Source organism: Felis catus, chromosome A2 (genome assembly GCF_018350175.1).
Source record: "Felis catus isolate Fca126 chromosome A2, F.catus_Fca126_mat1.0, whole genome shotgun sequence".
Lineage (NCBI taxonomy): Eukaryota > Metazoa > Chordata > Mammalia > Carnivora > Felidae > Felis > Felis catus.
The window spans coordinates 164,330,943-164,396,614 of record NC_058369.1 but is presented as its reverse complement, the minus strand read 5'-3'; the positions used below and the strand labels follow the sequence as shown (position 1 = coordinate 164,396,614).

At 48.4% G+C, this 65,672-nt stretch overlaps 1 protein-coding gene, 1 long non-coding RNA gene and 1 other non-coding gene across 3 annotated transcripts; 2 read left to right on the top strand and 1 right to left on the bottom strand.

The window, feature by feature from the left end:
* The first annotated feature begins 13,091 nt into the window (after positions 1-13,091).
* XRCC2 lies at positions 13,092-37,584 on the top strand. The gene is made up of 5 exons (XR_002740671.2): positions 13,092-14,226; positions 14,375-14,488; positions 29,388-29,510; positions 35,186-35,237; positions 37,098-37,584. It is a non-coding gene; the product is annotated as an X-ray repair cross complementing 2 (transcript).
* Positions 37,585-56,482: 18,898 nt separating this feature from the next.
* CCT8L2 (chaperonin containing TCP1 subunit 8 like 2) lies at positions 56,483-59,045 on the bottom strand. The gene has a single exon (XM_006944157.5). It carries the CDS (start codon positions 58,202-58,204, stop codon positions 56,540-56,542), a length of 1,665 nt encoding a protein of 554 aa, XP_006944219.4. The 5' UTR covers positions 58,205-59,045; the 3' UTR covers positions 56,483-56,539.
* Positions 59,046-60,061: 1,016 nt separating this feature from the next.
* LOC102899818 lies at positions 60,062-65,211 on the top strand. The gene is made up of 5 exons (XR_002154085.3): positions 60,062-60,571; positions 62,068-62,317; positions 62,680-62,828; positions 63,817-63,960; positions 64,750-65,211. It is a non-coding gene; the product is annotated as an uncharacterized LOC102899818 (long non-coding RNA).
* Positions 65,212-65,672: the final 461 nt, after the last annotated feature.

Sequence of the window (65,672 nt, the reverse complement as noted above, 5' to 3'; positions counted from 1 at the left end):
CTTACCTCAGGGAGCCTCCGTGAGGCTGCCGCTCAGCCTCTCCTCCCTTCCGGGAGAAAACCCAGTTCATCCCGGACCGGCGGTTTGCCCCAAGAACAAGTCGGGGGTGGGGGAGACGAGATGAGCCAAAAAAGAGTGTTAAGAGGAGGAAAGAGCTGGCATTGCTAAATGGAGAAGGGTTCCAGCAGCTTAAACTGTCTTGAGCAGAATCATTAATCAGGTGCAAAACTCCTAAAAGGAGGACCAGGTCCTTCCAAGGGCAGCCTGCCAGCTCCCCCACTTACAAGTTCATTTCCAAATCCTTAGTGTCTTTGTGTCAGGACCGATCCAAGCCAGCCGAGTCAGGAGCCACCTGTTCACGCCCCCTCCCACCTCCCTGACCTCGGAAGTGAGAGGGGGGATGATGGGAAACCCGGACAGCTGCTGCGACCCCCTCTCCCTCCCCCACAAAACAAGCTACCCAATTCTAGGAATTGGGCCAGACCCTGGCAAACGAGCTACTCTCTGTGAGAAATGCTTTTGTAAGCACATTAACTCTTTCATTCGCTGACTGACTCTTTCATTTAACAGAAGACAAAGTCAGGGCCAGGAGGGGCCTCAGAGATTAAGCCTAGCCCTCCTCTCACCGTTTCCAGCCCAGAGAACTCTGGTGACCTGCCCAAGGTCCTGACGAAGACTGCTAGCCGAGTCGAGGCAGGCAGGCAGCCGGCCTCCAAGAGGGCCCCCAGTGACTCCCATCTCCCAGTATCTGCAGTGAATAGGGCCCCCCTGTGAAATGCTGCAGAGGTGGTTGTGTATAGCTTCCAAGGTGGATCATAGAAGACAGTGAAGCTCCCCCCTTGCCATCACGTCACAAGGACGCCCGAGCAGCCCTGTGGCGAGGTCCACGTGGTGAAGGCTGAGGGCTCCGGCCTGCAGCCAGCACCTGCCTGTCGGCCACGCGGGGGAGCCCCCTCGAAAGGCCCTGCAGCCCCAGCCCAGCCTTTGGGTGAGTGCTGCCCCCCCACCCCCCAGTCTGCATCTTGAGAAGCAGCGAGCCAGAACTACCTAGCTGAGGCTCTCCCGAACTCCTGCCGCTGAAACTGCGTGAGTTGGTCAGAGTTCATTGCAGCGTCAAAGGGGAACAGAGCCAGACGTTTGCTAAAGGTGGCAAGACGGATTCTCCAGACTACTGCAGTCAGGGAGGGAGACGTGAGAGCCTAACTGGAACTCAGCTCCATTCTGCGCAGAGAGACTGGGTGTCCCAAGGGAAGACAGAGGGAAAGGAGGAGGAACCACTGAGGCCCTGAAGGGTCAGAGAAGTGGGAAATCACACAGAGCAGGCTGGGACCCAAGGCAGGTGTTGGGTCAGGGTGAATCTGAAACAAAATTCTTCGGGCAGCTTGAGCTCCCCGAGGCAGGAACTCAGAGGGGGCTGGGTCATGCCAGGGACAGAAATAGGTCTATCCACCCCTCACACTGAGAGACTTGAACAACCACTGGCTTGTTTCCGGAAGCGTGGGGCGGGGGGGGGGGGGGGTAAAATCGTTGGTGCCAAGATTTTGCAGTTCTCATGGGCCAAGATTGAGGCCTCATTGAGAAGAGGGCTCGAGGAGCCTGACTCGAGTTTGGTCAAGGAGAGTCTTTGTCCGTAGTTTTAAGCTACTAAGTTTTGGTATAATTTGTTTTAGATAACTATGGCCAGAAAAGACGCGAACCCAGATTTCCGCAGTCTGTGTCTACCCTCCTGCTTGGCCCCCCCTTCAGAAGATGAGCCAAGGGTGGGCTGCTCTGGCCTTGGTGCCGGACATCTCATCCGTCACAGCAATTACAGACCTTCAGCCAACACACGCAAGACATCCCTACGCTCCCATGGTCACTCAGGGCCCGGCAGACAATCAAATATATTTCTAGACTCAACAGGTGTGTCAGGGTCCTTCCCTGCAGTAAATAAGTCCCCAGATGAAATCCCTCCAACTAAGTGTATAACTCTGTGACCACAGGTGTTAAGGATCAAAGCCGTCCTGTAACCGCCTTGCTGAACACTTCCCATGTGTCAGGCCACACCAGGAATGAGTGTTCATGTCTGTCCTCCAGGGGCCGGAACCCAGCGAAAACCTCCTTTTAATTAGGTTTTGGAGTAGGAGCCAAGGTTTATCAAAATCAGCATGGATTCTTTTAGCCCTTTTTTAAACTGCTTTGTCCCAGCTGAGCTGAGGGACCGACGACGCTGATCACCAGAAGCATTTGTTTGTGTGTTGATTGACTCCCTCACTTACTTACTTTTTGAATGCGTTTAGCTGTGAGGCCAAGCAGAAGCCAGCACCGTCCCGATCCTGCACTGTCAAGGCAATGAGATGCTCACAACACAGCCACCCAAATGGATTTTATCTTTCTCTTAAGATGTTGTAAACAGGCGTGTGCCTACCATTTAGGGCCAACCGGACGATTTACCAATACTGTCCAGGCAATAGTCTCTACCTGGGTGGCCATTTTTCCTAATATGCAACCCTAGGCCCCTCTAGAGACACCTGTTACTATAAACTATCTAATACCCATAAATATCCTTAAACATCCATATTAAGTTGAAGCAACAGGCAGCTGAGAAACCGGGACCTTTAGCAAGACTCAGCGCAGGTACCCCTTGGAAGCTTCTCCTGCCCAGTCTGAGCAGAATTCAGTGTCCTCCCCTCCGAGCTTCAATACCTTGTCATACTCCCCTTACCACGCGGCTGTAACTACTGCTCCCCATTACACTGGACCTCTGATTTCAGGGACACTGTTGTCTACCTGTGGCCCTGGTGCCTGGAATAGTGGCCGGCAAGTAGTAAGCCCTTAACAAGGAGCACAGGATGAAGAAAGGGAGGGAGGGAGGGAGGGAGGGAGGAAGGAAGGAAGGAAGGAAGGAAGGAAGGAAGGAAGGAAGGGAGAAAAATGTACAGGTAGACAGCCAGTTATCCTTGAAGCAAATTCTAAACAGACAGTAAAAAGTAGTCAGCTTCGGGGCGCCTGGGTGGCTCAGTTGGTTGAGCATCTGACTTCAGCTCAGGTCATGATCTCGCAGTTTGCGAGTACGAGCCCCGTGTCAGGCTCTGTGCTGACAACTCAGAGCCTGGAGCCTGCTTCCGAGTCTGTGTCTCCATCTCTCTCTGCCTCTCCCCTGCTCATTCTCTGCCTCTCTCTCTGTCAAAAATAAATAAACTTAAAAAAAAAAAAAGTAGCTTCAAGGACAGTCCACAAACGGTCAGCGATGGTCTAAGACCATTTCCTAAATTCGGACTATATTTTCCTGAAGAAACAATGTATTAAAACTGTGGAAGACACAACGGTCAACCCCTGTACCTTGAACGTGCACTTTTTCAGCAACACATAATCACTATTTTTAGTCCAGACTCCCAACAACAAGCTTACAAATGGACTTCATTTATTTGTTAATTAATTTCGGGGGGGGGGGGGGGGGAGGGGGGAAGATTGTATCAGTCATTAATAGGAAACACCCATTGTTGGCCAAGGACTAGCCTAGATGATGGAGACTCAGAGGTGAAGAGGTATCTTTACACCGAGGGCACCCACCGTCTACTGGGGAGAAAACACAGATCGAGTGCAGTGTGTGGGGTGAGCAGAGGCGGCTCAAGCAGAGGGGGGCACCTGGGGCTGGGTCCAGGGAACTTTCCTTGGAGAACACACTTGAACTGAAGCTTAAGCAAACAGGCAGAGGACACAGCATTTTAAAAGGCTCCGAGGTGAAAGAACTCAGTGGTGGAGAACACAGCTTTCGAATCCGACAGACCTGGGCTCCGGGAGTCGTGCCGGCCGAGGCTCTCCGGGCTGACAAGTTAGTTAGCGCCCTCGAAGTCGTTTTCCCACCCCGGAGTGGGTAACTCCCGACCTCATGGGGCTTTTGTGAGCACGAGATGAGGTCATACATGTAAAGTGCCCTCTACCGCACCTGACGCAGGGTCTGCGCTCCATCAGGTCCGGGGGAGCACTAGCGCAGGGGACGTCTGCTAGAAACAAGATTGCCCCCCCCCGGGTGAGGATCAGGGTGGGTGTGCGGCAGGGAGATGCGAAGTGGGGTCCATATCACGAGGAGAACAGAGCACAGGCAGAGCAGGGAGGCACAGACAGGGAAGGAGGTAGAAATACACTTGAATGCTCCGTGGTGAACATGAGCAACCACTGAGCCCAGCACCTGAAAAAGGAAGCTGGGAAAACGCAGGAAGGTTCTGTGAATTTTGGTCCAAAACCTCAACAGGAAAAAACCCAAGGAACTGCTATTCTAGCTGCTTCTAATTTCGACTTGCCTGCACCTTTATTTTAGGTGCAAATTACCCAAGTGATTGGCAGTTTTTTCTCACAGCCATAGATAATATGCCAGAAGTAAAAGATTTAATTAATTTTTTAAGATCCCCAAATGGGCTCTTAAAAATGAAATGGCTCGAAAATACATTTAAATCAAAGTCAGATTCCCAAAGTAATTGAATCGTGGAAGGTGACAGAGGGTGCCTGCCTGTACGAGGCCCGTGGTTCAGTGCCGGACTTTGCCTCATCCCCTCCCAAACTGGAAATCCGTCCTCAGCCGTTTTGGTCACTTTCTCAAAAATCAGAATGTCCAATTTCATGGTGAAGGAGGTACACACATGCAGAATTTGTGCTGGTTAACACCCCCACATCGTCAGCGTTTCGTACATGTAAGAGGGTTCCTTCTACAGAGAGTTAAGATTAAAACCACTCTCTCTCTCTCTCTTTCAAAAATAAATAGACATTTAAAAATTAAAAAAAAATTGGGGGATGGGGGGGACACCTGGGTGGCTCAGCTGGTTAAGCGTCTGAATTCAGCTCAGATCTCGCAGTTCATGGGTTCGAGCCCCGCGTCCGGCTCTGTGCTGACCGCTTAGAGCCTGGAGCCTGCTTCCAATTCTGTGTCTCCCTGTCTCTCTCTGCCCCTCCCCTGCTCATGCCCTGTCTCTCTTGCTCTCAAAAATAAATGAAATATTACAAAATATTTTTAAGAAGATTGAAACCTGCCCGGCATAGCATAAGCACGCAGTTGCTATTAGCAGTAATAACAGTAATATGACCAAGGCCAGTCAGTATTGCCTCCTTCATAAGCCACTCTCACGGGCTGCCCGGGTCCCTTGCAGGAAGCGGGGGGGGGGGGGGTGAGTGGGGGGTGTCCTGATTCCTCTCGAGGCATCCACTGCCCTAAACTCTTCATGCTAAGACACTGTTTGCCCTTTTCACTCCCTCGGGCCCCCACGTGTACAAAAAAGCCTTCCCAGGGCTACGTGGCACGAGACACTTCCACAGATTACACGCAGAAGCAGACACGAGAGTCCCAGTACAATAAGCCACACGTTTAAAAAATCTGGAAAAATGTGAAGAAATCCCCCTTGTCTCACTAGATTTTGTTGTTCAGGAAAACAGTCATTTTTCTTAAACATTATCTCGCTGCATAATGGGTTTATTATTTTACGTCTAAAATCAATGAATAGGGGCGCCTGGGTGGCTCAGTCCAGCTTCGGCTCAGGTCATGATCTCGTGGTTTGTGGGTTTGAGCCCCGCACCGGGCTCTGTGCTGACAGCTCGGAGCCTGGAGCCTGCTTCGGATTCTGGGTCTCCCTCTCTCTCTGCTCCTCCCCTGCTCACACTCTGTCTCTCTTTCTCTCTCTCTCAAAAATAAATAAATGTTTTTAAAATTGTTTTAAATCAATAAGCCCCTCTCGCCACCGGGGCTTTGCACATGCTGTCCCCTGCACCTTGTTAAGTTTCCTCCTCCCTTCGCCCCAAGTTGCCTAATTAAATCTTTACCTAACCTTTGGTAAAGCCAGGTGCTTTAACACCCTGCCCTTTTCCGTAAGAGCACTTGCCATATTTTGTAATTATAGATTTGTGTAATCAAGTATTCAGTGTGCCTCGTCCACTAAACCATAAGCTTCCGGAGGAAGGATCCTATGTCTGTTTTGCTCACCATCATATTCCTGGTACCTATGTACCAGGCACATAATCAGTGCTTAATACATACATATTGAGTGAATAAATGAATGAAAGCCTTTTGCTGTCTTTGGAGATACCTTCACAATAAATTCACTCTTGAAAGGATTTAATCAGCTAGATTATGTGGCCCACCAAGGAACAATTTATTGATCTTTGGATCGCCAGAGTCTGATACTGTGCCTGGCACATAATATTCAATAAGTGTTTATTGGATGAATGAAACGCTAGTAAATGCTGGCATAATGCTGGGAGGGCAGGGGCTACAAAGAAGTTGAAGCCACATTCGAGGTCCTCAAGCAGATTACAGTACATACAGATCAGGGCAAATGTTGTGGGAAAGAAACACGCTCCTAACAACGTAGAGAAAAATAACATACCAAAGCGTCAAGTTCACAGTGCAGGTAGCCATGCCCTTTGGGAGGTGAAGGAGAAGGATTGAGGGCTTCCCCAGCTGGCTGTGAGCACTAGGCCAGTGGCAGCAGGGGGAGGACCCAGGGCCACGTTCACAGGAGGGAGAGGGCAGCTCTACGAGAAAAACGCTAGGAGGGGGGAGGGGCTGTAGGTGCAGTGCTGCCCCCCCCCCCACCGGGGTGTCCCCGAGCACAGTTGGAAGGCTATTGAAAATGCAAATTTTCGGGGCGCCTGGGTGGCTCAGTCAGTTAAGCAGCTGACTCTCCATCTCTCAGTTCGTGGGTTTGAGCCCAGAGCCTGCTTGGGATTCTCTCTCCCTGTCTTCTCTCTGCATCTCCGCGCTCACACCTCTCTCTCTCAAAATAAATAAACTTAAAAAAAGAAAGAAAGAAGATGCAAGTTCTCATGGCCCACCAGCCGACCCTGGTTCGGTGGAACCAGGGCTGGGCTCAGGGATCTGCACCTCAAACAAGTATCCCGCTTGTGAAGCGGGGGTTCCGCGGTCACACTTTGGGATATACCCACAGTTTTAGGTCGGGTCCTCGTGGCTGGGTGGGTGACCCAACCCCAGAATCCCGTCCTTGGAGTCTCCTCCGTAGGCTGAGATGGGGCTTCCAGGGCCCGTGAGGCACGGAGGGCCTGTAAGGAGGGCCGGGAAAGAGAATGGCCTGGGCAGGGGTGAGCTTTCTGGAAGCCCAGTCTTGAGGCAAAGGACCAGCTCTCTATACCTCCGCACCAGCCAGTAGTCCCTGGCCGGGGGTTCCCTTGGATCGGGGGTGCGTGACAGCAAACACTCCAGCCAGCTGGCTCCCCTCAGCTGGGACAATTCCACAGAGGGAGGGACAGTTATGAGCTCCTGGCAATCACCTTTGTCACAGCAGCCGGGGCAGGTGCACTGGCCCAGGAGGGGGAATCTGGGTGGGGCGGCAGACTGAGAGAATAAACTCCTCTTGAAAGAAGACTGGAAAATTCTGAGGCGAGAGTGCGGCTTGCAGATGTAAACAACAGAGGCGGGGAGGGGTACATCCAAAGGACCTACACCCTTGGCCGGTCTCGAGGGCGAGGCAGATCCTGCGGTCCCTCTGAGGGCAGCATATCCCGGGTGATATGCATCCCCCAGCTTTCTTTTTCCCTACCCGCACCTTCTGTCCCCGAGCAGAAGCACCACTTCTGTCACGCGTGGGAACTTGGTCTCTCGCGGATACAGGCCGTGCGCCATATTGCGGTGACCTTTCCCCACAGGCCAACCCTTAACTACAGGGGCTCTGCCTCTTCAGTCCGCCTCAACCTCTTCTCAAGGCCTGTTTCCCATTAGGTTGCGACTTCTCCGGCCCCCGTGCCAGCCCCAGGCTTCCTGATGGAATTTGAAGTCTGGAGACTTATGGGGACGAGTCTGTGAAAGATAAAGGAGAGAGGGAGCCCGAGGCGGCTGGGCCAGTCTTCAGAGATGATACGGGTCTGACAGCCACAGGCAGGGGCGGGGAAAGAATCTCTTTTCTGTACCTACCTCCTTCGGGTAGGAAGCGAGCTCACTAGGTTGACCAACTCTGGTGTCCATGACGTCCTTTGACCCTCACTACAACCCAGTGACAAGGGGGAACCCCCCAGATTAAGCTGGGAAGACAGAGGTTCTCAGATGTGACGTCATCTATCTGTGATCACATACCTCAGCTGGAACCAGCATGGGATCCAAAGCCCAAATCCCAGCTCAGTAGTTACTTCTGTCCTCTGTGTTCATCTGTGGATGTCCTTCTCACGTTAGCATAGTTTATAAATTCCTCAAGTTTGGGTTCTGACTTCTGCTTCCGTTTTTAAATTTATTTTTATTATTATTTTTAATGTTTATTTATATTTGAGAGAAAGGGAGAGAGAGCAGAGGAGGGTCAGAGAGAGAGAGGGAGACACAGAATCCGAAGCAGGCTCTAGGCTCCGAGCTGTCAGCACAGAGCCCCACGTGGGGCTCGAACTCACAAACCGTGAGATCATGACCTGAGCCAAAGTCAGACGCTTAACCGACTGAACCATCCAGGTGCCCCCTACTTCCTTTTTAACTACAAAAAAAATGGGGTGCCTGGGTGACTCAATTGGTTAAGCGTCCAACTTCGGCTCAGGTCATGATCTCGAGGTTTGTGAGTTCAAGCCCCTGATCGGGCTCTGTGCTGACAGCTCGGAGCCTGGAGCCTGCTTCGAATTCTGTGTCTCCCTCTCTCTCTGTCCTTCCACCACTTGCTCGCTCTCTCTCTCTCAGTCTCTCTCAAAAATAAATAACATTAAAAAAAATTTTAGCTACAAAAAATTATCCACAAAGTCCTTCACCTATAGCTAGGTCAACAAGGCAGGTGGGAGGAAGTCCGAGGAACACTCCTGTCCTGGCTGCTGATTCATGAATAAATCATAGCTTTCCCATTTAATTTCCCTCCACCTCTCTCAGCACCCTTTTTGCTCTGGCCTATTTTCTATTCCCTGCCCCCAACAACCACCCCAACTCAGAGTAACCCCAACATCTCTGGTGCCCTGTCCTTCTATAATTGCTTCCCAAGGCAAACTAGCCCCCTCAACTAAGTGCAGTTACACAAAAATACCAGAAAATAAGCATCCAAAGAAACAGTTGGCCGCATGTATGGGGAGAACTTGCCAAGAGCAGTCTGGGCGTGTGTGGGGAGCTCAGAGGAAGGCTGATGCTGTTGGACCGGCTCCTCTGGGGCAACGCTCACTCTCCATCACATAGACGTGCGTGCCTAGTGGACGGCATGTACCTTTTTGGCCGGACAACTTCAGGGGAGTGGTTAGGTGTATAGACTCTGGATTCATACCGCGTGGGCGTGAATCCCAGCCGCATCCCTTTCAAGCTACATGACCTCGGCCTTAACCTCTCTCTGCTTCCATTTCTCATCTGTAGAATGGGAACAACTGTAGGCTCTTCCTTGTTGAGATTACATGAGTTAATGAAAGTAAGATTACTTAAGATGTTGCCTGCCATACAGTAACGGCAACTTATTACTAGTATCATCGTTATTATTACGGGAAAAATGACCTCCCCAGGGCACCTGGTGGCTCAGTCCGTTAAAATTCTGACTCTCGATTTCGGCTCAGGTCACGATCTCGCAGTTCCGTTCGTGAGTTCAAGCCCCACGTTGGGCTCCGCACTGGCAATGCTTGGGATTCTGTCTGTTCCTCTCTCTCTCTCTCTCTCTCTCTGTCCCTCCCCACGCCTTAAAATAAGTAAATAAACTTCAAAAAAAAAAAAGAGAGAGAGAAAAGAGAAAAATGTGCTCCCCCAAACCAAAACACACTTCTACATACACAAATATGTTTGTCCCGTATTCTACCTAAAACTGTAATCTCTTTATGCCTTCCTAGACAGTTGCACCCTGGTTGTTTTCTTTGGCTCCGATCATTAACTCTCGTGTGTGTTTTAAATTTGTTTCCTTTTTATTTTGCCTTGAGTATAGGTATGAAATCATTCAAAATAGAAGTAGGAAGGAACTCTTCAACGTTTCTGATGACCCTTATATGTCATTTGCTATTTTATTATATATGCTGGGCAATTCAAGAGTTTTTGCTTTGGTTTGGATTTTTTAATTACAAGATGGTACAAATCCACACATCCTTAGTGCAGAAGACCCAAACACCTATTCCATTTTCCCCGTCTCCACCCCAGAGCTAATCGCCTTCTGTCCGTGGAAGGACTTTCAGTCTGCTTTCTGGCCCACTTTGCTTTTTTTCTATACATAAGACTGTATACTGATTTTTTTTCTCTTAATTTTTTTAAGTTTATTTATTTATTTGGAGAGAGAGAGAGAGAGGACAGGCGGGTGAGCAGCAGAGAGGAGAGACAGAACTCCAAGCAGGCTTCACGCCATCAACGCGGAGCCCGATGTGGGGCTCGAACCCACAAACCCTGAGATCAGGACCTGAACTGAGATCAAGAGTCAAATGTCCAACTGACTGGGCCAGCCAGGCACCCCTATACTGAGTTTTCAGTTTGCTTTATTCTACTTTGTCTACTGTATCCAGCCTTCCATATCAGAACGTTCCTCTCAACAGATTGAACAATTGCTTTTTTAGCAATTGCTTTAACCACCCTTCGATTCACAGACATTTCTTTCCAATTGTTGCTTGTGCAAACGATGCAACAGTAAACATCCTTGTACTTACATATTTGCATCGTGTTTTAAATTTTATTTATTTATACCCTGCTTATTCCTAAAAAGGATTTTAAAAAGCTAAAAATTATTTTCTAAGTGGAATCCAAATCTAAAAGATGCCAGTTGTAACTTTAGATAACAAGGCGGGGGGGGGGGGGCGGGGGGGGGAGGGAATCAAGCGAATGTCAGAAAATTCATCAGTGAATTAAGCTAAAATGCTAATTTGGAAAGGGTGAAACAGATGGGGCTTTGTAATACGGGATCCAAAGGTTTCTGGAGACACTTATGTTTGAATTAGAAGATACAGCATGAGTTTTCTTGGCAGCAGAAATTGAAAGCAAAGTGATGTTAAATTGATTTTCTTCACTAAACAATTACTCCCACCAAATCATCCTTCATCATTCTATTTTTAAGCAGTAACAAGAATGTTGTGCACGTTTAAAATCAGTGCATGTTACTTAATGAAGCTTTTATTTATGTACATTTTATATATTTTTCCATACTTTTCTGCCCTTTCTAATGTCAATACGCTCCTTGCCATTAGAAGTTTCACAAGAACTTTGCCCCGTCCCCCACACTAGCTAGTTCAGAAGAAGGAACGGAGTCTACTGTATGAGAGAATTCCGCAGAGAGGGACACGCCGACGAAATGCGTCTCTAGGAAGAGATATTTGGTAGAGATGTTGTCTAACGGGAAGTCCTTCCAAGAGTGAGTAGGGCCAAGTCTGTTTCACCAAGCTCTGTCCTCTGAGGATGAACACAGTAGAGACAAGATGAGGACAGTGGTGATGATGCTGAGGTGGGTGGATGGTGGGAGGAAGGTTCAAGAAATCCAGTTCAGCATTTGGACGGGATTTTAACACAAAGGAGGGACAAATGCGTTCTTTCGTTATTATACTTTATTTTACTAAATTAAATCATTTTGGGGCGCCTGGGTGGCTCAGTCGGTTAAGTGCCAGACTCTTGATTTCAGCTCAGGTCATGATCCCATGGTCATGGGATCAAGCCCCACCTCGGGCTCTGCGCCGACAGCCTGAAGCCTGCTTGGGATTCTCTCTCTCTCTCTCTCTCTCTCCCTCTCTCTGCCCCTCCCCTGCTTACGCTCGTTCTCAAAGTAGATAAATAAACATTAAAAACATCAGTTGAGTCATTTGATTCTTTTTGCCATCCTTCCCACAGTTACTTGCTCTGCGTGTGCTCAGAGGCCCCCTGCGAGCTGCCCAAGCTCTGGAAATTCTCAGACCACCACGCAGGCATCCGGTCACTACTACGTCTTGTTCTCAGAGTCCTTCCTTCCTGACCAGACCGTGGCCCTCAGGGAGGCAGACCTCAGCCACCTCCAAGCCAAAGTCGTCTAGCACGACTGGGGCTGGACGCTTCTCACGTCTTTCTTGTCTAAAGTCTGGGTCTCTGCTGGGGGCCTGCAGCAAAATATCCTATGTTGGAATCTTCACGCGTTCGACTGCAGGGTAGATGCTGCTTCACTGTAGCTCCTTTTCCTCGCCCCCTGGTCGTCAGGACAATTCGGACACTCACACAGACGTCAGGGCACCTGAAAGGAAGGCTATGTCCACGAGCGTGCTGGAGCTGGACCTTACCAGCCGGCTCTTACAAGGCTGCGAGAGCAGGCTGTTAAAATTCCAGGTATTTTGCAAGCAGTTGGCTATCACCCTGGCAGCCTGAAATCGGTATGAATGTAATGTTTACGCCAAGCAACGGACAAAGGGTACCATTAGGACCTTTTCTTTTCTTTAAAAAAAAAAAATTTTTTTTTTAACGTTTTATTTATTTTTGAGACAGAGACAGAGCATGAACAGGGGAGGGTCAGAGAGAGGGAGACACAGAATCCCAAGCAGCTCCAGGCTCTGAGCGGTCAGCCCAGAACCCACGAACCGGGAGATCATGAGCTGAGCCAAAGTCGGATGCTTAACAGGCTGAGCCACCCAGGCGCCCCGTGGACCTTTTCAAAATACATTCCAGAGAGCTGTTGGCTAACAATGTGCAGCACAGCACTGGTCATGTCTACACTGCCAAGGCAACTTTCTAACTGACTGGTCGGGTCTACACTGCCGAGGCAACTTTCTCCACGCTGCCCAGTGATAACCACCGCACAGATGGGGGCAGTCTGTAATTCTTTTGAGACTATGTTTTCAGAGATCCTACCCACTCTCAGTAAAATAAACTAGAAGCAACCTAGGAAGGTGGGCACTGAAAAGAACTGCAAAGTTCTAGAAGATTCCCAGGAGCCCTGGCAGACATTGCCACTTGCTTACCAATTCCTCTGGTAACACAGATGAGCAGGGTCTTCCTTCCCTACTCGCCCATCCCCCAACCCCCACCCGACCATGAAACCCACAGAAGGAAGCCGGTGGGCTTCCCCAAGCATCCTGGGGGCGCGCTGGGCCTGACCGGCCCACCTCCACAGGCCTGCCCCTGGTGCTCAGTGTCCTAAAAGGAGACCTTACCTTGTAGCAATGTTCCCACTTCTGCTTTGGGAGAAGATGAAAAGTTTTGGGGGGGGTTGGGGGGGGGGCGAGGAAAACCAGAGCCACAGCAGTGAGGACAGGGCTCTAGGCCTGCGGGGCTCCGAGAGCCATCGGCGTTTGGCTACAGCTTCTGATTTTACCTCTGCGGTGCACACACCGCTGTGTGTGACAGCAGGCTGCGGGCCAGACTGCCTGGGCCAGGACCCCACTCCGCCTCCTCCCGCGGCCGAGCAATCTCAGGCCGGCTGCCTCCTCCCTCTGTGCCTCAACTTCCCCATCTGTAACAGGAGACGACAGGAATACCTCGTCTTACAGACCTGTCGTGGTGAGAATTACAGCAGTCAATCCTACAGAAGGCTGGCTGCAGGGGCAAGGCAGCGAGGACAGGGACTGGGCCCGGCGTCCGCAAGGGTCCCCGCTTGGGAGTGAATGCTCTGGGGTCACTGCCTAGCAATCCTTAATTTTGCCTTTTGAATTTCTGCTTTTGGAAATGAATTCCCAAGGGACCTCGTTGCCAGCTCCAGGCTCGGAGGCTGCGCTCCGGAGGGGTCCGCCCCCTGCCTCCCGGGAGCGGGAGCGGGTTCCAGGCCGCAGGGTCCCCAGCCCCCGCCCCGCCCCCACCCGGCGCCCGCGGCCGCGCTCGGCTCCCAGGGGGGCTGGGGGTGGGCGCCGGAGGGTCTGGGTCCCCGGGTGCGCCGCGGCGTCTCCGATCGATGGGGGCGGGGCAGCGTGTGTCCCCCTGGGCTGGCAGGGCCCACCCCTTCCGGGCCCCCAGCGCGTGCCGGTGCAGAGAGAGAAATGCCCTGGGGCCCTGGGGCCACAGGTCTGCCGCAGGTTGGGTGGTGGGCTTCCCCGCCCCCCGCCGGCGCGGTGCCTCTGTTTGGAGTGTGGGGGTGCCGGGAAGTCAGCAGCTGGGGGGGGGGGGGGGCTGTGCACCCTGACCCCTGACTGGCGGCACCTGGCAGGGTCTGCACGCCCCCCGCGAGTGTCCCTGTGCCCCGGGGAGAGTGGCATCAAATAGAAAATAAAAGCACCAGGATGAGCCCAGAGATAGGCCACAGAAGAAAGGAAAATACTTAATATTTCAGTCCCCTTTCCCTGCTTTTTCATCAGGGGTCCCATATGCCCATTTGCATTGGGCCCTGCAAGTTTCGTCACCAGACCTGCGGAGAACGGGAGCCGGCTCGTAATCGGAGGGCGAGAAAAGTGAGCTCTTGTCATTATTGTCTAACGCATGTGGGCCACGTGGCGTCGCGCGTCTGGCAGGCCTTTTCACAGCTTGGCATATGAAGGTGAAAGGCCTTCTCTATTTCGGGTGCTCCCGGGCCTTATAAGGCTCCCTCCGGCTTAATAGGGGCGCTCACGGTGACCGAAGACCAATTCAGTCGTGGAGATGACAGGCATCGTCCAGTCTGAGCCTTTCAACGACCACTTTCTGGCAAGCAGCGAGGCCCTAAGTCTTGACTCGGTACGTAAGGCGGCGGGGGAGCCGGCTACCTGCATCTGGAGGGGGCCGCACCCCCACTACCCGGGGGAGGGGGGACGGAGCGAGAGCCCAGAAGCAGGAGACATCACCCCGGCCCTGGAGCGCACCCTAGCAGACTGGGGTGTGCAGCCGCAGCTCGCAGAGCCCCAAAGGCCAATTGCTGGGCCCACCGGCAGCTTGGGGGGGAGGGGCGCCTGACGTGTTCCCAGTCCCGGGGTGGTGGGGGTGGGGGGCGGTGCTGCTACTGCTGTTCCCTCTTTGAAAGCTACAGGTTTTAACTAGAGTAATCTGGAAGGCTTCCCGGAGGAGAACACTGAGCCGGATAATTGGTGGGGAAGAAAGCAATTACAAACGGAATGAATAACCAAAGGCACAAACCCAGGAGAGCGCTGTGTGCGTTTGTGGGAGACAAAGGGTGAAATGCCTCCTGCTAAGATACTCTCTTCACATGTACAATAGCAAGGAAATCTGTAAACTTTACAAAGTCTGTCCCAAAAGGCAGGATATTGGACTGGACCCTCAGTGGGCCTGCATAGCCCCCTTTCTTGTGGCTCAGAGCAGGTCTGAGCCCCGGACTGCAGAAGATAAACATCCCAGGGGACGTCCTCGTAGTTCATTCTTACGATTATACACGACACAGCGCTTTAAAATAATACAATTTCTACCTGGGTAAAATAAATGTCCCACTAATACCTACTGTTATTAAAATGGAGGGGAGAAAAAACTTCCTTCTACCCTCTCGGGATCTGTGGCCGGCCTGAGAATTAAGCTGACATAAAACAGACTAACGAGAAAAGCGCACACATTTATTTAAGGTCTGCGTGCACACAGGGGTCTGCGGAAGGAGGGTTAAGGCCTGAAGGGGCCAGGAACCTCAAAGCTCCCCTCCCTTCTTACACAAAGAATGATATTTCGTGGGGATGCGACAAGACAGGCTCCGATTAGGGGCAGTGAATTGTGGGACAGGGACTGGGAAATCCAGGGGAACCTGAGGGAACATGAGGGTTATTTTAGGATGGTCTATGCAGGTTCCCTCCAGTCTCTGGCGGTAAGACTGTCCCCTTTCTGGAGCAGGGAGGGCCCTTCCTGGAGGGAAATCTCACGACCTGTTCTTGGGTAAAAAGGGGGAGTCAGGGGGCCCTTCCTGCATCTGCGAGCTCTTAAAGGCTTCAGGGCAAAACAGTATGCCAAAGGGGCATATTCCGGGTGGCACGGCCAGATCCCCTCCAAACGGTAGAGAAGAAACTTCAGGTGGGGTTCAGCGTAATCCTGTGGGTTGAGAAACAATGGTAAAGGTTTCACTTTCTTTTTTCTTTCTTTCTTTCTTTCTTTCTTTCTTTCTTTCTTTCTTTCTTTCTTTCTTTCTTTCTTTTAAATTAAAGCTTTTATTTTATTTATTTTGAGAGACATTTTCCCCCAATTCTTGTCACTAAACTGTTGGGGGGGGGTAGGGGGAGAGTCAGGTAACGTAGGAGGCGGCAAAGGACAAAAACACTCCAGAAATTAAAATATTTGGAGTGCTTGCTTCTAGGTTCTCTGGCTTTTAAAAAATTATGTTTATGTCACTATTCCAGTGGAAATATTCCCTTTAAAAGCCCTAAGTCGTCAGATGTTCTTAAATATTTATTTATCGGAGAGCTTTAGTTAAAGCTCTTAGTGGCTATGGATATTTTGATTTAGTAACCTCCGCAAGTCCTATAATAGTATACCTGCCATTTTTCTAAACACTAATGGTAAGAAGAGTAATTTACTGAAAAGAACAAGGGTTTTAGAAAAAGGCAGACCTGGTTCAAGTCCAAGCTTTGCCACATGTTAGGGACTTGCTTGCCGTCTCGGGAAAGTAGAGAGAATGACACGTGCTTGGGGTAGGAGAGATTAGGTTCAGCTGCAAGTGAGCCAGTGCCCCAAACTGTGGCTTGAACGGACGCAAGTTCAGGTGAAGCCGCAGGTAAGCGGCTCAAGGCAGGTGCGGTGCTCCGTGGTGTCTGGGACACTGACTCCTTCGAGCAGGCTCTCTCTTGAGCATTACCAAGTTGGCCTCAAAGGTCCAAGCCCCCTGCTTCTGCCGCTGCCTTCTCATCTGCGCGTTGGCTAGAAGAAAGGAGCAAAAAGGCCAGTTTCCAGAAGTGTCGCACACTAGCCAAGAGGGAGCGGAGCATGATGGCTTCACAGCCGTGTGTCTCGCAAAAAATCAGGGGTTCTGTTGCTAGAAAAGAGGCACAGATATCGGGGGAGAACCCATTTTGATTATATCTGTGAAACACTGGCCCCAGTGCAAAGGCAGTCACGAAGCACTGATGATTATCACCACTATATATATTTCTGTTGCCCTTGGAAGGACTACTGCCCCACTTATTATTTCCATAAGCAAGAATTTCTCCTAAATGATTGACAGAAAACATATCATTCCTTTCCTCCTGTGCAATAGGGGCAAAGAAAGAAAATAAATAAAATAGGTACTCGGCATAACTTATCAGATTATATGCCAGAGGTGTACAAAATACTATTCCACCATTAGGATGCTTTCTGCTCTGAGAAATAGAATATTTAGCTTTAAAAAAAAGTGCTCACAACCCATAGTCCCATATAACAACACTTTGACAGGAAGTCAGCTGTCATTTTTGTTCCTTTGGACAAACAATATCATTCTTTCACTGCGTCCGAGATTTTCTAACGCTGGTTTTATGTATTTTTATTATAATGTGCATTAGTCTAGGCTTTCTTGTTTCTTTTGCATGGACTTCATTGAGCTTTGTGGGTCTGTGGGTTTACACTTTTCATCGAAGTCAGAAAAATTCAGCCATTATTTCTTCAAATACTTTTGTCCCCTCCTCTCTCCCCTGCATATTAGGGCCACTTGAATTTGTCCCACTTACTAATGTTTTATCCCTTTTTTTAAGGCTCCCCTCCCCCGCCCCCCGCCACCGTGTGCTTCATTTTGGATTGTTTCTATTGCTATGTCTTCAAGTTCACTTATCTTTTCTTCTGCTGCATCTAGTTTATCTATCTCATCCCAATGTGTGTTTCTTCTCAAACATTGCACTTTTCTTCATTCTACGTTCAACACAGGCCTTTCTTATTCCTTTCATGTCTCTCCCTAATATTGTTTTGTTTTGTTTTTTTTTAATTTTAGAGGGACTGAAAGAGAGAGTGCAAGCAGGGGAGGGGCAGAGGGAGAGAGAGAAAATCCCAAGCAAGCTCCACAGTCAACACAGAGCCCAGTGGAGGGCTCCATTTCATGACCTTGGGATCAGGACCTGAGGCAAAATCAAGAGTCAGACACTTAACCGACTGAAACAGCCAGGCGCCCCTCTGCCTAATATGCTTTTGTTTTTCTCAACGTCCTTAAGCATGTAGAATACCTTTACAGTAACTATATGAATGTGCTTGTCTACCACATCTGTGTCATCATTATTGGTAAAATTACCCTGTCAGCCATTTTGTCCTGTTCTTTGCATGCTTCGTAATTCTTTTTTTTTTTCTTTTAAATGTTTATTTATTTTTGAGAGAAAGAGAAAGCAGGGGAAGGGCAGAGAGAGGGGGGCACAGAGGATCTCAAGTGGGCTCTGTCCTGACAGCAGAGAGCCCGATGTGGGACTCAAACTCTCAAAACGTGAGATCATGACCGGAGCCGAAGTCTCATGCTCAACCGACTGAGCCACCCAGGTGCCCTGCCTTGTATTTCTTTATTACATGCTAAATATTGTGGATTTTACCTTCTTGGTGCTGGAGATTTTTATATTTTTAAAACTATTCTTGGGGGGCGCCTGGGTGGCTCAGCCAGTTGAGTATCCGACTTCAGCTCAGGTCATGATCTCACGGTTTGTGAATTTGAGCCCCGTGTTGGGCTCTGTGCTGACAGCTCAGAGCCTGGAGCCTGGTTCAGATTCTGTGTCCCCCTCTCTCTCCACCCCACCCCTGCTTATGCTCCTTCTCTCGCTGTCTTTCAGAAATGAATAAACATAAAAAAAATTTTTTAATAAAAAAATAAAAAATAAATATTCTTGGGATTCTCTCTCCCTGCCCCTCTCCCCCTCAAAATAAATAAATAAACTGTAAAAAAAAAAAAAAGTTTTTTAAATATTCTTGAGCTTTGTTCTGGAACACAGATAGGTTACTTGGGAACAGTTTGATCCTTCTGAAGCTTTATCAAATAAGACCAGAGCAGCCTTTAGCCTTGGCCTGATTTCTCCTTCACTGAGGCAATCCCTGGGTTCTCTATCTGATGCCCCTCGTATTATGATGTTTTTCTCACTGGCTGAGGGAATAACAGCTCTTCCCAGCCCCGAGTGAGTGCGGATCCTTCTGCCTGCTCCTTTCAGGTGGTTCTCCCCCAGCCCAGAGGCAGGTGTCTCTCCCACGTGACTGGTCGGCCGAGGGGACTCTCCGCAGATCCCCGGACCTCTTGTTCTGTGCAGTGTCTCCTCTCCGGCACTCTGTTGAAGCTCTGTCTTGGCTTCTCTGGACTTCTAGCTTTATCTTCTCGGTCTAGGGAGACTTCTGAATTCTCCAGCTCCCGGTTCCGACAGTGCTCAGGGCAGGTTGTCTACACATCATCGTCCACACATCTCCACACATTGTCTGCCCTTCCGGACGTCTGCCCACCAGCCTCTGCTGGCCCGCGTTCTAGACATTATCTCCCGGGGCCCTCCTGACATGAGGCCAGGCACAACAGCCACCATGCTATCAGCAGCACCCTAGTTCGCCAGGCACGCCTACTCCCTCCATGCCCACCTGTGTACCCACCCACCAGCAGTGGCTCACCTGTGCCCCCCCCCCCAGGGTTTCTTCTGCTCGCCGGGAGACGGTGACCAGCTCTGGCCTGGGCACCCAGGAATTCTCCACCATTCAGTGGGCTACAACCATACCTCTTCAACGAGGTGTGAAGCCAGCTTCCAAGGTGGTCCCTTAGGCTACCCTTTAGAGGTGTCTTTCTGTCTTCCCAGTTTACTCTCCTATGATAATTTAGTAATCCTTTACGTTAAATGTTTTCTGCTTATGACTATGTGGTTTCTGTCTCCTGGTTGCACCTGGATTGATGAAAACACTAATAATTTTCACAAGTCCATCTCGAACCTGGCATCATTGCTGAATCTCTCATTAGTTCCAGCCACCTTGCTGATTTTGTTGACTTTTTTTTTAATTTGGTATTTATTTATTTGGGGAAGGGGGAGGGGCTTAGAAAGAGAGGGAGAGAGAGAGAGAGAGAGAGACAGAGACAGAGAGAGAATCCCAAGCAGGATCCACACACCAGAACAGGGATCATGTGGGATCATGAGCCAAAATCAAGAGTCAGATGCATAACCAACTGAGCCCCCCGGGCGCCCCTTGTGGGCTTTTTAATTGATATGATTATAGCAGTTTTGATACTCCTCGTCCTATTTTGATGTCCCTTCTATCTAGCTCGGCCTCCAGCACTGTGCCCAGTGTTGGTGTTGCTGGACTGCTTGGGCCCTTGTTAAAGGCTGGTTCCCTTTCTTAAAGGATTTTATCTAAAATTTCTCTAGCACCTATGGTATCTGCTATAGATTTCTGGTACCAGGTCAGGGAAATGTCTTTCTACTCCTAATTTTCTAATATATATATTTTTTAATCGCAAATGGGTGTTTGATTTTTTCACATATTTTTTCTGAAGTTTTTGAGATAATCCTGAGGTTTTTCTCCTTTAAACTACTGTAAATTGGGGCGCCTGGGTGGCGCAGTCGGTTAAGCGTCCGACTTCAGCCAGGTCACGATCTCGCGGTCTGTGAGTTTGAGCCCCGTGTCAGGCTCTGGGCTGATGGCTCGGAGCCTGGAGCCTGTTTCCGATTCTGCGTCTCCCTCTCTCTCTGCCCCTCCCCCGTTCATGCTCTGTCTCTCTCTGTCCCAAAAATAAATAAACGTTGGAAAAAAAAATTTAAAAAATAAATAAATAAATAAACTACTGTAAATTTATTAACAGATACTCCCCTAAGTGGGAAAGTACAAGGAGTACAATAAACTGTGGAGGAGATTACAGTTAATATTTTAAAATGCTGTCTTATAGGGGCACCTGGGTGCATCCAACAAGGTTAAGCATCCAACCTTGGCTCAGGTCACGATCTCGCAGTCCATGAAGTTCGAGCCCTGCGTTGGGCTCTGTGCTGACAGCTCAGAGCCTGGAGCCGACTTCAGATTCTGTGTCTCCCTCTCTCTCTGCCCCTTCCCTGCTTGCACTCTGTCTCTGTCTCTCCCTCTCTCGAAAATAAATAAACATTAAAAAACAATACTGTCTTACAACTCATAGCTATAGAATCTACTGAGTGTTGACCTACTCCGATAAAGATTTCATTTAATGTCCGCACCTGCTTTAAGGTCTGATTCTTGGTTGTAAAATATCAGCTGGCAATAGTTTTTATTTCAAAAATGTCTCTACCATAACAACAATCGTATAATAGCTAATGCTTCAAAGTTAAGATTATTTTTTCCAGATACTGAACAATAGGGAGAATTTTCTTTTCTTTTTTAATTAAAATGTAATTAAAAAGTTTTAATTACAAAAACACGACATGCCTATTGTGCAAAAAATGAAGGCAGTTTTCAAGGTGCAAAGTAAAAATGGAAAGCCTCCAACTCCTGTTTCTTCCCCATTTCTGCTACAGAGGGCTGGTTTGAGATCTGGAGCTTGGGAAAACCATTTTTACTCACCCACTTTGACAATACTCCCCATCAAGTTTCTAAAAACCAAACATATATTATAGCAAAGAGCGTATATTTGAAAAAAGGTAAGGAAAACTCCACATAGTAATCCCTTAAAAAAAAAATGTTAAGGTATTGTCCTGTTGAATTCTTATTTCTTTTTTTTTTTTTTAATTTTTTTTTTCAACATTTATTTATTTTTGGGACAGAGAGAGACAGAGCATGAACGGGGGAGGGGCAGAGAGAGAGGGAGACGCAGAATCGGAAACAGGCTCCAGGCTCCGAGCCATCAGCCCAGAGCCCGACGCGGGGCTCGAACTCCCGGACCGCGAGATCGTGACCTGGCTGAAGTCGGACGCTTAACCGACTGCGCCACCCAGGCGCCCCTTGAATTCTTATTTCTATGTGATAGCGGTAGCCCAGAGGAAAATAGGAGTTTGAGATTTCCTCCTCCTGCAAAAAATCTTAATTATCTTATTCAGCCCCAGGGATACCTGAAAGAAAGTAATTTTCATGTGAGAGAATAGAGCGGTATCTTGCGTTGGTATGAGAAGTGATGGCCTTCCTGGGCACAGACGGGAAGCAGGGAGGAACTGAGCACGGGAGTAAACTTGGGGGAAATATAACAGTACTCAAAGTCCTCCTGTAGGAGTTCGTGATTGTATTTAAAGTATCATGATGCCCCCAAACTTTAGACAGACCCAGATTCTTGTGTAATGACAGAGAAGACAAGCCAACGAGAAATAATTGTCGGATTGGCTGACACTTTGGGTCTCCGCATGCTGCGGTAAACACTGCAGGGAGATAGAAGCCAAGATTTGTCAGCCAGTGTTCTGAGTCGTATCAAACCCATTGCAAACACTCAGATAAATGTGAAACAATAGCAGCGGTGGCAAATGACAGCCCAAGGGCCTTTGCTCCTGTAAACTCTAATTAATGACGATATGAGAGTAGCTGTAAGCAGGGGACGAGGCAGAGGGTGTAGAAAGCGTGCTCTATTTTGCCACTAGTCTCCATTACCCAGTCCCCTCCATGTCTTGTTAAAAAGAGGACAGAAAAATACTTGGAAGGGAAGCCAAAAATATAGGAGCATGTTTGAAAGATTTCCAAGTTGTGGTGGGGGAGCCGCCAGATTCGTTTTCAGTCCTGACTTACTTGTTTACTAACCAGATGATCTTAGACAAGTCAGACAGGAACCTCTCCGAGCCTCGGTAAAATTGGAGTGAAAATTCCTGACCAGATCACTGAGTGGTTGTGAGACTCGAAAGAGATCATGCTTGAATATGAAGATGTGCAATTGAAGGGTAATGTTCCTAAATCCTGCCGATACCTTTCCAAATAGCCTCAAACTTGCCTTAAACAAGCCTTAAACTTGCCCCATAATCGCTCATTCTGAGTGCACTGTGTTTTTCCCATGAGGATCCCCGAGATCGACCCACAGTCTATGCTAAAAATTTTATTTTTATCCCAAACACAATGGGGAGCCATCGAACTGTTTAAAAGTAGAGGGGAGATGGGCGCATTTGCATTTAGAAGAGATCATTCTGACTGCAGTGCCGAGAAGAGACTGGAAGAATAAATGGAACAGCCTCACGGCAGTCACAGAAAGGGAGATGGAAGCTCGGACTTGAGGGTACAGACCATATTTTCCCAAGATGAGCTCCAATAGTATCTCTCATCTTGTATGTTCTGGTTTTATTTTTTAATTGAAGTACGATTGATATACAAGATCATATTACTTTCGGGCATACGACGTAGGGAATGAACAGTTCTATACGTTATGTAATGCTCACCGTGATAAGTATAGCATCTGTATGTCCTTCTGCCCTGTTCACTTGTCTTCATTTCTCCAGCCCCTTGAACCTAGGTGGGCAGCAGTCCAGCCCCTTGAACCTAGGTGGGCAGGCAGGTTGCCTGGACTAGTACAATAGGGCAAAAGGGACGTTGTGTCGGTTATGGGCAGAAATTTTAACTGGTCTTACACCTTCCACTCTCTGCCTTTTGGAATACTCATTCTCGGAAGTCACTTGCCACACGGTGAGAAGCCCAAGTCCCATGAAGAGGCAGGTGTGGGGACTCGAACCAACAGCTCCCCGCCCACAGCCATGGGAGTGTGCCCTCCTAGACCAACCCAGCCAAGACATCAGATAACTGTAGCCCAGGCTGCTGCCTACAACTGTGTGAGCAGTATAAGCAATACCAAGCAAGAGCTGCCCTGCTGAGTTCAGTCCCCCCATGGGCCATGAGAGGTACTAACTTTCTTCGTTTCCAAGGGCTGCCATCGCGAACTACCACAGACTGGGAGGCTTACACAACAGGAATTAATTTTCTTACAGTTCTGGGGACTAGAAGTCAAAACCAAGATGGCGGCAGCATTGACTCCTTCTGAGGGCCCCGAAGAAAGGCAGTTCCAGGCTTTTCTCCCTGGCTGGTAGACAGCCATCTTCTCCATTCTTCATATCCTCCTCCTTTTATGCATGCTTCTGTGTCCACACTTCCCCTTTTTAATAGGACACCAGTCATTATTGGATTAAGGCTTACCCCCAGTGACCTCAGCTGGACTCGCTTCCATCTATTAAGACCTTATTTCTGGGGCGCCCGGGTGGCTCAGTCGGTTGAGCGTCCAACTTCAGCTCAGGTCATGATCTCGCAGTTCGTGGGTCCGAGTCCCACATCGGGCCATGTGCTGACAGCTCAGAGCCTGGAGTCTGCCTCGAATTCTGTGTCTCCCCCTCTCTCTGCCCCTCCCCCACTTGCTCTCCCTCTCTCTCTCTCAAAAATAAATAAACATTAAAAAAATACCTTATTTCCAGATAAGGTCACATTCTCAGGTACTGGTGGGTTAAGACTTGGACCTATGAATTTGAGGGGGACACGACTGAACCAATAAGAATAAGAAATAACCGTTTTAAGCTACCAAGTTTCGAGGTGGCTTGTTATACTTCAAAAGATAATCAGAACAGGCAGTTGTGGAAATGGAAAGAAGCACACATTTCAGGAGACATAAAAATTCCCTAAAACATGGTCTTTGGGTTGGATGGACATGGGATGGCAGGAGACCCTACCTACGCGTCTCCTGCCCGGCAGCCCTCCTCGTTTGTTAACATAACTTCACTGGGTTCAGGTGTCCCTTCTCTCTTTGCGGGCCTGTGCCCCACTAAACTCTGGTGCCATTCACCTCCTAAAAGTTAAATCCTAATTAGCCTCAGCAAACCGCGACAATTACATTCCTATTCCCTGTGGTGGGATTAAGAAAAGTCACGTGCCTCAGTCCTGTGAGAAGTCAGTCTCCTGAAGGTGTATCTGGAGAAAACTTCTCATCTTTTAAAAGCGACGCTGAGAAACAGTGGTCCTTTCTCTTCCTCCAGAGGAGGGTGTCAGGATGTGGCAACTGGTTGGGGGCCGGGGGTGGGGGGGAGAGCCAGGCAAGAAGACGCTGAAGAATGAGGACAGCGTCCAGGTTCTTGGTGACGCCGTTGAGTCACTGCATGGACCACCCTGTGGCCATGGCAGCTTGCAGTTTCCTGTTTTGAAATTCTAAACCCCATTACTGTTGAAGCCCTTTTGAGTTATTGTGTATAGTTGACATTTGCCCATCAAATAAATAGTCCACTATTTGGGAGCTCAGAAGAAGTTTGAGATGGAAATAGACGTGTTCTAGTCATTCAAATATAAAAAAAAATTTTTTTTTGTCTTTATTTTATTTTGAGAGAGACAGTGTGAGCTAGGGGAGGGGCAGAGAGAGAGAGAGAGAGAGAGAGAGAGAGAGAGAGAGACAGAATCCGAAGCAGGCTCCAGGCTCTGAGCTGTCAGCACAGAGCCCGACGCGGGGCTTGAACCCACAGATTGTGAGATCATGACCCAAACTGAAGTCAGACGCTTACCTGCCTGAGCCTCCCAGGTGTCCTTGTAGTCATTCAAATATAAATGGACGCGGGTGCTTAAAGTGCAGTAATTAGAGAATGCTTAGCTTCAACCAGTATTGAACAGGTACTGATAAGTCACGTATTTACACTCAGTAGCTTGGCTGAAATGTGAGCCCTTGACAATATCTAACTGGTGACAGTGTGGTGAGACAGGCACTCCCACACATGGTTGGTGGCACTGAAGACCCGTTGTGTGACAATTATCAGAGTTCCACCAGGGCGTCCCCCGGAACAGTGAAACCCTGGACACTAGCAAGTATCTGTCCGTGTGAACCCGGTTCGATAACTTCTGTGTGGTTCCTCTGTACTGTAGGGTGGGTCTGTCTATGCCAGTTTGGAAATTCTTAAAGATATGTTATTGAGTGAATATCACAAAATACAAAACAGTATGTTTAGCACGATCTCTTTTGTATAACAGTTTTTAAAACATCATCGAAATTCATATGTAACAATATATCCTTAAGGTTATTTGGGTTTTTATTCTAGAAGGAATCATTGAGATAATGCCGTAAGTGGGGTGCCTGGGTGGCTCAGTCCGTTCAGTGTCCGACTTCGGCTCAGGTCATGATCTCGCGTTTCATGGGTTCGAGCCCCGCATCGGGCTCTGGGCTGACGGCTCGGAGCCTGGAGCCCGCTTCAGATTCTTTGTCTCCCCCTCTCTCTGCCCCTCCCCTGCTCACACTGTTTCTCTCTATTTCAAAAATAAATAAACATTAAAAAATTTTTTAATAAAAAAAGAAGATGCTGTTAGTGTTTATTCTATAGGGAATCACCTCTATTTGCTCTGTTTTTTTAATCGTAGCAGACACTGCTGTTGGTTCTCTGGTGTCATTCATAAGCCCTGTCCCACTGCCTTCCTCTCCAGTGCAGGAGGGGAAGCAGCAAGGCTCAGGTCTTTAGGATCAACCTAGAGCTAGGTTGGCCTCATCATTATGGGAATGTTCTACCCTTGGACAGTAAGGAAAAGTTTCTGGGAAAGCTATTTAGAAGGGAATTCAGTTGACCTCGGCTCAGGCACTTCCCCACGTTCTCCAATGAGCCTGTTCGCGAAAGACGCCAGACCTTTGCTCCCGTCGTGACTTCCCATGCTGATCTGGATTACAACCACGTCAGAACCCCTGGGGAAGAGCGAAAAGACAATTGGATTCTATGCTGCCACAGAGCCATGGCTCTGACCTTGGATGAGTCTGCCACAGAGCCCCCCAGCGAATGTGATAGCATTTGTTCAGAGAACATTGCAGTGCAGATTGTGGTGTGGTTTACATGCGAGAGCCAATGACCAGAGCGCCAGAGACGAGCATCTCCAGGGAGACATCAGTGTCCCTGCCCGTCATCCTTGAAATGAAGCAACCCCTCCATTAGCTAAGGCCCCTAGCCTGCTACCTGCTCCTTTCCACGAAGATTCTGAGCTTCGGAACCCTCTGTCTACAGAATCGAGTTGATTTTTTCAGAAAATCGGTAAAATAGTACAGAATGCGATTCCCACTTTTCAATGAGGCATCTGTACCGGAAAGGGTGGAGGGTGGTTGACCTTTCCACCGGGTGAGAGGGTGAGAGGGACATTCCTGGGCTGTGTTGCACCAAGATGGGCTCGAGAAACATCTATCTGAATTGAGAAGAGAGTGATGCTTGCCCGCGCCTGTAGCCTTCGCCCCCCTCGTTGTTACCCTTCACCCTTTCTCTGCCTTGACACATGGGTACCCTGCCTTGAGGTCCAGCGGCCCAGTTAGAGTCCTGAAGACAAAAGCCCAGTGCCGAAGACGGCGGAGGAGGAGATGGAAGCAGTTCGGGTTTGGTGATATTCTGGACAACGCGCTCCTGGACAGCTCACCTCCAGAATCCTTCATTGCCTGGGAAGAATAGACCTCTCTCTGTTGAAGACACATTGGCCTGGTTGTCTGTTCCTTGCAGCCAAACATGTTCCCCTAATCCTAGTGCTTCCTATTTGCCTTTCCAGGTCCACGTTCCATCCCCGTCTACCGCTCAGGACCCCAGGAGGCTGACTTGTCTGGACTATAGCAACAGGCTCACGGGCCCTCTGGCTTCTGGTTGGACTTGGCCCAGAAATTCTACTCCTACGTGTTTACGATGTTATACACTTGCACTTGCTCTTGGCCAAAAGGCCGAGAAGAAATGACGATGTTATACAGTTGCAAAAAGTACACCAAGGAACATTTACAAGGGTGGGCACCGCAGTATTGTTCGTAATGGCAAAATACGGAAAGCAGCCCAAAAGTCCATCAGTCAGGGGATTTGTTAAATTAAATATGGCGTAGCATTCCTTGGAATACTTGGCAAAAACTAAAAACATATATCCATATAAATCCTTTCGGAAAGTATAAGCAAACTGGGGCTACCTTTTTCTTTTTTTTAACATTTCTGAAGATCGTAAATTGTCTTACCATGTTTGTGTTGCTACTTTACTGTGTTACTATTTCTGATTATTATGTTATTGAAATGTCAACAGGGCTGTTTAGGGTCTGTTTTCCCCTGGGCTCCCCAGAAAGTAGAGTCTGAAGCGGAGGTTTACATGCTCATGCTTTAGTAAAGAAAGCGGGGTGAGGAGCAGGGAAGGAGGAGGGCCAACGTCCACGTGTGTTAGCACACTGACCGTGAAGAGGGATGGATTGCTCAACCTGACAGAACGTTTTCTTAAAAGCTTTGTAACCTGCATTTCAGGAAAATGTTTCCTTGGCAGAAAGAGGGAAGGATTTATTCAGTGAGTCCAGTATTTCATTATTCAAAGGTTTGTCCCAAGAGACGTTAACCGTCCCACCCTCGGGGCTGTGTGTGCATTTGGCGGCGAGCAGGGCTTCTGGGCGGCATGGACAAGGAGCCCCCGGGGCAGAAGCTGGGAGGTGGCTGGTGAGGGTCTGAAGTGATCGGAGCCCCCACAGACCGGGCTGCAGAAATGGGACCCAGAACGGGAAGCAGTAGGTCAGGACTGGTGCACAAGTGTCTACTGTACCTTCCAGAGTCTTCTCTAATTTTGTTTTAATATTTATTTTTTGAGAGACAAAGAGAGACAGAGCACGAGCAGGGGAGGGGCAGAGAGAGAGGGAGACACAGACTCTGAAGCAGGCTCCAGGCTCCGAGCTGTCAGCACAGAGCCTGACGTGGGGCTTGAACTCATGGATCTCGAGATCATGACCTGAGCCGAAGTCGGATGCTAAACTGACTGAGCCATGCAGGCGTCCCCAGAATCTTCTTTAATTGTCTTCTCCATGTATGTGTTTCCCAAGCCTGCCCTAACAAATGACCACAAACCAGGTGACTTAAAACAGCAGGAATTTATTTTCTCAGAGGCCAGGAAGCCAGACGCACACAGGCGAGGAATCAGCAGGGTTGGTTCCTTGTCAGGGCCGAGTCTGTTCCATGCGGCTCTCCCAGCGTCTGGCAGCTGCAGCTACGTCTCTCCCATCTGTGTTCTGTCGTCACACGGCCGTCTTCTCCCCTGCCACTGTCTTCACGGGACATTCTCTTTGTATGTGTCTGTCTCTGGGTCTCTCCTCTTTTTAAAAGGGAGTCAGTCATACTGGGTTCAGGCCCCGCCCTATTCCATCATGACCTCATCTGAATTGGATCGGCCCCATATGCAATGACCCTGTTTGCAAGGATGGTCACATCCCGAGGTTCTGGGAAGGACATGAATGCGGGGGTGGGGGGCACTATTTAACACAGTACAGTAGGTTTTTGTGTTCAGTAACCAACTGGTGGTATTTTACAACTGAAGTGAAAAGAATGTTACAGAAACCCGAATCTCCCAGCAGAACATTCTTGCTGGACGTGAGTGAGACTTGACTGCACGCGCGGACGCCCGACTGCTTGCCCAGACAGCTCCGATCCATCTGAATGGACAGAACTACCCCCTTCGCTTACCATTCCATTTATAACCCCCACTGCCGTGGGTCTACGACTGATTTAGACTCCGACTAAAACGTCCATTAAATGTGTGTTTCTGACTGGTGTTCCGGACAAAAATTCGTTTCCTTCATAGAGCTGGCAAAGTAGTTTGGAGAAGAATCCTGGGAGCAGTAGCCTGGATCAGTGGTGCCCACAGGATGGGCTCCGAACCTGTGGTGTCAGCACCCCCCTGGGAGCCCGTGGGCTCAGACTCACCCACATCTTCTGGGTGGGAGACCCCTCCCAGAACGAGCCCTCCAGGTGATTCTGACTTGGGCTCCAGGTGAACCACTGGCCTAGACCAGCCATGTTCTAACCACAGCAGGATGAAGGTCGGGGCCCGAGGAAAACTCTTGATTTTGCAATTTTGATTTCTTTCCATTCTGTGTAAAAAGAATTTCAACGCGGTGTATGTTTCTTCCGGAGCCAAAAGTTCTCGGCAACGTTTTCAAGTGTTTTGGTCTCGGGACACTTACACTCCTGAAAGTTACTCAGAGCCCCTGAGGAGATCCGAGGAGGTAGGTTATATTTATCAATATTTACCGTATTAGAAGTTAAAGTGGTGACAATTTTCTGACGTTTGTTTTTATTAATTCATTTTATTTTATTTTATTTTATTTTATTTTTAACGTTTATTTATTTTTGAGACAGAGAGAGACAGAGCATGAACAGGGGAGAGTCAGAGAGAGAGGGAGACACAGAATCCGAAGCAGGCTCCAGGCTCCCAGCAGTCAGCATGGAGCCCAATATGGGGCTCGAACTCACAGACCGCAAGATCATGACCCAAGCTAAAGTCGGACGCTCAACCAACTGAGCCACCCAGGCGCCCCTATTAATTCATTTTAAAAGGACAATAATAAACCTATCGAATGTGACTTTAAATAACACATCTCTATGAAAAATAATTAGAGTTTCCAAGACAAAAACATCGAGAAGAGTGGTCTGTTTTGCAAATCTCTTTGCTATATGGCTTAATGGAAGACAGCTGGATTCTCATATCTGCATTCAATCTACTCTGCAGCACGATGTTTTGGGTTGAATTATACGAAGACAGTCTGGCCTCACGCATATCCATAGTTGGAAAAAGGAGGATCTCACAGACCCTCTGAAAGGGTCCCCAGGATCCCCGGGCTCCCCTGACCGACCACACACTGAGAACCGCTGGGCTGGAGCAGGGCACATGCTAAGGAAGATGGGCCGCAGTGGGGGGTGAAACAGATCTGCTCGGAAAATTCTGCATTAACGTAAAATAACTGTCCCAGCACAGCATGCAAGTATAACTTAAATATCTTAAATAATAAAACACAATAGAGAGCTAAATTTATCATTTAAAATATAGTTGCTGGTCTTTCATGGAGAGAGAAACTGATTATCTGAGTATTAAAACTATGAATAAATGTATATATATTTTTTCAATCTCTAAATTGGTAGGTAAGGCATATTCAGACACATAAAAACTGTGATTCACCGTTTAAACATGTATTGTTAAAGTCTATGAACTGAATCACAAAACTAATACAATTATAGAACTAAACAGGATCTTAAAGATCAAATAGGGCAACATTTTTGAGCAGATAAGGAAACTACCTCAGCAAGGTTAAAATACCTGACCAAATTGATCTACAAATTAGTTGAAACTCAGCGAATTTAAAAACAGTCGGCTTCAGGGCACCCGAGTGGCTCAGTCCGTTGAGCATCCGACTTCGGCTCAGATCACGATCTCGTGGTCTGTGAGTTCGAGCCCCGCGTCGGGCTCTGTGCTGATGGCTCGGAGCCCGGAGCCTGCTTCGGATTCTGTGTCTCCCTCTCTCTCTGCCCCTCCCCATTTCACACACTCGCTCTCTCTCAAAAGTAAATAACTTGGATGTATATTACAAAATTCCAATGAGTCATTGTAGTCAGGGATCCAAGTGACCTGAAATCAGAAAGACCCTCTTGTCCCAGTTTTCCTCAGAGTATGGTCGTAGGAACACCATTTGGAGACCACTTGCTGGTTGGTGTGTTTCTGCTAGAGCATTAGTTCTCAAATTTTGAGGATCTCTAGAAATTAGCCTAGGAATATGCATTTAAAAAATGTTATGGTTTATTTACTCTTGAGAGAGACAGAGACAGAGCATGAGCAGGGGAGGGGCAGAGAGAGAGAGGGAGACACAGAATTGGAAGCAGGCTCCAGGCCCTGAGCCATCAGCACAGAGCCCGACGCGGGGCTCGGACCCACAGACCGTGAGACCATGACCTGAGCCGACGCTGGACGCCCAACCGACTGAGCCACCCAGGCGCCCCCAGGAATATGCATTTAAAAATTTTTTTTTAACGTTTATTTATTTTTGAGACAGAGAGACACACGGGGAGGGGCAGAGAGAGAGGGAAACACAGAATCGGAAGCAGGCTCCAGGCTGTGAGCCATCAGCCCAGAGCCCGACGCGGGGCTCGAACTCGCGGACCGCGAGATCGTGACCTGAGCCGAAGTCGGACGCTTAACCGACTGAGCCACCCAGGCGCCCCATGGAATATGCATTTTAAACAAGTTCCCCAGGTGATCCCCATGCATATTCAATTTTGAGAACCACTGTCCTAGGAAAGCAAGTAATTAGTTTTGACTATTAAAGTAAAAGCAGAATAATAATTCATTAGGGACATAGAAGTTCAAAGACAATTCAGAGAAGAAAGAAATTGTTCCTGGCTGGAAAGATCAGGGAAGGCTCTTGACGAATGCCAAGGATGGAGACAAGTGCAGAATGGAGGGAAGGGTGTTCCAGGGAGCAGGAACTGCATGAGCGAAGGCACAGAGGCAGGAAACTTGGGGTCAGAGACAGAGAAGGGCAAGCAGTTTGTTTTGACTGTCAGAAAGAGTTCCTTACAGGGAGTGGTGAGCATAAGCCTGGCAGAGGTCTGCGTGACCATGACTGAGGCCCATGCCAGCTGGAGGGCTTTGAAATGAGGTTTAATATGATCAGAACCGTATATCAGGGAGAATTTGTCTGGCATGAGTAGAAGGGGAGAGAACAAGAGGTCAAGAGGTGCTTTTGTGACGCTTAAGCGGAAGGGAGGAGACCAGGACCAGAAAGGGGGAGAGAGATCCCTGAGAGACTGTAGGGGTAAGTCGTAGACTGCACTCGTGACCTCCAGAGTCAGAGACGCTCAAGGCCCAGATGAGTAGTTCTCAACGTTGGCTGCACATCTGAACCACCTAAGGAGCTTTAAAAAATGCTGAAGGCTGGATCTCACCCCTACAGATTCCAATATAATTGATCTGAGGTGAGGCCCATGGATTTTTTGGTAAGATTTCCCCCCAGGCCCTTCCAGCGTGTGGCTGAGTTGAGACCCAGCTACTGAGAGCGTAGGTGACCAGAGCGTCCGAGGTCCAGGCATGAACGGAAATAGGGAACACGGGAGAAGATGGTTTGCAAGGAAACAGAAAGTCCTTCTGGGCCCAACAGGTCCAAGGACTCGGTGGAACCTCCAGGTGGGTGTGCCCCGTAAATACTGGAGATGCAGACTAAGAGTTGTTGTTGAGAAGGTTAAAATTAGAAATGTAGGGGCACCGGCATGGCTTAGTCGGCTGAACGTCCGACTTCGGTTCAGGTCACGATTGGCTCAGGTCATGATCGCGTGGTTTGCAAATTCGAGCCCCACTTTGGACTCGCTGCTGTCAGCGCAAAGCCCGCTTCGGATCCTCTGTCTCCCTCTCTCTGCCTGTCCCCCACTTGTGTGCTCTGTCTCTCAAAAATAAACAAACATAAAAAAGGTTTTAAACAAAGAAATGTAGATTGAAGAATTCACCAGGTAGAGCCGACAATTGAAAATGGCTGCTCTCTGGGGCACCTGGGTGGCTCAGTCGGTTAAGCGTCCGACTTCAGCTCAGATCATGATCTCGTGGTTCGTGAGTTCGAGCCCCACATTGGGCTCTGTGCGGACAGCTCGGAGCCTGCAGCCTGCTTCCGATTCTGTTTCTTTCTCTCTCTGTTCCCCTCCCCTGCTCACACTCTCTCTCCCTTTCAAAAATAAATAAACATTTAAAAAAAGAGAGAGAGAAAGAAAGAAAATGGCTGCTCTGAATAGTGTTTGAAAGTAGGTTGGGTATTTGGCAAACAGTACGTAATTTACAAAATTATTAGGGAACACAGACAAAGATGGGCCAATGCTAGAACCTGCACAGGATCGACAAGTAGGGACTCAAGAAAGTAGGCCATTTATTGTTTAATACTTGAAAGTCCTTCCTCCTTCAATCCTTCGTCCTTCCTTAATTCTCTCTCATTCTGAGAATTTGCATATGCAAATTAGGAAAAATAGAGAATGGGGAGTGGTGAGTTATGCACTTATGTAATTAAATTCCCTAGTTGGACCTCTTTGGCCTCTATCCTGGGTTGGCTTTACCAAAACATTACCCCATCCCTCAGGAAAACACTCTTTGCTGTAGGTGCAGAATTGACTCTGGGGATTGCCAGGTACATTGACCAGGAAAGGCTAGGAGAGCTGTAATTAATTAACCTCTCAGAAAAATAGTAAAAAAGAAATCCAACAGGTTGGTAGGTTTGATCCTGCAGATCAGAATTTACTTCTGTTTGGGGAGCACCTGAGTGGCTTAGTCGGTTAAGCATCTGACTCTTGATTTCGGGTCAAGCCATGATCTCATGGTTCATGAGTTTGAGACCTGTGTTGGGCTCTGTGCTGACAGCTCAGAGCCTGCTTGGGATTCTCTCTCCTTCTTTCTCTGCCCCTATCCTCCTCTGAAAAGAAATAAATAAACTTTTTTTTTTTTTTTTGAGAGTGAGAGAGAGCACGAGCAGGGGAGGGGCAGAGAGAGAGGGAGACAGAGGACCCAAAGCAGGCTCTGCACTGAGTTCTGCACTTAACGTGCAGAGCCTGGATGTGGGGCTTGAACTCAAAAACTGTGAGATCGTGACTGGAGCTGAAGTCAGACGCTTAACCCAGGCACCCCGCAAAATAAATAAACACACTTCAGAATAAAAAAGAACTTACTTCTGTTTGAGAAGACCCTGGCCCGTAAGTTGTCTGTTGGCTATGCAGTCGGTTCACTAGCGCCTAGTTGAGCTAGCCTCCTCCCTTTGCTCTTTTCTGCTCTTTCCCATCACTATGCTGCAGGATGTGGCCACACTTGGCCTCCAACTCATGCTGTCGTTACTTTCCCAAGGTGATTTCTTCATGGGCAAACACCTTTATTAATTTTCTGGGGCAGGAGTTTCTGAAGGCAGCAGGTTCTGAAGGGAGGGTGCCGTCTTTGGCTAGAGGACAAGGAGGTCTACAAGGAGGCTCTTCGCCCTCCAAGGGGGTGAGGAAGCACCTTTTGGCACGTTGAGGTACTAAGAGCCACCTCTGCCTACGTAATGATTGTGAGTGAAGCCGACCATGGATGAAAAGAGACCGTTCAGTTTTGCCAAAGGCTGACCTGGGTGCAGCCACGAAAAGCACCACGAAGGATGACAGGAGGGCATCCCTTTCTGTCATCCAAAGGGACGTTTGTGCCCTTTCTCTGGGACCCAGGTCACAAAGTCAAGGTTTCAGCGTTGGCCCGTATTGACATAGATTTTTAATCCATCTGGATTAAATTTGTTATGAGATGTATGTCAACTATACTTCAATTAAAAAAAAATTGTTAAAAGGGTAGAGATCATGTTAATTTTTTTTTTAAGTTTTACTTATTTAAGTAATCTACACCCAACGTGGAGCTTAAACTCATGACCCCACAATCAAGAGTTTCATGCTCTTCTGACTGAGCCAGCCAGGCACCCGTCATGTTAATTGTTTTTATGGTTGGTTGGTTGTTTTTTTACCATTTATTTATTTTTGAGGGGGGGGTAGGGGAGGGGTGGGAGAGAGAGAGAGAGAGTCCCAAGTGGGCTTTGCGCTGACAGTAGAGAACTTAATGCGGGGCTTGAACTCACAAGCCATGAGATCGTGACCTGAGCCAAAGTCAGACGCTTAACCAACTGAGCCACCCAGGGTCCCTCATGTTAAATGTTTTTTAACACACACACTCAGAGGCATAAGGAAGCTTCTGGAGCTGATGGATACCTTGATCGTGGTGATGGTTTCACAGGTGCATGCATGTGTCCGAACTCAAATGATATACATTAAATACATACGAAATTTTGTACACCGACTATACCTCTTTAAAGCTTTTTTTTTTAATTGTTACGAGATTTTTGAAAACTCTATTATCTTGTTTCAGCATCCCCGACCCCACCTGAGAGAAGAATGTAGGGCAGGCCCTGTGGAAAGTGGTAAGTGATTGGGGTGCCTGGGTGGCTCAGTCGGTTAAGCAACTGACTTCAGCTCAGGTCATGATCGCACGGTTTGTGGGCTCAAGCCCCGCGTCAGGCTCTGTGCTGACAGCTAAGAGCCTGGAGCTCTTCAGATTCTGTGTCTCCCTCTCTCTGTGTCCCTCCCCAGCTTGTTCTCCTTCTCTGTCTCTCAAAAAGAAATAAACGTTAAAAAAACAAAAAAAGAAAGCGGTAAGTGATTGGCCAATGGCACATCTAGTTATAGCGAAATCCAAATTGGAGAACAAACTTGCTAGATCCAAGCTCCGAACCCTTTTCACGATGAAATTGTCGTCCACCTTGCTTGTTAACCACCATCATCTACTAACAAGTGGAACCTGTGAGCAGACTTTGAGCAGACTCTCTTTTCTATCCAGTCTGAGCCTGGTTTTTAAAATATCTTTTTAATGTTTATTTATTTTTGAGAGAGAGAGAGAGAGAGAGAGAGAGAGAGAGCATGAGAGGGGGAGGGGCAGAGAGAGAGGAAGACAGAGGATCTGAAGCAGGCTCTGCGCTGACAGCAGGGAGCCCGATGTGGAGCTTGAACCCATGAACCATGAGATCACCATCTGAGCCGCAGTCAGATGCTTAACTGACTGAGCCACCCAGGCGGCCCTGGGCCTGTTTTTAATGAGTGAGGGAACCAATTCAAATTTCGAATTTGAACCAAATCATGCTGAGATAGCCTGGGCTTCCTGAATGAATAGGGTAATTGCCTAACTTACATTATACATACTTGCTACTGTCCTTGCTTAATAATGCCCTTCATTGTGACTAGAAAAGCAAAACTGTCCTCAGGCCCCTTTGCTCATCAATGGGCCTTTACCTGTCCTGCCCACAGTGTGCCAGGCTTCTGCTTTGCAGTGGGGATCTGGTGACTCAGTCGGTTGAGCTTCTGATGTTCCATTTCGGCTCAGGTCATGATCCCAAGGTCGTGGGATCGAATTCCACATCGGGATCCGTGCTGAGTATGGAGCTTGCTTAGGATTCTCTCTCTCCCTCTCCTCTCCTCCACTTGCACACACGCCCTCTCTCTCCTTCTGTCCCTCTCTTAAATCAATCAATCAATCAATCGATCGATCGATCAGTCCATCAAAAAGTGCTCTGACAGAGAGGGGCAGCTTACTATAGCCTTACTATAGCCTGGAACTGGGCATCATTTCTTCAGGAAAAAAGGTAATGAGAAGCAATTAAGGTGAAGTCCCCCGAGGATGAAAAGGAGACCGGCGTTTAGACAGGTCACGGGAACCAGTCGGCCTGGGCTGCCATACGATATACTGGGAGTTCAACGCCAGGCCTTTATTCTCTCACAGCTGCGGAGTCTGGGGAGTCCAACCCACGTGCCAACTGATTAGGTTACAGGTGACGGCTTGCTTTCTGGCTTCTTGCTGGGTCCTCCCTCACATGGCAGGGGGAGAGCAGACTCTCTGGGGTCTCTTATAAAGGACATAATTCCATCGGACCAGGGCTCCACCCTGTGACCTCATTCAACTTTAGTTTTGTCCCAAAGGCCCCAGCTCCAGATACAGTCTCATGGGAGGTCACGGCTTCAACCTATGAATTTGGCGGCGGGGTGGGTGGCTGGCGGTGGGGACGGTGGGGGGGGGAGGTGTACCTAATTCGGTCCGTGGCATCCCTTAAGCTTTCTGTGTCTCAGGGCTTCCCCAAAATACAATCCCCACGAAGCCTAAGTAAAAAGAAGTCCAGCGGGAAAGAAAGTCAAAGTTGACTCAATGTCATTTTTGCATGCTGATTGATTTCCTTTGTGTTTATACTCACCAGTATGGATGCCAAGCAGTTTTTTTTTTTTTATTTTTAAAGGTTTGCTTTAGTCCAGCTAAGCAATTTAATATCGAGACAAGGAAGAGATTGTTGCTTGCACATGCAGGTTTTTTCTACGGAGGCGAAATATGATGATATTATTTATTCATCATATGTACCCTCACCTTTTCCAAAAGGGACCGGAGGCTGCCACAAAATGAAATCGAGTTCTCCGACTCAAACTCGGAATTCTCTTACTGCAGAAAAAGGCAAGGCGGGTTGGGATTTGTTTTGTCGTCGTTGTTTGCTATTGCTCTACTTGTCCTCATTTTTTCTTTCGCCTTCCCAAGGCTACTTCATCTTCCCACATGGACAATGCAAGAAATGTTCGAGCGTGCACACTGTTTCGTTACCATCAGGCAGAGGGACATTGGTTCTTCACATGAAATTGTTGGCCGGCAATATAAATTTACTTTCTAGTAGATCCCCTCAAGCAGGCATGATATCATTCATATATCTTAAATAAAAGAGAGTATCAAAAAGCTCATGGAGGATATTCAACAGGTCTGCTATTCTCTTAACCTCCTTTCCTTCTAATAACCTTTTAGGTAAATTTTCATGACACTGCTGGAAAGTCCTGTCTAGAAGTAGACCTTACGATGGTTTTCTTCATTCGTTACAGAATTTAAGGAGAGCCAACTGGCCAAAAGTTTCTGAAAACATAGCTAACTACACTTTTACTACTTCTACTGTCCCCAAGCCGTTGCCCCTTCCTCTGGAAAGCTGTCTGCCTGTCCAGCCACACCACATGTCTCATGAGTACCCCAGCAACTCAATGTCCAGTTCTGATTCAAGAACAATCACCCACGTGTCACACTCAAAGAACCACCTTCTCCTATCAGCTCCTCACCTTCTGTTATGGGCTACATCCCCCAAATTCCTCTTGAAGTCCTAACCCTCAGAGCCTCAGCATGTGACTCGATTTGGATATAGGGTCTTTAAAGAAGTGATTAAGTTAAAATGAAGTCGGTAGGGTGGATCCAGATCCAATATGAGTGGTATCCTTATAAGAAAAGATTAGGACACAGAGACACAGAAGGGAGACCATGTGAGGACACGACAAAAAGGCAGCCATCACAAGCCAAGGAGAGAGGTTCCAGAAAAAGCCAACCCTGTACACACCTTGATCTCAGACTTCCAGCCACTAGAGTTTTGAGAAAATACATTTTTTGTTGTTTAAGCCACTCCATTTGTGGTACTTTGTTGTGGCAGCCCTAGGAAACTAATACACCTTCTTAGATGCTCTGGACTATATACTTATCCTTCTGCAACGCACATGGGGGACCGATATGCTCCAAGTCTCTAGGAGGGGAAAACGGTATGTGCCATACTTCTCGGCTCAAAGCAGATATCACAGATGTGGCATCAGCGTGACATGTACTCTGAGTTACTTTTCTAGCACTGGGAGTGGCTTCTGCTCAGCCATCTGTCCTCTCTTGCTCAGTCCCCTTGAGAGAGTTGGAAACCATTTTTGAAATCTGGAGACAGAAACATCTGTAGCAATAGTGTAGTTTTTAGTTTCTTTCCTAGAACTAAAAGTCAGTTAAATACATTCTCTGCTTGATTTTTAGTCCCCCCCTCCCCCCGGTTCTTAATTATTTCATCTTCTTTTGATTATATAAGAACTTTATAGTCACTAGAAAACTTTTGGACATCCAGAACCACCTTTATTTTGCCATTTTTTCTAGCCTTTTAAACATATTCATGTAATACTTTCATCAATTAAAAATTAAAGCAATATGGGGCACCTGGGTGGCTCAGTCGGTTAAGCGGCCGACTTCAGCTCAGGTCATGATCTCACGGTCCGTGAGTTCGAGCCCCATGTCGGGCTCTGTGCTGACAGCTCAGAGCCTGGAGCCTGTTTTGGATTCTGTGTCTCCCTCTCTCTGACCCTCCCCTGTTCATGCTCTGTCTCTCTCTGTCTCAAAAATAAGTAAACTTTAAAAAAAAATTAAAAAAAAAATTAAAGCAATATATGAGGCACCTGGCACTTGGTGGTCAGTTGGTTAAGCATCCAACTTCCGCTCAGGTCGCGATCTCATGGTTCGTGGGTTCACGACCCACATCAGGCTCTGTGCTGACAGCTTGGAGCCTGGAGCCCGCTTCAGATTCTGTGTTTCCCTCTCTCTCTCTGCCCCTTCCTTGCTCACGCTCTCTCCCTCTCTCTCTCTTTCTCTCTCTGTCTCAATAATAAACATTCAAACAATAAAAAAAATTAAAGCGGTATTTTAACTCCTAATTTTTTAAAGGAAATGTTTGTTTTATTTAAAGTTTATTTATTCAGTTTGAGAGAGAGAGAGAACATGAGCTGGGGAGGGGCAGAAAGAGACAGGGTGACAGGGGATCCAGCAGAGAGCCTGACACAGGGCTCGAACTCATAAACCGTCAGATCGTGACCTGAGCCAAAGTCAGATGCTTAACCAACTGAGACACCAGGTGCCCCCTAAATGTTTTTATATACAACTTTTTTTGCCTTTTCTTCATCTAATATGGTATTGAGCCATCTTATTAAAACTTTCATAAACACTCTATTATATGAAAATATAATAGATATTATATATTTATATATATTAGATAATTATATACTAATTAGATAATATGTAAGGTATATTATATATCTATATATGTTAGTTACATATATTATTTAAACTTCCCTCATAGACGTATCTGGGTTTCACCTGAATGTAACAACAGAGTCAGTCTGCTTCATACTCCCAACAGTCATCAAACACAATCTATCTGGACACAAACTTGGACACTTTTCTAGGATGCAGCTGTTTTCATTGGGTCTTGATGTTGATTTTGATGACGATGTTGATGGGGAAGAGAGGATGTGAGGTGGCTGTTTCTGTGTCCATCCCCCTTTCCCTGTCCTTAATGCTGTCTGTCTTATTTCTCTCTTTCATCCCTCTTTTCTTTCCTACCACATTTGTTGCCGCAGCCTTGGCTGATTCTCTCTATTCTCTGCCCAAGAATATTTCTTGCTGAGGTGAGAAGTCTGGTGCCAGTAGGAATAGACACATAGACCGTGACAGGAAGAGGCCTAAGGGAGGACAAACTTGGGGTGCAGTCAAGGAAAGGCCGCAAAAAAAGAACATCCAGGCACTCAGAACCAGTCAAGGCCAAAGGTTAGTGCTATCTTAAGGCTCAGCAAAATTATAGCATTTACCTCATCTAGAGTTTTAGAGAGTTCAAGGTAGCTGCAAGAAGAAAAAGAAGGTGGGGTAGCAAATTGGAAAGTAAAATATAACAATATGACATAGTTCAGATAAGGCACTTGGAACAATGTCCAGCACACAATTATCGCTCAAAAATGTCAAGACATTGTTGTCACCATCATCATCACCATCATCATCATCACTGTTATTCTGTAGCCCTTTGGGGAATCTCTTCTTCTTGCACAGTCTTTCGCATTTGACTACTGTTCCTAGGTTCTATTAGCCAAGATTTCCAGTGATTTTCACTTGAATCAAGGCAGTGCCTTTCCAAGTGGAAAGTACAACACAAAAGCATCATTTTCTTTAAAAAAAAATTTTTTTTTCCTCTTTGATACAACCTGACTTTTCCTTGTGCCAGGGGACTGATAGGAGAAATAATGGGATACATCCAGTTGCCATATATAATTCCAGTGACTCTTCATTTCTGAGCTCATCGTATTTACTTAGAAACTTAGGATCATGTCTTCTTCCTAAGTCTACCTTCACTCTGTGACGATGTCTTTCACAATTTTATAGAACCTGGAGCGGGTATCCCAAACACAGATTCCTCCAGTGGCCAGATGTCTCGAATAAACGATTGCATTGAGCCCAGGGGAGCCAACGTATACCCTGTGTAAAGGGGGCAGCAACTAGTCAGCTATCTCAGCACATAACCAGACAAGAAACTAGCTATAATCTCAAGTCTCCCATTTTTGAAATCTGGGAAACTAAAAACTTCCTTAACATTGTCAGAGGCAAACAAACACATCTGCAGACCCCTGGTTTGCAACCTCTACCTCAAGGCATATTTATTTCCCCTTCACAGGATCTTTTACCCCTTTTGGTTCAAGCTGAATTTCCAATCATATAGCCCAGGCTAAGCTGCCGTGAGAACGTCTTTAGCCTGGGGTAAAGCCACCCACCCTCCTCCCCAAAGGAAGTAAAGAGGTTGCCTGCTGTTTTCTTCTAGTCCAGGAAATGCAGTACCAGCTGAGAAATAAAACTGTGCCAACACATGTTGGTAGAGAATTAGAAAAGTCCTCCTGTAAGGAATTATACATGAAGTGTTTAGGGAAAACAGTAACTCCACTTATAAAGCTAATGAATTTCCCAAATCTATTCCAAGAGAATTTGCTAGCCAGGGATACAACAGAAGAGATAATTAAGGCAGAATGTTTCTAATTTTCATATTTGAAGAGGAGAGAAATGGAAGGATTTAGCTTTTTTTATGAAATCAGAAGTTAAAAAGCGATGTGAAGCCTTGTATCAAAACACTCATGTTAAGAAACATTTTTGAGCCCTTTGTTAAATGAGTGAAAATATACCCCAAAGTAGCAAGATGATTTTTTTAGTATTGCACTTTGACTTTAAAAATCTCCATTTTTACTTATTAATGTAATATAATAGGTATAATGGCTAACTTCCAGCATGCAATTTTTGCGTGAGGATATGCAATTCAAGCTTATGTTCTGAAAGTTGACTTTCTGATATTAACAATCTTGTGGTTTATTAATGGCAGAAAAACATTTGTGGTTTTATTGTCTTTTTAGTGACTATTAATTAGCATTAAAAGGATAACAAAAAAAAAACCCACACCTTTCAGTGGGAAGTGACAACAAAACTTTGGAAATAAGGGAAGATAACTTTTTTTTATATCCCCAAAAAGGGCTAGAATCTTTTAACCCTGTTAGGTTGCCAACTGGTCAAAATAGAGAACTATGCCCTTTGGAAAATTAGCTAGGAGTGAGGAATTAGGTATAACAAAACCTATAAACGGTCTTTTGTTGTTTTGTTCAATTTAAATTTATATCAAAAAGTTGGACATCTATCCCAAAGTTTTGTTGATAATACTATATTACAGAGTAAAGACTATGGTACTTCAACAATTATAATCCTACAGCTAATTAACGAGTAAGTTCATAACTGTGTTGAATTTAGAGAACAGTTTACTTTTTCATTTTATCCAGTTTTTTCTTGATGACCATGTTACTCGTAAATGTAAAAAAATTACATCTCTACACTCTATACATAGACGATCTAGTATATTGTTTTCTCCAAGTGGTAGCTAAAACGCATTTAAAGGCTAGACTTTAAAAGGAAATAGACGTATTTTACCGATGAAATATGCCTTTGGTAAAGTAATAAAAATGAGCACCATGTTTTCCATTTAGACATATGCAAATGTTTAAGCACAATGCTTGCATGTATTTAAGAAACACGGCGTTTGTTTAAAGAAATACTTGAACGAAAAGGCAACGTTTTTATTCGTTCCATTCCATTGTAATGCTGCAAGGACACACTTCACGTAATTACTATGGCAATAATTTAAATTTTGCGTTCCAATTTTAGGGTTTTCAATCTACATTTTACCCTTCGATTTTATACACTCTGGGAGTAGAGGAGGGGAGATGGGTCATTGTTACCTAAAACAATGCATCACCTAGTTCTGGGGGGAAATTAGCATAATTTGAATGGCCCAGTAGTAAAAATGAAACAAAGCATTACATTTACTGTCCATTCAATGCAAAAGTTGTAAGCACATTTGCATCGAGAAATAATGGAGAACAGGATCGATACATTAGCATAAGTATTGCTAATTAGAGAGTGTGCATCAACATCCATTTTGAAGACCTTAAAAAGGCGGATACAGCTCTATTAAGGATCCATATTGGAGAGAAATGGACGTATGGCCTAAGCAGAAGTGCAAGGGCATAAATCCCACATGATGATGTTGGAGCAGATTTATAATCCCCGGGACTTGTATAGTGCTGACTTCTAATTGAGGCTTTTATTTCATTTCATTCGCCTGGAAACAATTCGAGAACTACGTGTCGGAGCTCAAGCAGGGAGAAGCGTCTGAGTGACGACAAGGGCCGGCCGGCAGAGCCTCCCCCTCCACCCGCTACACCAGAGACACAAAGCACCGCCCCGCCGCCCGGGGCCCGCGAGCCGCCTGCTCTCCCGCGGGGGCAGGTGACTGGGACGCACCGGCGCGGCGGGCCGCCCGGCTCTGCTCCGCGCACCTCGCCGCCGCGGGGCCGGGCCTCGGCCCCGGCCGCCCCGTGCTGCGGCCCGCGGGATCCCTCCGCCGCCCGCGGCTCCTTCCGCGCCAAGTAGTGCGCCGGCAGCCGGCTTCCGCGAACGCGGGGACTGGGCCACCGTTCCCCACGAACGAGCGGCGCCGTGGGGAGTTCGCAACTTTGCAGGGCTGCTCGGGAGGGCCCTGTTTTCAACTGCGGAGCCGCAGTGGGCCCGACTGTCTCAGGGAGAGCCCGTGCGGACGAGCGCCTGGGAGCAGAGGGAAAACGAGCGGCCGCCGCAGGGCCGGGGAGGCAGGTGTCCCGGCGCCCGCCCCGCCCCCACCGCCGGCAGGAAGAGGAAGCAGCCGGGCCGGCCCGCGGGCCACCCGCTGGGCCGCGCAGGGCGGGGGCGCCCTGGCTCGGGGAGGCGCGTGACCTAGTTCGCCCCAAAGTGGATTTGACAGGTTGTCAGCCAGGCTCCCCGCCCCCACCGCCTTCCGGGTCCCTCTCCCCAGGCGGCGGCCAGGACGGCCGCCCGCGCTCCCCGGCTCAGCCTCCTATTGGCCCTTTCGCAGCCTGGCGCCCCGCCCCCGGTCCAGCTCGTACTCCCATTGGCCTCGAGCCTCCCGGCGCCCCGCCCTTACCTCTGACTCCCCTCCCATTGGCCTCGAGCCTCCCGGAGCCCCGCCCCTGCCTTTGACTCCCCTCCCCCATTGGCCTCCAGCTGCCTGGCGCCCCGCCCCGTCCCGGCTCGCCCTCCCATTGGCCTCCGGCCCGGTGCCCACCCTCTCCGCGGCCCCTCCTGAGCAGCTCCGCCCGGCTGGCGGCTCAGCGCGAGGTCTCTGCCGGGTCCTTCGTGGCCGGCGTCCTCCCGAGTTCTGTTCCGGTCCCTCGCCACTTCGCTGCCAGCGTTCCCCGTCTCCCCTCCGCGTCGCCCGCCGCCCCGGGAGCCGAGCTCCGCGGCGCGCTCGCTGCCCTCCTGCGCCTGCCCCCAGCGCTCGGCGCCCTGCGCTGCCCGCACGCTCTCCTCCTGCCCCTTTCCTCCTTTTTGCGTCACTCGCTTTTCCTTTCTCCCCGAGTAGGAGGCCGAAAACGCCTTCCTGGGTTTCCTCCCGGGGCCCATCTGTCGGGTCGTCCGCGCGCGTCCCTCTCCCGGCCCCACGCCTCCATTCCGCCCGCCCCCGGACTCGGCCGCGGGGACCCACCTCCCCGCGCTGCTGGGCGGAGGGCTGGCGCAAACGCGGTGAATATCAGCACGAAGATGGTTATTGCCCTGAGTTTGTGAAACGGAAAATGAGCTGGAACCCCCAGATCGACCCAGACCCAGGCTCGAGATTGAGTTCTTATAAAGGGCAGAGTGAGGCTGCAGCGACAAGAGTTGGTTGGCCCGACAGCGTAATTGGTTTTTCCGGGCGGGGAGGGCTACATCGATCGTTCATGCAGTGGTCTTCTGACAGTTTAAATTCTGGGCTTCCTCCAAAATTTGTGCAAGTTTTGTAAATGGCCGCTTTTGATTGTAAGGATAAATTGATAATGCTGAGATTTGGAGCTAATGGCCACGCAAGTCTTTCGGCTTCAACCTCTTGATTATTCAAACGAGGAAACTCCAGTAGCTTTCCCGAGGTCATTAAATTGGGAGATTTCAAACTCAACCTGGGGTCAAACCCCAGAGGTCCATTGGGCGAATCCACCATGGCTCATTAATATATGCAGAAGAATGGCGGCAGACTGGTATTTCCAGCTGCATTGGCACCTTACAAAGCCCCCATCATGCCTTCCGAGGCCTTGCCTCATAGGATCCTGGCCGCCTCTCCAGTGTCAGCTCACCACACTCCAGGCACACTGACCACCTTTTCTGCCAAGCACTTTTTGCCCCAGGGCCTTTGCACTTGTTTCCTGACCTGTCTGGATCAGCTTTTCTTGAGATTTCTATGGCTTAGCTCATGTGTCACCTTGGGCAGGCATTTCTGACCGTATCTAAAGTAGGACTCCTCCTGCCTGACCAAGTACGTTTTATATCACCCTGTTAATTCCTTCAGAGCAGGAGCACAGTTCGAACTCCTCTTGTTTGTTTACTTGTTACGGTCTGTTTCCCTTCGTCTCCCCTCCCCCATTAAGATGTGAGCACACCTTCCGGGCAGAAGGTATTCATCCATAAATCCTTGATGAAAAGATGAATGGTATGTTTTCTGTGATCCAATGGGCTAACCGAACCGTCCGTGTCTGATTCTGCCAAAGTAGCTATTCCGTTTGTAAACGTTTTGTGTTTCGTTAATTTGTGTGCTTTATTTCTGGCTACCGTTTCACAAGAAGACTGAGTTGCCCGAAGGCCACCCTTTTGCCCACCCCTTTTCCAGCGGTTCAAACAAGTCCTCCCAGCCTTGTCCTCACCCTGACCCCAGGTAGGCAGGAACTTGGCCGGCAACGCCTTCTTCCTTCAGGGCAGTCTCAGAGGCTCTTTGCTTGATGGAAGGGTGGGGTGGGGGAAGGGAAAGGTTTCTGGTTCTGTGTTAACCTGCATGCTCAGCTCGGGCCCTGTCCTCTTTCTGTCTTCGGCTGGAAAGCCGAAAGAAGGAAGCGTCTTCTAGTTTCCCCTTCCTCCCCTTCAAACACTTCTGGGGTCAGCGCAGCAGCTAGAACTCTGATTTTTCTCAAGAATCTTTGCACCGGGGCGCCTTCTCTACTTGCTGAGGCCAGGAGAACCCTGGGTCAGTTGGTGGAAAGTTGAAATCTAATCCTCACCTCCCCAAACAGGCAGTGTGAGCCTGGCAAAGTCTAGTAGCTCTGAGTCTCAATGACCTCATCTGTCTTTGGCTATGTTGATTGTTCATTGTTAGGGACCTAGACGTTTCATGGATTTTAGCTGCTAAAAACTATTGGCCCAAACTAGAATCCTGCGGCTTTTCCCCCTTGGGGCCACAGAGAGGCTGCCAGGAGCAATAAAGACAGTGCTTCCTGATTGATATCCGGTAGGAGAGAGTACACCTACATCCCTGATCCAGGCCAGATTCCACCAGTTCACCCCGGTTGGACCTTTTGGGCCTGGGCCCGGGCCCGGCCCTAGACCGGGGACTGTCATCTGGAGCACAGAAGATGTTGATCAGATTAAGCCAGGCAGGAGTACATTCTCAGAGCAGCGGTAGTGTCCGCTCCTGATAAGTGTGTGTGGAAGCCAAACCTAAATACTTCCAGGCGGGCAGGAGAGGGAGCTGAGCAGGTATTTCCCAGTGCTCCTGTAGGTCATCAGCACAGGGCATGGCAGACGGGGACAGCTAGTAAACGGTCGGCCAGCTCTGTCGTCGGCAAAGAGAACACAGCATGGGAGAATTAGCCCGGCACCGAAGGGCATCCATCTCACACCCACTAACTGTGCGCTATCAGACAAATTATGAAAATCCTACCATTTTCAAAGGAGAAGAGGACTCACAGGTCATAGGGTTCGAGTCTTCATTGGACAGACTTGGAAATCGACGCCCACAGAGACCGGTCTGTGTCTCAGTTTCTTCTTCGTGAAGATGATACTAGTCCCGTCTACAGTCACGGTCATCATGTGGATCAAATGAGGCAATGTTTTTAGAAAAGGTTTGAGAAAGTAACAAAAAATGCTATTCTTCTGCAAGGCATTTTGCTTTAATTATTATTAATGCAGTAATAAAGCCTTGCTAAAAAGAGAAAGGTCTCTAGGGTAAGCTTCACTGACTCCTGGAAATGAAGAATAACACTTGGGCAAGAGGAAAGTGGGGCGGGGGTGCTTGCACCCTCTTGTTTGGTAGTTGGGAAGGTGTCGGGCTGCAGTTCAGGTGTGGCCTGAGCTGTGCCCATTAGGGAGTGGTGTGGGGAGCGGCTCTTAGGTGGAGGGTGTGGTAGCTGGTTATAAATTAAAGTTCTCCTTCCTTGAGTGACTTTTGAGAAGAGGAGAGTCCCTTCGCTTGGGAGGACAAATCTAGTGCAAGGAAGAGGCAGTCCATCTCCGAGTAATCTTGTGTTTATGACCTACCATCCTGTTAGTTCAGATCCTCTGCAAAGTAGATGCCAAAGACAGGATTGTCATGCAAGAGATTTATAGGAGGAAGAAAGGGGAGAGAGTTGGAGTAGGCAGGGAGATCTGACCCCTGCGCAGGGAGATAGAGGGGGCTGGGTGGGTAGGAAGTTCTCAGCAGTGTAGCTCAGAGATGGTTTTGGCCGGGCTGACCAGAGTGCTGGAGCCCACCTTCCCTTCCCAAGATTGCGGTGCTGGATTCCAAGACCAGTGACTGAGGGGCTCCACCGGTTACCCTCCCTGCAGCAGGAGATGAGTGGGGTATTTTTACAGTCCCATACTAGCCAAGATTGCCTGCTTGAGATTCTTCGCCTGTTGACCAAGCTGAAATCTTGTTTCTGGGTAGTTCTCTTCTTTTCTTTACTTTTTTTTTTTTTTTTAAGACATTTTTAAGTAATGTCTATACCCAATGGTTCAGTTGGAACTCACAACCCCATGATCAAGGGTCATATGCGCCAGGACTGAGCCAGCCAGGCACCCCTGGGTAACTCTTAATACTGGGTTGGTGTTTAATATAAATGTTCATATTGCAATAGGAAATCCAACTGTACCCCCACTATGACTTGAAACAAATAATTCACTTCCAGGACTCTCCACAGTCTACTATGCAGAATGAGAGAAATGTCTAACTAGCAGCATTTGCAGAAACCCATTGTTGGGGTGAGTCCAAAATACGAGTTTGTGAGGGTTCAGTAGACAAAAGAAGAGGGGAAAGTTCCTGAAAGTAAAAGGCTGAAGAGATCTGTGAAAAGATCTCACTCTTCCACAGAGTGAAAAAAAAAAAAAAAATGAAAGAAATTTAATTTATGAAAAGGAAATACAGATTTGGGGCACAAAATAGGGAATTATTTTCCTGAACCGGCCAGGAAAAATGAACGCGTCCAAGAGGTAAAAGGAGGAGGCAGTACAGGCACTCCAAGGACCCACAGACAGGCAGGGGGCCTCAAGATGGCGGCCGGCCATTTCCGGTGTTTCCTTCCGTTCTGCGCGGACGGCGCATGCGCGAGACTGGTGGCGGCCTCGCGTGCTGACCTGTGCGGCGGGCGGCTCGGGCCTCGAGGAGGGAGAGGACCCCGGGCTGCGGGGCCCGAGGCCGGCGGGCGGCCGTGTGAAAGCTTGGCGTGACTCCACGCAAACTCCTGCACAAGCAGCCTCGCCCCGGACACGCGGGCTTCCGTGGCCTGTTCGTGGAACCGTGGGAGTTGACCCGGGCCACAGTCACCGGGGGGCGCGTTTGAGGAAATGGCGAGAGGCGCGTGGAAGAAGCTGCAGGAACACTTTGCCCCAGGCGTCCCCACCCAAGCTCGGTCCGGAGGGAAACTGTCCTGATTTCCTCCTCAAGAAGAGGAGGAGGAAGAGGAGGAGGAAGAATACACGGAATAAAAGGCAACGAAGATTAATCACTCACTGCGATGAGAACCAAGAGACGTGGATGGAAAAGTAGAAACCACCCACACAGAAATAAAGAAGTGGGTGAGGGGGTACATGAAATTAACCATAGAAAAAACCAGCGCACAGAAAATAAAGGGGCAGCAAAGCGGTTATACCAAGTGAGTTTGTCATATAACAGAAAATGAAGTACATTGTAATAAAAAGGAAAAGAATATTTTCTCAGACTGTGTTTATTACATTAGCATTTCCATATTGTAAATCGTTAACGATATTCTCATTTGTAGGGTCTGTCACGTCAGAGGGCAACATAACAAATGTGTGCAAAAACGGAAAAGCTTGTGAGGGGAGCGGAAGCACACCAATCTCCATGGATGTTACCTTTACGCTGTGATGCTGCACATCTGAATCAGGACTTTAAATTTCCGTAAAGAACTCCTACAACTCAATAGCGCCCGGAAAAATTGGATTAAAAAGTGAGCAGGCCTGAATAGACATTTTTCCGATAAGTACATACAAAGGTCTGCAATATCACTAATCATCAGGGGAATGCAAATCAAAACCATAATGATGGGGGGCCTGGTGGCCCAGTTGGTTAAACTTCCGACTTCAGCTCAGGTCATGATCTCATAGTTCGTGAGTTCGAGCCCCGCGTCGGGCTCTGCACTGACGGCTCGGAGCCTGGAGCCTGCTTCGGATTCTGTGTCTCCGTCTCTCTCTGCCCCTCCCCTGCTCATGCTCTCTCTCTGTCTCAAAAATAAATAAAAACATTAAAAAAAAAAAACCACAATGAGATATCACCTCACAGCTGTTAGAATGGCTATGATCAGAGAGACAATAACAAGTGTTGACGAGGATGCGGAGGAAAGGAAAGCTTTGTGCGTCGTTGGTGGGAATGCAAGCTGGTGCAACCACTCCGGAAAACAGAATGAAGATGTCTCAAAAAATTAAAAATGGAACTACCGTGTGGTTCGGCAATACCACTTCTGAGCATACACCAGAAGGAAATCAAGTCACCCTCTCAAAAAGCTACCTACACCCCCATGTTCATTGCCGCATTATTTACAGTGACTGAGATATAAAAACAACCTAAGTCCATTGATGGATGAATGGGTAAAGAATATGTAATATGTATAGTCTTAAAAAGTAATAAAAATATATAGAATGGGATATTATTCAGCCATAAAAAAGGAAAAGGAAATTCTACCATTTCCAGCAATTTGATGTACCCTGAGAGCCTTATGCTAAATGAAGTAAGTCAGACAGGAAGACAAATACCGTGTGATCTCATATGTGGATTCTAAAAAACAAAAAAAACAGGGGCGCCTGGGTGGCTCAGTCAGGCGTCTCGATTTCAGCTCATGATCTGATGGTTCTTGGGATCGAACCTGGCTTCAGGGTCCATGCTAACAACACTGAGCCTGCTTGGGATCCTCTCCCTCCCTCTCTCTCTCTCTCTCTGCCCCTCCCTTGCTTGCACACACGCATGTGTGTGCCCTCCGTCTCAAAATAAATAAATAAACCAAAACCAAAACAAACATGAACTCATAGATACAGAGAACAGACTGGTGGTTGCCAGAGGCAGGGGATGGAGGGATGAGTGAAGGGGGTCGAAGGTTACAAATTTCCAGTTAGAAATACATCCTGGGGGTGTAATGTACAGCATGTCCAGTTAGTAATACTATAAAATACTATCGTGTTTTTGAAAGTTGCTGAGAGAGTAGATCTTAAAAGTTCTAGTCATAAGAGAAAACTTGTCACTGTGAGGTGACACATGTTAACTAAACTTATTGCAATAAGCATTTCTATCATACATAGATAGCTAGATATAGACTTGTAATTTTGTGTTGTGTACCTAAATGTTATATGTCAACTACATGTTATATGTCAACTACATCTGCATTAACAACAACAAAAAACCTTTAAATTTCAATAGTAACTGGGTATATTTTGAAATGTTTTCTATTTAGTTTCAGGAACTAAGGCATGTGCAGATTCGTCTCAAATTAAAATCTGATGTAAAAAAAAAAAACATCACAAGCTCAGACAGTTGAGCGTCCCACTCTTGATCTCAGCTCAGGTCTTAATCTGAGGGTTGTGAGTTCAAGCCCCGCATTGGGCTCCACGCTAAGCATGAAGCCTACTTACAACAAACAAACAAACAAATCACAAGCAATTTTGGAAACGATTTTGAAACAATATTGCAATAGATTATTATACCTTCTATAACCAAATCCATTAGTAAAATTGAAATAAGTGTTTAGTCAAAACAAATGCAGGAATGAAGTGTGAAGCTTGTAATATTTCGCATCTACGCAGAGAAGACTGAGATTGGCGGGACAGATCGCATCTCTTCTGGAGGGGAAAAACTTGTCCAGAGCTTAGTTGCCTCCCAAGGGGGTAAGTTCCAGGAAGCAGCCAGACTGGGGGCCTCGGGAATGCTGAGGTTCTGGAGTCTGGGCACAGAAGTCAGAACACGCAGGTGTTAAGACGTTTAAAAAGATTAATGATGATCTGGATATGAAAACGTGTTTCACTGTGAGTTCCGTACAGTATAGAAGGGCTATCTTCCCTAAACTCACTGGGATCTACTTTTCCTTTCTTCTTTTTTTGATGTTTATTTATTTATTTTGAGAGAAAGAGAGAGTGAGCAAGCCAGGGAGGAGCAGAGAGAGAGTGAGAGAAAGAATCCTAAGCAGGCTCCACACTCAGCACAGAGCCTGACTTGGGGCTCGATGTCACGACCACGAGACCACGATGTGAGCCAATATCAAGAGTTGGACACCCAATCGACTGAGCCACCCAGGCACCCCGGGGTCATTTTTCCTCTCTGATGCCTTCAGTGAGTTCAAAGAAAACTTGTAGAGAGCCATTTTTTAAAACAACTTGGGTCGGGGCGCCTGGGTGGCGCAGTTGATTAAGCGTCTGACTTCAGCCAGGTCACGATCTCATAGTCCGTGAGTTCGAGCCCCGCATCAGGCTCTGGGCTGATGGCTCAGAGCCTGGAGCCTGTTTCTGATTCTGTGTCTCCCTCTCTCTCTGCCCCTCCCCCGTTCATGCTCTGTCTCTCTCTGTCCCAAAAATAAATAAACGTTGAAAAAAAAAAATTTAAAACAACTTGGGTCACGAATAAAACCGCATCTTGAATTTGCCCTGCCTTAGAGAAAGATTACCGTTGTTTTGCCGATCAGCATCTAGCCTGTCTTACTTAGCTCTGTAATAACCGACATCACGCTCCCTCAGTGATGGGAGCAGGACAGTGTCTGAATTCCTTACGCAGTCTGCATCTGTAGAGTTTGAATTTTCAAGCCCTGAACTCTGTGTACAGACCTCATGATCTCTAGAGGTCATGATCTCACGGTTTGTGGGATCGAGCCCCACATCGGGCTCTGCGCTGAGTGCAGAACCTGCTGGGGTTCTCTCTCTCCCTCTCTCTCAAAATAAATAAATAAACTTTAAAAAAAGAAAAGGACCCCTGGCAGGTGAGCCCCTCAGACATCTTGCCAGTATTTCCCTCATTCCCACCAAGCCTCTTCTTGTCCCTCCCCATTTAGGAAGGGATCTTTAGTGTGTGGGAGGGTGGGGGGGAGAAGAGGGTTGATGTTGTGGGAGAAAAGTTAGCTCAGCTACTCTTGGAACCGCAGAGATTCTAAGATATGTGTCTACTGCAGGTTTCGGCATTTTAGTGCTACAGGGACACCTTGCCCCAGAGTAGTTACCTTAACGAGGTAACTGCTATTGAGGGGGAGTTTTCTTTCTTTTTTTTTATTCTTTTATTTTTTTTAATGTTTATTTATTTTGGAGAGAGAGAGAGAGAGAGAGACAGACAGACAGACTGCAAGTGGGGGAGGGGCAGAGAGAGAGGGAGACCCAGAATCCGAAGCAGGCTCCGGACTCCGAGCTGTCAGCACAGAGCCCGACGCGGGGCTCGAACTCACAGCCTGTGAGATCATGCCATGAGCCAACTGAGCCACCCAGGAGTTTTCAGTATGTCTCGGCAGGAAGTAGCCCAGCAGTTAGCACTTAATGTCACTCACAGCCCTCCTGTTCCCGGGGAAGCATCACCAACAGTAGGTCCCGGTTCCAGAAGGGCTCCAGCAGAGATGGGAGTGGCCTGGGGTGGGAATATTAACATCAGTCCAGCTGACAGCGTCCCAGCAAATCTTCTTAAAACTAGTTTTGCTTATTTACGAATGAAATTGTTGGGTCCCTGAGCCTTCATATCCTCTTTTCTTCCCATTCAGATGTCCCCAGTTTGGGGGTTCTTTTTCTTTTTTATCTTAGCTTTCTCTCTCTCTCTCTCTCTGTCTCTCTCTCTCGGCCTCTGCACTAAAGGGACCTGAAACATGTAGGCCTAGAAAGTAGAGCTCCTGTCATAAGGAGGTCTCTTCAGACGGGACTCTTGGGGAAAGGTTCACACAGACAAAGGATGGAAACAAACTATTGATGATGCTTTCTTGTTTTCATCTTCTTCTCACAGTTTGGAATCAATGACTCCCCCCGCCCCCCTTTGGGACTCCAATATTTCCGTGGGTCCCAATCTTGGGTCTAGCGCCCAAACGGATGGAACCCATCCCATGGCTCAGCCCCAGCCTCTATCCCCTGAGCCAGACACTTCTCTCTCTCGTTCCCCGGGACTCCGAAGTTCTCATTTTCTTCCCTATGTTCTCCGGATCTTGTTTCTTTGCTCTCTGTTGGCCAGATCATCTCAGAGGCCCATTAAATAGCGGCGCTAAGCTGGAAGGGATTGGGGACAGAACAGTGAAGTCCACCAGCGGCAAGGTCCATAAAGCATGTGCTGTAGGAAGTGTCGTTTCTGAAACCCAGCTGCTCCCGGAATTTAGGAGAAGCACATCTTGGAAGAGAAACACGTAGCCCACTCCGTGGGCCTTTGGAGAACTTAAGACCTTCCATCCTGTAACCTTGGAAGCAGGATCTGGACCCGGTAAAACTGAGGTCAAGTGCTGGTGAACTCCACAGTCAGCAGGAGAGAAGAAACAACTACTGTCTGAGTCATATATTTTAACACTTCAACAGAACGCTTGATGATATTAAGAGGTTACGCTAAGCATAGTCAAGCTAGGGCTAATTGGGATTATTGCCTAAATCGGTGCTCCCCAAACTTTAATATGTACCCCATCACTTGGGGATCATGTTAAGGTGCAGATTCTGTCATAGTAGGTCTGGGGGGTAGGGCTGAGGTCCCACATCCGTGAATTGGTGACACGCTTCTGAGTGGTGATGCCATCGCTGGTTCAGGGGTCACGCTTTGAGTAGCAAGAGCTTAGAAGGCAGGCTGGAGGGAAGGAGATGTCCTCAACGGAAGCTACGAGAAACTCTGTCCCCAAGCACTTTGGGCTTGTAGTGAACTCCTCATGCTGGCCCTCTTCCTGAGCCCAGTCTGCTATCTGCCCACACCGGTCACCTTCACTGTCACACGACATTCGCCTCCCTTCCGGGGCTGCTAATGCTTTTTCGAGTACGAGAAGGGGAGAGCTACTTTGGCTCCCTCAAGGAGATTGATCTGAGGGTCACTTGGCAGTTCACAGCATTGAAGAGCCTCCCAGCCAGTCTTGGGATAGATGGGAATAGATAGATGTGATTCAGAGGCCTCAGCTCACAAGCTCCAGGACCCTCTTGCACATCCCATAAGATGCCCGAATTCTCTTTCTCCTCAACTTCCAAGTCTGGAGCAGGTGTTTTTGCCTTCAAAGTTCTCAGTGTATGCTAGTTGAATTTGTCTGCCATACCTTTCTTTGTCCCTTGTAAGGGTATCCTTGATTTTTTTTTTTTTTAACTGGGGCACCTGGGTGGCTCAGTCGGTTAAGCATCCAGCTTTGGCTCAGGTCATGGTCTTGAGGTTCATGCGTTCATGCCCCACATCAGGCTCTCTGCTGTCAACCTGGAGCCTGATTCAGATTGTCTGTCTCCCTCTCTCTCTGCCCCTCCCCTGCTCGCACACTCTATCTCAAAAATAAACATTAAAAAAAAAATAAACTTTTTATTTATTTGGAAAGAGAGAGAGAGTGCACGTGGGTGAGGGGCAGAGAGGGAGGGAGAGAGTCCCAAGCGGGCTCTGTCTGCACCATCAGCGTGGAGCCTGATGCAGGGCTCGAACTCACAAACCATGAGATCATGACCCGAGCTGAAGTCAGAACGCTTCACTGACTGAGCCACCCAGACGCCCATCCTTGATAGTTTTAAGTTGCATTTACATATATATAATTGTGTGTGTGTGTGTGTGTGTGTGTGTGTGTGTGTGTCCAGGGGCAAAGGAGCCGGTAATGTTGTAATATGATTTCTCCCCAAATAAATTATCAAAAAATCCATTGTATACCAAACTTGGGACTTTTAAAATACATGGTCTTACATTGTTTGGACTACACAAGTCTTGGATATATAACTGAAATGTTCTCTATGAGCAGGAGCCATTTTTACAATTTATTTTAATAAAATAAGACTTTTTGTCTAATTTTAAGAACACACTGTAGGAGCACCTGAAGGGGCTCAGTCGGTCAAGCGTCCGATTTCAGCTCAGGTCATGGTCTCACAGTCCGTGGATTCGAGCCCCGCTTCGGGCTCTGGGCTGACAGCTCGGAGCCTGGAGCCTGCTTCGAATTCTGTGTCTCCCTCTCCCCCTTCCCCCTCCCCCTCCCATGCTTGCTCTCTCTCTCTCTCTCTCAAAAATAAACATTGAAGAAAAACACATTGCAAATTTTCAAAAGGTCTTTTCAGACATACTTTCTTTGTAATCATAGGGGTTCTATCTCTGAAAACATCACAGTAGAGGGATGTATGATTGAGGCAACAAAACAGCAAACAAGAGAATGGACCTTCCCCTTCTATTTACTGTGTAACTCTGGCCAATGACTTTTTTCCGAAGTTCAGTTGTGTCTCCTGCAGCTGAGAGATAATCAAGCTCCTTTCTCATGAGTTTGTTTTGATGATTAAATAAAATGTATACAAAGTGTGTTCGAACTGCTTTAAAAAATTTGCTATTTCTGTCATCGTCCCTGTTACGGGATTTGAGGCTGTGAGAACAACATGGAACTTGACAAGGGCCGGGGAGAAATATGAAAGCACTTAGTTACATTCACTAAAATATAGCGACGGAGACAAAACAAGGGAAGACACATCGAGGATGTTTTGTGTATCTTAAACGAGAACTAACGAGGATAGTTCTGTACATGTCCATGTTCCATTTCGTGCACTCACAGCTTTTCAGGATTTAACTTCTTCCAAGTCTTAAGGAAACTTTGCACATTTGTTTTGCTTCGTTGAGGCTAATATGCCCAGTAGAAGACATTTGTTTCTTTTTTTTTCAACTTTTTTTTTTGGGGGGGGGGACAGAGAGAGACAGAGCATGAACGGGGGAGGGGCAGAGAGAGAGGGAGACACAGAATCGGAAACAGGCTCCAGGCTCCGAGCCATCAGCCCAGAGCCTGACGCGGGGCTCGAACTCACGGACCGCGAGATCGTGACCTGGCTGAAGTCGGACGCTTAACCGACTGCGTCACCCAGGCGCCCCTGAAAAAAATTTTTAATACAAGTAAATCCTGCTCTTATTGGAGGAAAGGAACAGACTATGATGGAGAGAAACAGGAAATGAAAAAAGCCAAGAGTCTGAAAGGACATAAATCAATGAAAAGGACTTTTATCTTATGGTCCTTTATGTTGTTTTTGTCTGAAGAAACGGACTCTAACAGTACAAAACACGGAGGGAATAAAACACGGCAAACATCCATTTCGGGGGTGACTGTGCCTTCCTTGGCCATCCCCATTTTATTGAGGATGTTGCTACTCAATCGTTCCAAGGAGCTCGTCTTTTACAGGAAATAGGCATCCCTTGGCCTTCTTGGGGACAGGATTCGAGTCCCGTTGATACGTGGCGCTTTGCTTGGCCACGACAATTTCGTCTACGCTCACGAGCTGCAGTGTCACATCAGCTACGGCCCGGAGTCCTCGGGCTTTGGCTGTCAGGGTGTCCCACACCTCTTCCTGGGCCACGTTTATTATCCCTTCGACCCCCACTCCTACTAGGAAGTTGCCAGCCTGGTGAGCTCTGTTCATTTCTGCCATCACTTGGGAGACGGCTAAGCCTGCGTTCTCTGCCAAGGTTTCAGGAAGAGACCGAAGGGCCTGTGCAAATGCCAGGAAGGCAGGACCATTAGGCCCTTCCAGTTTGCTTCCTTTTTCTGAGAGCATTTTCGCCAGAGCCATCTCTGTGGCCCCAGCTCCCGGAAGCAGCCTGGGATCCTGGCACAGCTGGAAGTAGGCATCGATGCCATGGTAGGCGGCCTGCTCCGCGCCCTGCAGCCCCTGGGCTGTGGCCCCCCTGAGGACCAAGGTAACGGCAGGGGTGCCCGGACATTCCCACTCAAACACCACGGCCAAACCTTCCCCCAGCTCCTGCTGGTAGACCCTCCGGCACTTCCCTGGCTTCGGGGGAGGAAGCAGGTGACACATCAAAGGTGTGCCCAGCACCTCACTCAAGTAAACCATATCCCTCCGGGACCTGGCTCGAATCACCATGATGTTGTGCTTGTCAGCCTGCGTCAGGGCATTCTCATCGATGTCCCCCCATGCCACCGCCACGTTAATGCACGCGCTGGCCAGCTGGGCCACCTGCTTTTCTATCAACCGCTCGCTTCCTTTCCTGAACGTGGCCAGGTCAGCGGGGCCGGAGAGCCGGGCCGTGGCCGGTGCATTTGGACTGGCGGGACCAAAGCCGCAAACAAAGAGAGCCACTCTGGCGCCGCCGGGCACCGCGGTCACCTGCCCGCAGGGCTCGGCGCACAAGGCCAGCCCCGGGAGCAGGCACGAGTCCTCCAGCCTCCCCCCTCGCAGGGTGCACACGCCCACGCGCTCGCGTCGGAAGCCGCCGTCCAGCTCCTTGGTGGCCCAGCACGCGTGGGCCACCAGCTTGGTCAAGCAGTCGGCCCGGCACACGGCGTGGGTGTTCACCACCGAGTAGAGGGCCCCAAACGGATCCTCCAGAGGCCCCAGGGAGCGGATGGCCAGGGAGGGCAGCAGGGCCAGGGTCTCCGCGGTGGCCGCGGCGTAGGCCTCGCGCAGCTGGGAGCGGGCCAGGCCGGCGCGCAGCAGGTGCTCGGCCTGCAGGAGCAGCGCTTCCGCCAGCAGGACCACGAAGGCCGCGCCGTCGCCGCTGCTCTCCGCCTGCGTGTGGGCCGCCTCGCGCAGGAGCCGCGCCGCGGGGTGCTCCAGCTCCAGCGCGCGCAGGATGGCCGCGGCGTAGCCCGTCAGCACGGTGGTTCCTCTGGCGGTGACCAGGAGCTTCTGCCGGCCGTGGGGGCCGTAGCAAGGCCGGATGACCCTGGCCAGGGTCTGCGCCGCCGGCAAGCTGCGGAGCAGGTGCCTCCCCTGCGCCCGCGGGCTCCCGGCGCGCCGCCTCGGCCCCGGCCGCTCCGGCAGCCGGGCCCCCGCTGCGGTCCTGCTGGCCATCGGCCGCCGAGCCGGGCCGCGGGGACGCTCCAGGCGCGGCGGCGGGGGCGTCCGGGAAGCCGATCTCGGACACCTCTCGAGGGGGTGGGGGTGGGGGGGGGGGGGAAAGGAGCCGGAGGCCCGTCCGCCGGTGCGCGGGGAAGCAGGCGCGCCACGGTCAGGTGCGGCGACGGTCGGCGCAGAGCTCAGCCCTCAACCACTCCCCCAGCTTGATCTGCGAGGCGGCTCCCCACGTCTGACGCGTGGCAGCCGAAGCGGGTGTTACCCTGATGGAGTCACAGAGTGGCACGGGGCACCCGGGGCAGAGAATGAGGTCACAGAAGGATGCCTCGAGTTTGGGAGGCCCCGGGGGCAGGCGGGAGTCAGACCAGGTCACCCGGCAGAGGAGGGACTCCCGGATGCGCCAGGGCCCAGGGCTTCGTTGGAACTTTGGAGGCGGCGGAGGGGAGAGCAGGTGAAAATCCCCACCCACTTCCAATTCCAGACGGAGCCGGGGCTCCTGTGAGGTTTGTTGCAGGCTTCGAGAGGGAAACAGTGTTTCGCTTCGCTTCGCTTCCTTGTGCGGGACCGTGTAACACTAGCTCGGTTTTACTGTCCGCCTCTGCCTCTGCGGCCGCCTTATCCCTCTGTGCCGTCTGGCAGGTTCCTAACGGTGTCTACGGTCTGTCTTTCAGGTGGCAGGTGTGTGATGTCCTGCTTCCCATGGTAATGATGTCACCGAGCTGGCAAAGGCGGGTCAACACAAGGGAGGCAAAGACGCTGACGACCTACAGGCAAACTGGGGAAATGTTTGCAGCCGAGTGAAAGTGACCAGCCTCCCAGAGGCGGGGAAGGTAGACTATTGCAGGGGGCGAATGTAAGGCGCCCCCCTCCCCCCCCCCCCCCCCCCCGACCCTCAGCCCTTAGAATTGCAGTTCCTCCCTGCCAGTAGCTCTCTTTCCCTTGCTTCCTCACTCCCTCCTTTCCTCAAATGGAGCCTGCTGGGGTAATGCTTGCACCCTTTTCGGTGTAATAAGTATTTATCGAGGGGCACCTGGGTGGCTCAGTCGGTTGAGCGTCCGACTCTTGATATTGGCTCAGGTCAGGATCCCAGGGTTGTGAGATCCCCACATCCGGCTGTGTGCTGAGCGGGGAGTCTGCTTGGAATTCTCTCTCTCTCTCTCTCTCTCTCTCTCTCTCTCTCTCTCTCTCTCTGCCCATCCCGCTTTCTGTCTCTGTCTCTCTCTCAAAATAATTAAAAAATAAATGTTGAGTGAGCACCCAGTGTGTTCAATGGAATGCAAACTCTAAGGGACAGGAACATGGACACCCAGGGAGGGGAAGAGATTTGCACCAAATGAACACAACTTCCATAGGCATTAGGCGGAGCAGCAGCTGGAAGTGATGACGATGAAGATTATTAAGATTAGGGGAAAGAGAATCATTCCATTCACTTTCACTGGGAAAACCCCTTTTAAGTTTATTTAATAGCAACTCCCCCCCAAGGGGAGGAGAAATAGAACTCTGAACCTGATTATACCAGTCAGGAGTCATGATTGTATGGTAGGCACTGTTTTAATATGTTTCCACAGACAAGATGATAGCAAGAAAGAAAAGGAAAAAAAAAATATCAGCGAAAGTGAAATGTAATTAAGGCTAAGATAGAGATAATTTTGGAGAAAAAAACCTTTTTCTTTGAAAAACAACTTGCTTGCTTTTGTAAAAATAATAGCTATTCATTATAAAAGTTAAAAAAAAAATACAAAGTAAGTGTCAATTCCAGCCCAGAGATTGCTTTTATTTTATTATTTTATGTTAGTTTAGTTTAGTTTATTGAGAGAGCGTGAGCTGAGGAGAGGGGCAGAGGGAGAGAGAGAATCTTAAGTAGGCTCCACGCAGAGCCCGACTCGGAGCTCGATCCCACCACCCTGGGATCATGACCTAAGCCAAGATCAAGAGTTGGACGCTCGACTGTCTGAGCCACCCAGGCACCCCCATTGTTTGCATTTTGATGAACATTATTACTTTGCACATAGATTTATATATAGATTGTTGTGGATTTATACAGTTTTCCGTAAATGGATTGTATGGCACATATTATATATGTTATTCTGTAATCATTTCTCCCTCAACACTATCTTCACTGGTAGAAATGTTTCTAAGCAGATATGTTTTCTGAAGACTGTGGACAACTATTTTGACCTCTTTTGATTTTGGAGGCTCTTTTAGAAACAGGTGTGAACCTCCATGCCCAGGCTTCAGAAAGCCAAGAACACTGAGAAGAATGACACTAACAAATGTTGGACAGAGGGGCAAAGAGGGGCAAAGATGACCGCCTGTTTCTTTATAGAAATGTAAAATGTAACCATCAGCATAAACTGTAGCAAGGTAGGCATATTTACATTGTTTATAAAGATACAGTTTCTTTTTGAAAAGTAAACCCTCCTGGTGTGTGTGGGGGTGGGGAATAAACACGCTTGTAAAGGATCATCTTAGCTCTTTTTCTGACACTTAACATATATTTTCCCATTTATTTCACTTATTCCACAACTGTTGATTGAGCTGCTGCGAAATCATAGAGATAAAAGATGTATAAGGCAGACAATTGTAGCCATCCGCACCTGGCGTAGGGTGGGTTACAAAACATCGAGGGTGGGATACATTCCAGGCCCTGAGATCCTTGCGGGAGGGGGGGGGGTGGGGAGCACAGGTGTTGTAGAAACATCAATGGGGACACACAGTCATTGTCAGGGGGAGGGTGGTGGTCAGGGATGGAAGTGAAGTCTAAAGAAGCAGGAATTGGCCACATGACAGAGGAAGGGGCTTAGGACAATCTAATGACGTCTGACAAAGGTGGCTCTGAAGGCTGGAGCACCCAGTAAGGAGGAAGGGGGAAGAGTGGGGGGGGGGGAGGGGATGGCTGGAGGGTGGCAGGCTTAGGGGGCCACACCGAGAAATTTAGACTTCATCCCGAAGGGTGATGGGTGGGACTCTTGAGTTCCATTTCCACTAGAAAGTGAGGATCTCATCATTGTCTTCGATCTTGATTTATTTTACTTCTCAAAAATGTGTATTTATTTTGAGGGGGGGAGGGGCAGAGAGAGAGAGGGAGAGAGAGAGAATCCCAAGCAGGCCCCTAGCTGTCAGTGCAAGAGTTCGACGCCTAACCCACTGAGACACCCAGGTGCCACCGTAGTCTTTGGCCTTTAAAACAGGCCCCAAATGGTACATGTTGGGCTGACATTTTTTGACCTATGTTTACACTGATCGAACTAACCAAGGAACTACTAAGTCATAATTTTACTGTTTACTTTGTAGGCACTGTTATTGTTAAATTCACTTTGATTTTATTTATCCTACAAATAGATTGATTCGATGTGAAATAAACGTGAATGTTTTGTGCCAAGAAAAGTTTGCATGCAGTTAACCTATTATGTAAACTTTTTTCTTTTTTCTTAATGTTTATTTTTGAGAGAGAGAGAGAGAGAGAGAGAGAGAGGGAGAGAGGGAGGGAGAGGAGAGACAGAGATAGGACGAACAGGGAGAGGCAGACGGAGGGAGACAGAGGATCCAAAGTGGACTCCACGCTAACAGCCGACAGCCTGAGGCGGGACTCCAACTCATGAACTCAGAGATCATGACCTGGGCCAAAGTTGGATGCTTATCGGACTGAGCCACCCAGGTGCCCCTATATAAACTTTTCTAACCATGTATATATGAATCTGCTAAACGGGGAGACACCAATATAGGCTGCTTGGTAGTTCAGTTGGGTTAAATATCGTCCCCCCAACATTCATATCCTTCCCCAAACCTCAGAATGTGACCTTATCTGGAATAAGATTGTTGCAGATGCAGTCAATTAACGGGAGGTCATACTGTTGTAGGCTGGACTCTTACTCCAACACGACTGGTATCCTTACAAGAAGAGACACATACACAGAGAACACTATGTGAGGGCACAGAGATGCAGAAAAGATGGCCATTGGAGTCATGTACCTACAGCCGAGGTCCCCAAGGATCATGGACAACCACTGGGAGCTGACAGGCAGGGAACGATCAAATTCTTCCCTAAAGCCTACCGCAAGGAGCCAGCCCCGCCAACACCTTGACTTTGGTCTTCGAGCTACCAGGGCTGTGAGAAAATAAATTTCTGTCATTTTCAGCATTTGTTGTGGCAACGTTAGGAAATTAATGCAAACTACTCGTGTAGTCTTGTATTATCAGTAAAGGAGAGGAACCTAAGAGTGTGTGTGTGTGTGTGTGGGGGGGGGGTGGTGGTGCGTGTGTAGGGGCTGGGGTAGGGTCTCCAGGAGTTTATAACACTTGCTGGCAGAATGCTTTTGTATCCTAAATAGACATAGCTGTCTGCTGCCTCCTCCACCTCTGCCCTCCCCCCAAATCCCCAGATGCATTTCTATTAAAAATATGGTCTTGTACACAATGGATGTAAATATTTAATCTTCCTGTTTGTATGTTTTCCCATGTTTATTTTTCAGTTGCCTGCCTGCCCTTTTTGTGTTTATCTTGTTAAGTACTGACAGGCTTAAAATATAGACCCCTAGAGGGCAAGATTCATATCTATATGGAGTGTGCTGCAGAACATACACTCATGCCTCATACCCTTCTGCACAAATTATTTTTGACGGTGAGTGTTCTGTTTAATTACTTCTCGGTTTCTTCCTTAATTTTTCTGTCTACTAGGTACATGGTAGGCATTACTGAAATAACTCGTGTAAGGCAACTAGAATTTTCAAAGCTAAAAACACACTATGGACTAAATATGTACTGATTTTCAGGAATTGAAATTCTTAATTTATTTTTAATTTTTAAAGTAATCTCTACACCCAACACGGGGCTCCACTCACAACCCCTAGATTAAGAGTTGCATGCTTGACCCACTGAGCCAGCCATGCGCCCCTGAAGTTCTTTTAAAAACCTTTTTTTTTTTTTTTTTTACTGAAAAAGGACACAAAATGCCAGCCTATGACTACACCTTTTTAAAGTATAAGTTTAACAGCAAACATGTGAAGACAAAGATTGTGAGATCTAGAATTGAAGTTTTCAGTGTTCCTTCTACAACTATAAAAGTTTGGTTCCTAAAAAACCCTGAGGAGTTTAAGACTTTACGGGAAAACAAAACGAGAGAGTCCATTAATTAGTAGTGAGCCTACGGGAGAGTCTTATAAATATTTTACACTCACCAAAACAAGCAAAAACAGACAAACTCTAAATAAAGACCATATCAATGACATTTATAGGACTCCAATTAGTAAGAATGGCTACTGTACTGTGAATTTTTATTTACCATCACTTGTTTGCTAGACCCTTTGAGGCTCTTATCTTGCTCTGATTCCTGAGATGTTGCTTTTTCTTTGGTGTAGACAGCAATCCTCACCCCCCAAACCACATGCTAAATATTTAATACACATTCCTTATTATACTGCATGTGCTCTAAAAGATTCAACTATTATAGAAAAATGTAATATAGAAAGTGAAAGTCCCTCGTAATCTACCCCTTCAGAGATGATCGCTGCTAACACTTTGGTGCACAGCGACCATGTTTTTAGAAATGGCTACATGTGTACTTATTAAAAGTAGATTTTGTTTGTTTGTTTGCTTTTTGGTGCTTTCAGACACCCTGTGCCTTTCTGACTTTATAATCTTGAGTAACTTGAGCTACGTGACTCCTGGGGTTTTTTTCACCACCGCGGTCTCAGAGCTCCAAAATTTGGATCGGAGACATGGAAACACCTTTGGAAAACCTTTATGTGAAACAGGTATTTTTTTGTATCCTTCCTGTGCATCCTGAGTTATATTTTATTTGCTCTGCCCATGATAACTTCGGGCCAACAGCCTGCTGTCCTTTTAAAACAGATTCCAAGTGCTTGCCTCACCATAGCTGAAGGAATGGAGATTTAAGGCTGGGCTTGGTATCCTTCATCTTTTCTTTCTAGAAGCATCCCTGCACAGACCTCTGCTTCTTCCCTTTTCATTCATTCTACTCCCTTTTCTGTTCTCAGTCCCCTGTTCCCTTTTAAAACTTCTCTCCAGCAGGAGTGACTTGTCCTCTGCACCCTGACACTTAAATTATCCTGCCATATAATTTTGTGCGTATGAGACAGTTGGAAGTGACGGCTCTAATTTCCGTAATGAACACAGGTAAACATGTGGATCGATAATCCAATTTTTGAAAGTGTACTTTCCTTAAAGTGTAACGTGCAGGGGGAAAAAAAAATGCCAGAGAAAGAATGAGCACTGAAAAAACTTTAAATGTTCCACTTCATAAATTCATCATTAGGCATATACACGTTGTGTTTCTATTTATAATAGTCAGACGCTTTTAATTTATAGTCTGCATTTACCCAGTCAGCTTCTCCCCAATCTCAGAATTCCCGTGGCTGTCTATTTAGTAAACTTGAACAAACCGGCAAGGATTAAACCCTGCAGGCATTCAAATGACTATCTTATTATAGTCCTCATTTCAGCCATTTCGAAACAAAACAAAACACCTGCCTGTAGTCAGAATAGGCTTTGGAAATCGAGCCGCGTATACTTTGCCCAAACAGGAAGCACAATTCAAAGTTTATGCTCTGGCTGTTGGGAGAAATGGAAGCGAACGGGAGCTGGGAAGCCAGACCACGCAGCGGTAGGCTTCCACCCGAGGACGGAAGGGAATCCTAATGGGAAAGTGCCTAGTGTGTCCGGCCTAGCGGCGATGCTCCCGAAGTGATCGCTCGTCCCAAGCCGTCTGCCAAGGCTTCTCGGGTCCTGAATTCTCCCCCAGTTCACGTGTGCTGATCGACAGTGAATGGAAAGGAGAGCACAGAGGAGTTGCCGCCCCAAGCGAAGAAAAAGTCCCGGAGCCCGCATTTGCCACTACGCTTTCCGAGCAAGCGCTCGTCCCCCATTGCTCATTCTAGCCCCGTTTCCCCTTGACCCTGTAAACGCATCGGGAGCTGGCCCAGAAACCCTCCGATTTGCGCGCATCGCAACACGCTGCACGTTACAATCAAGTTGTTGGGTTTTTACTGGTGTGTTGTGGTGTCTTTTTGCGCGTCTTGTGCCTCAAAATGTCAGCGTTCTTTTTGTCTGACAGCTCGGTAAGCCCTTTCTGGCCCATTTCTTACGTGACGTTATAATAACGAAACTCTCCCTGGAATTGGATCACAGCGAAGTTGCACTGCCTCCCCGGCCCGCGGGAGCCGGGGCAGCGCCGGCGGGCTCCGTCCCTCCGGCCGCGGGGCGGGTGGGCGGCGGGGCGGCGCGCCGGGGGGCCGTGCGGGCTTAGCGGCCGCCGGCTCGCGGCCGGGCTCGGGCGCAGTCGGAGCGCCGCCTCGGGCCGCGCATTCCCTGGACCCCGATCCCGGATCGCCGCCTCCGCAGCTTGGCGCTCTCCCCGAGCCGGAGCCGGAGCCGGAGCCGGAGCCGGAGTCGCGGCGCAGCCCCGGCCGCCGCGTCAGAGGAGGCGGGGCGGGAGAAGGGAGAGGGG

What these genes read in the sequence shown, in the direction of transcription:
- CCT8L2 (XM_006944157.5), bottom strand. Translation starts at nt 58,204, where the DNA reads ATGGCCAGCAGGACCGCAGCGGGGGCCCGGCTGCCGGAGCGGCCGGGG.